This window comes from Helianthus annuus, chromosome 3 (genome assembly GCF_002127325.2).
Source record: "Helianthus annuus cultivar XRQ/B chromosome 3, HanXRQr2.0-SUNRISE, whole genome shotgun sequence".
Taxonomy (NCBI): domain Eukaryota; kingdom Viridiplantae; phylum Streptophyta; class Magnoliopsida; order Asterales; family Asteraceae; genus Helianthus; species Helianthus annuus.
This window is the reverse complement of record NC_035435.2, coordinates 11,997,812-12,066,633: the sequence shown is the minus strand read 5'-3', so window position 1 is coordinate 12,066,633 and position 68,822 is coordinate 11,997,812. Positions and strand designations below refer to the sequence as shown.

Sequence of the window (68,822 nt, the reverse complement as noted above, 5' to 3'; positions counted from 1 at the left end):
GCCTTGAGACTCAGTATTTTGACGATCAATAGCTGCCTGGACAGCATTGTTGATCAGAGCCTTCAGTTGTGCGCCTGTCAAATGTACTGACGCATTGTCATAGTCATCTTCATTTGTGTGGCTGTTCTCTCCATTGGGATCCGTCATTTGTAACTTGAATCTGTTACAGAAGATAACAAAATTTTAATTTAGGAGATTATTATGTGATTGTCTTTTATGACAATTTGTCAACCATGGTACAGAGACCATATTCGGTTAACTTATTAACTCATTACATTAAATATTAGGATTTGAATATATCCTATTTTAACTATATAAATAGTATTGGTGGCATAAAGCCTAATCACGATGATGTTTTATAATGTTAGCCGAGATTTCAGAGAATCAAAGGCATAGAGAGTTGAACCGTAGTTCTTTTATCTCTTTCTGACAGAGAGTCATAGACTACTACTGCCTTTTGTCTTATAAGACAATTATTATGGCCCATAGGCACTACACCTCTAATGGATGTCTTAATATGGTTGGCCCGTAGGCACTACATCACTAATGGATGTTTTGATAATATTGGCCCGTAGGCACTACATCACTAATGGATGTTTTAATAATTCTGGCCCGTAGGCACTGCATCACTAATGGATGTTTTAATAGTTCTGGCCCGTAGGCACTGCATCACTAATGGATGTTTTAATAGTTCTGGCCCGTAGGCACTGCATCACTAATGGATGTTTTAATAGTTCTGGCCCGTAGGCACTGCATCACTAATGGATGTTTTAATAGTTCTGGCCCGTAGGCACTGCATCACTAATGGATGTTTTAATAGTTCTGGCCCGTAGGCACTGCATCACTAATGGATGTTTTAATAATACTGGCCCGTAGGCGTTGCATCACTAAATGGATGTCTTTATAATATTGATCACCTTCATTGGTGATTTAACCCACGATCTATATATCATTTAGTTGGGTTTTGAAATCCTGAAAGGATTATTGTATAGGAATGACGTGCGTGATTATAACGAATCACATCTGCCATGAGTGTTAACATGCGTACAGAGGTTAACAGGGAATCAGAATCTTTTCAGTTAGGTCGTACCATCTTGACTAGATCTGAACAGACCCCAAGCTAGGTTTCACCTTTTTAAGATTCTTTATTTAGGCAGATCAATATAAAAGGAATGGTTTTGATTTATTTTTATATATATTAAAACAAAACTCATAACATACATTCCAAAATCTCAAATACAATTACATATTGCCCTAAACGGGTCTTTTAAATATTACATACCTCCATAGAGGTTTTAAAATAAGTGACAAGTCCACGCAGGGACTAATATAAGATAGGTGTCCATGCAAGGACTAAAGATAAGTCCACGTAGGGACTGAAATACGATAAGTTGTCCACGCAGGGACTTATTTCAAAGTAGAAATTACAGTAGTACTACTATTAAGGGCTAATGGTCACGTTTCTTCTTTTTGCCCTTTAGTAGGTTCGCCAAGCCTTTGAGAAATCCTCGGTGGCTCTTCTTTTCTTCCTCGAACTCTCTCTCCACACGATCTAGTCGATGGAGTATTTCTTCCTGTTCAGGAGGAGAGAATCGTGGTTGTGGCGCTTGATGCGGAACTGGAGGTCTGGGAGGTATTGGATACCCATGAGCTGAGTAATCCGGTGGTCCCATGTTTCCATGTGCTCCGTCAGGGTAGCGCGCGTTATATCTAGCCGACACCACATATGGGTCGCGCTCATAGCCGTAGTTGTATTGTGCTTGAGATGGTTCAAACGGGTTGTAAGCCGTTGGACCTGTGTAAGCTGGTATGGGTTGGTCATACCCAAATGGTGGCGAATTTCGTGCAGTAGGTGCGGAGTTCGCTTCCTGTATTGGACTTGAAGGTCCTTCTTCATGTAGTGGCGGATAGTGGCTACTACTAGAATGTCGAGGAGTGCTGAAGTGGTTACCCCCTCCTCCTCGTGTAGACATACGAGCATTGGTCCTCCTACGCCTCGGCGGATCAGGTATTACTGGTTGTGCCGGTGGCGGAGGTGGTGGCGTAACTGCCTCAAAGCGTGAATCCTCAGAGGGATCCTGTGGATGTCTCGGTTGTTGTGTCTGATGAGATGGTGTGTTGTACCACTCATGTCGGTCAAACAAGGCCATAAAGCTGTCTGGGCCTTGATACTGCGGACCATGATATGAAGATCCATCAGATACTTCTATCGGATGCGTGGGCGTACCACGAGCTGGTTCAGTTGGATCCCCATCTTCCTCCATGGGATCTTCAGAAAAATGATCTTGTGGCCCTAGTGGAACAAAACCTGAAGGTTCCTGTATGTAGTCAGCCGGATTAAACTGAGCTACGTAGTATGGACTAGGGTCGTCGTAGTTTCGGTGCGATACCGAACGTTGTAGAGGTATGAAGGAAGGTTGTGGGTTGTTGGGATTATTTTCTGAATCTGGCCCAAAGGAGTGCCGGTAGGATGGCGTCGAGCTGTGCGAAGTGGAATGCCTCGCTGGTTCGTAAAGATCTCTTCGTGTCTGTGGCTCTTCGCTTCTTGTCATCGAAGGATGTCTTGTACCAGACGGTCCAGCTTCTTGATCGTGATGTGTCACGATTTCTCCTCGGCCTCTTCGTCCCCTTCCTCTTCCTCGGAATATAACAGGTGGCATTTTCCTGCTCCAAAACTTATTAGAATTCAAATCGAAAATAAAGACAAAAAGGAGTATTAATCTGAATTTGTCCTAAGTTATTGTCTAGACTCAAGTATGTGCAATTGTGTCACTGAGATTAAACACAATAGGGTAGTGTTTAATTCACTCAATGTTGGCTCTGATACCAACCTGTCACACCCCGATTTCCACGTGTCTCACCGGTGGGCCCGGTGGGGGATTACCGTGACGATGTTGGCAACAATATAGTCAAACCACACAATTATATAATGCACAGCGGAAGCATAATTTAAATATATAATTTCAACCTCTGATTGTAATATCAAAATGTATTACAGAAGTTGAATATCCACAGTGGATCGTAAATACAGATAAAGTATTGTTCCATTAGATACTGCAATCAAGCTTGCGAGGCTTATCCCGACGCTAGGGAGCTAATACCAGCCAATTACGTTTAGGTACCTGCACTTAATCTTTTTAGGGAAAATACGTCAGTTTACACTGGTAAATACATTCAACTGACACATTTGAAAATGTTTATTAAAATTGATTTGAATGCACAAGGCACAAACTCTTTTATAACTTGGGAAAATTCATAATGATCTTGTGAACGTTTTACATGTTCTTTTATGCGTTCAGTAGCCCAGGTCGTGCCGGGTTAAAGATTTATAGACACACCACGTTTGCGTAAAACCGTAGTACAGAAACCAACGGCTACGTCTTTTAGTTTTAATGTCGACACTTTATACCGGGTGTACGCCTACACCGGGATGTCGATGGTCGTGGCCATTTCGTAAAATGATGCCGAGGATATCCGGGACAACGGTCATTAAACCCCCAAAGGCTTATAAGCAACAAAACTGTTTAAATGAGCCGATCATATTTAATCAATTAACCACCTAAGCGATGGAATTATATAATGCTCAATCAAGCGGTATTAATATACCGTAACCCAAGCCCATATAGGGGAAATAAGTCAAAAGTATTTACCTTTGCAAGTATTAATCCTTAATTTAGATCAAGTCACCGATAGCTTTTACTGGGGCTCCTAATCTGGAACGAAGGTTTTAATTAACCTCTTAGAATCCTAACGGTCCTTGTATTAGCCGTAGCTTAAACCGGTTGATTCCGATATATAGATATGGTTAATTCGCACGGAAAGGCGAAAACCGAGAATGGAGTATGATTTGGACCCGACAAGTTCAGTGACTTGTTTTATATGGGTTTGTAGTTCATACTCTGGATTTTGGGGTTCAAATAATATAATTTGACCCATATCGGCTATTGCACGAAAACTAGTTCCGTGGGCCGTACCGTGTGCGCAAATAGGCGAAACGGTTAACCATAAGAGTCGTACGCTTATTTCCTAAGTCAATATGCCTTAAAAGTATTTTGGTATCAGTAGGATACCTTCCGTAATGCCCGTAACGAGTTTAAGTTTATATTATGCCCCGTAGGGGCTTTTCGGTCATTTTAAAGACTTTAAAAGGGATTTTCGAGTTCTACAGGAAATCTGAGTTTCCCGAACAGCTTATAAAGCTTAAAATACTTTATTTATTATTTAAAACCAGTGGCAATTGGAATCGGGTCAAAAGACCTTGTAGAACTCTCGTTTTGGCCAAAAAGGGCATATTCGGTATTTACCGAACCGTAGCCATAACCGCAGGTTATGAGCAAGGTAAAAATTATTAAAAATCTTTATAATTCCCAAAATATTATTTTACCACAGTGGGTAAAAGTTTTGGTGACGAAAACTTGGGTTAGATGGGCGTTATGCTAATTGCGCCGTTAATTACAAAACTTTCGTAAAAGTGCGCCTTTTAGCATAACTCTCATTCTAGACCTCGGATTGACGTGAAACTTTAGGGACATGCTTATAATTTAACAAGCAAGGTTTTGGTCCATTCACGTGTCCGAAATACTTGTTTTAAATTTTAAAAGGCCGTTACGGTCAACTTTTAGGCGAATGACGGAAATGCGCTAAAGACTCGGATAACTCATGAACCGACCACAGAGGCTTATACCAACATGTGACCTGGTCCTAAGAGAGTCCTAAGGTATATTTATACCTCACTAAAACGGGTCAGAACTGAAGTCAAAGCAAAAGTCAAACTTTTGCGACTTTCGGCTCCGAACCGGTTCTATATAGTAAATGATCGATTCAAACGAGCGCAAACATGTTTATATACATATTATCATGTTTTATGATTGTCAAAACAGGTTCCATAACATATACATTACAGATTATGCATAAATTGCTAAAATAGCTTTCTGTTGACTTTTTAACCGCACGTTTGACTCGACATTTGACATAGTTAGAGTGGTGATCAGGGGGAACCATTTTAGAGGTTTAATACCCACATAAATACCAACTCATAACCACTTTTGATTCGTCATAAGACTGAACCATTTGCAAGATATTGCAATGACAACCGTTAGTTACGACGGTTGCGTTTATGAGCTATAACTATGGAAAAGTGAAACCAAAATGGTTTTCAACGACTTACAGAAGTTGCTTCTTGATTATAGAGCAGAAGAGAAGGCTTGGGAGCACTTAGAATGATCAGTAGTTGTGTGTTTTGATTGTGTGAATGGTTATGCACACAAAGGTGCTATTTATAGCCAAAAACAAGCTCCTATGATCATTACAACTACCACAACAGGTCAGGGGTGATGGGTAGATGTCCCCTAAGTGTTATGGGTCAAATGTAGGGTGCCCATGCTCCATTAAGTGGTGTTTGATCGTCCAAAGGTTCCAAAAGCCAAGTAGTTACAAAGTTTCTGCATCTGGGCACTTTACGCGGCCCGCATGGGAGTTCCCATGCTTTTTAATGCGGGTCGCCTAAAGGTTAAGAAATCAGGCGAGTTAGTGAGGAGGCTCGCGGCCCGCCTCGACTTATGTCTAAACCTTACGCGGGTCGCGTGAGGTTATATTTTCTGAATTTTTCAAATCTTTTATAATGATTACAGAATCTGGCCATTAATAACGAGATCTTTCGTAATGATTCACCTGGCCTTTCGGTTTTGAAGGGGTAACTTTGCGGCTTGGCCCTCGGTTATTTACCGATAGGGGCCTCGTGTTAATTACCCGCATTATTAAGTCCCCGGTTTATTTATTAATTATATTGGGAAGCCTTAACTTTCACTGTTGACGCTTTTAACCCTTCTTCTACGAATTCGATCGTAACTTTCTCGTTTCATATCGAAACTTCGCGAAATTCATATATATTATTTTAGTGAGGGTATAATACCGTTACAAAGTCTTTGGGACGTTAAAGGGTCACTCAGAGGTATTATTAAACATGTTGACACAGTTAACCCCTGTAGTTTGTAATCTCTCACTTTCTTCCGCGTTTTGTTTTTGTACGATCTATAATTTATTCGTTTGAAGGTTTAAGCATTATTTAGGGATACTATACAGTATATTTACCCTTGTTGACATTTATAACCCTCGAATTTATATACTTTCAAGGTTTGTCAAAATTAGTCCTTTATTTATTATAGATGCCACGTGTAAAATAAACGACACGTGTTAACACATCATTGGACACAAAATTTCGAGGTGTTACAGATCAATGACGCCGTAACCGTCAGTATCAATCTCCGTCATCACAACTTGAAGTTCTTCCTCTGGAGTCTCGGATCCAAGTGCTCTGAGAATGAGAAAGGTAAAGGGGGATTGGGGTTTTGAAGGGTGAGTGAATGAGAAAGAAACCTAAAGGATCGATGGTGATTGTAATTATAGTGTGACAACTGGCAAATAACCGAAAATTCCGTACAATCTAATCACTATTTATATTTCTAAATCTCATGCATTTAGCGTAATTTAATTTCGTAACTGTGTCGTATACTGGATAACAGTGTTAGAGCAAGAAAACAAAGCTAAAACATATGTTGGTTTTCGTCGTATTGCGAAACCAAACAAACAATGTCCTAAAAGTGTTGGTAGAAAGTGTTGCGTGCACTATTCACGGTTACATTATTCATGCCAGCAAACCGTGAAAATCAGACCGAAACACTGAAAAACGACACTCGGATAACGTAACTGAGTCCATTTATATAGGAAAACATTATTATGAAAACACATCTTGCAAAGAAACAAGACTTTCCAGTATAACACCCTAATCTCAAAAACGTCCGTTTCGGCTTAAAATATAGCACTTTTAACGCGTCCGAACTTATAACAAAGCATTTCTGGGACATCGGAATAATGTCAATTGATGAAAAACATACTAAAACAATAAGATGATATAAACGGAGTGTTCATAATCACAAGTGTCCGGCGTTACGTCGCTATGCACTAAACTAGTCCGTTAGCGACTCGACGAACTAGTAGGCGACATTTTTGGTCACGAAACAAGCAAACGAAGTATCTAGCGAGCTAGTTAAGCTAAATGTGGGACTCGGAATCACTTCATACAACTATCGGATGCAAGAAAACAACTTACGGAAAATCCTTATCGATACGACATAAAAGCATCGTAGGTGAACCGGTGCTTAACCGGGAACCGTTTAAACTACTTAAACACTATTTTAACTAGCTTAGTGAACTAGTTAATAATAATTTTGGTTCCGAAACACTAATTACCCCTTAACGGTGTAATTAAACCCCTAATCTACCTACTTTAAATAATGACTAAAATATCTATAATTAGTAATTTTTATAAAAAAAAATAAACATCTTTCCCCCATGTTATTTACGTAAACCATGGGGGACCCCACCACTTTTATTTTGCTTGAAAATGTGGAAGATTAGGAGTATGGCCATTATGTAGTTGTTGTTGAATATTGGTTGCAACACCTTACTTATATCATATCATTCCATCCATCACATATCATTTAAAAGTTGCAAGAAACCTCCCTTGTTCCCTTTCATTTTCGGCAGCCACAACAACATCCAAGACCACCTTCATATTCACTTCTAAGATACTCTATTTTCACATAATCTAAGCCCTACAAGATCATAAACACATGGGTTAAACTTGGAGCATTAGTTGGAGCACTTTTGGAGCTTAAATCCTTCTTATTTTCTTGTCTAACTAGTGCAATCTTGTAAGATCTCTAACCATTATTTTTAAGCTCCATATTATTAGTAGATTATTATTGTACAAGTTGATTATGTTGAATTTAAAGATTAACATAAACAAAAACCCTAAACACAAAGCTAATAGAAACTAAATATAATTATATTATATGTTGATTTATTAGATTAGTGTTAGCTAGTTAGCATAAATATGTTGATTAGTGTAGACTAGTTTATATTATCTTGTGATTATGTTAAAGTAGACTATTAAATATTATGATCTTGTAAGAACATGGTCAAAAAAAAATAATGATCTAAACATTTAGATGTTTAGATCTAAGCAAGATCATCACCTTCATAATCCATGAACTTAAACCACAAACTTGAAAGTAATTTTTAGTAAATATAACTTTTACAAGTTATTAAGGACATGATTTGTGATATAAATATTTTTAAAAAGTTACATAAGCAAGTTTATGTGCATGGATGAACTAGTTAAGAAGCAAGAGAAAATGTGTTGGTTTAATGACCTTGTAAAAAATACATAAAGTGTCATTATTATTTTTTTAGAAGCATGGTAAAATATATATCAGTTCATGTGGGAAAATGAAGGTGCTATGAGTTAATGTATACATGCAAAGTTGGTTATTAAAAACTTAAATTGCAATAGGTGGTGATTTTGGAAAATTGATTATTGATTTAAACGCGTTCTTATAACGTGGGAAACGTCATAGTTTTAGGGGAAACTATGGCGAATTTTTCTAAAAATCTAATCGCGATTAAAGAGAGGATTAAAGGGTGATTAACAATGTTAAACACGATTAGTGGTCATAAACGTCATTTTGGAAACTCTAAGGAGGATATTTAAGTCTTAAATATTTAATAAGTTTATGAACTTAAACTTATTTTTACAAAAATAAATGGGTGAAAATATAACATTGTGTAAATATAATTTCTGGTAAGAAAAACTATATATTTTCGAAAACTTGCCAAGTGCTTGCAATGTGTGCTATGTATGTGTATGTATTAGATACCTATAGGGTGATCAAAATAAATACACGTACATGTTTCTACATGGTCCAAGAAATGATAGTAAAAGCAAATCGGACAATTAAATAAAATGGCCGAAATGGAAATACATAACTCTTGATGACGACAATTTGGGCGTATCGACATCATAAACAAGTTACTACAATGTCGAGTCTAAAAATAACATATTTTTAGACACTAAAGCGAACGCATAACTAAGTGGTCAAAAACAAGAATCTGGAAAGTCGAAAACTATACAAATTTCCAAGTATTTTTCATATGAAAAATGAACTTATTTAAAGTTTACTACTTGGTAACATTTTGGTAAAAATTGCAAGATCATGTTAATGGACTCATAAAGTTAGAATTGGGCTTATCAAAGCTAGTAATGAGCTAGGCCCAAATTCCTTAATACATGGGCTATGGCCCAATGACAATATGACATGGGCTCGGCCCAATGGCATGAGCAAGGGCTCAATTACACGTGTGCGCGGCACGAAGACATATGAAGGGTGAAGCCCGTTCACCTATAATTCAATACGTATAGAATACATGTATGTACATAACAATCGAGCGAGTAAACTATCAACGCTCTAAAATACAAAGTTGTTCCAAAGATGACAAACGAGAACATAATAAAGAATTCAAGATGAACAACTTGTACGAGGTCCGAAAGACCTAGTGTCTAACGAGATTAGTGCACATGTAGGTTATTGACACGTACGGACGCTCACTTCGATATCATAGTACACGGAACGCAAACTTGTGAGTTCATGTCCCCCCTTTTCTCTTAACTGTTTTCGGATTTATAACTCTCGGGGGTGAAATACATGTTACATATATTTCAATGGTATGATTTGGCTATGAAATGAACTATTAGATCATGTGAGCATAGGCTGAAACTGAAATGCCAATAACTCTAATAAGAAACATGGACAAATGTTAGATCTAACGGGTACGGCCGAGCCCCACTCATGGTCCATTTATGACTACTTAGAGTGCTTTTGTGTCCCAGTCGAGGTGATTCGACAACGGTCAAGGGGATTTGACACAGTCGAGGTGATTCGACACAGTCGAGGTGATTCGACACAGTCGAGGTGATTCGACACAGTCGAGGGGATTCGACACAGTCGAGGGGATTCGACACTAATAATAGCCCACTTGGGTTGGGTACTCCCTATGTTTTCACATATATTAATGTCCTTGCAAAACATTAATTGATCTATTCATAGACGCTTTACATACTTGTTTTCAAAGGAATCTCTCAGTTGTTTACAAGTTTATTGGAACTCATACAAAACGCATGAACTCGCTCAACTTTTGTTGACTTTTTAAAACTACATGTATTTCAGGAAACAAGTCTTGAGCCGGTGATACATGATTGGATGCAATGATTACCTTTCTTACGTCACACGCAACACGCTTCCGCAACTAGCAGGGTGTGACAGATTGGTATCAGAGCTCCGATTGTAGTGAACCGGGGAAAAACTTTTATTAAAGTTTGGTCTACAATCACTATGGGCTCTCACATGATAACAAACTTGATAACATTACAAAAATGATTTCAAAAGTATGACAAAATGACAAAAGGTTTTCATTGTGTCACGATAACATGAGGATCTATCATGCGGGCTCAATCATAAGTAACTGATATGGTTCAGTACATGTTTAGTCTATAAGGAATAGACTTGAAAACACTAAGGCTTACATGTGAAACATGAGAACAAAAACAACATGAGATTTAGTGATTATATATATAATGTATTTGTATATATGTTGTACGGAATATTTGCCAAGAACGAAAATACCTTCGACTATGAATTCTATTATTACACTTAACTCACGTGATGAGAATGATGACCTGGCGTCTATTACAAAGCTTATGGTGGGCGTGATCCCTGAGAGAGACCCTAAAGCGTGGATTCCGTGGAAGATGGTTGTTTTCCCTCAGATGGTATATGTCTGGCTTCGGTAGTGACGATGAGGCGGAGTTGGCGGCCTTGGACAACAACTTTATTAATGGAACGAGGCCCTTGAGGCTCATACTAATCGTGATTGATGACACTCTCATCCAGATAAGGAAGATGAAGTACTCATCTTAAAGGTGCCCCTCCAGTTGCTATTGTTACGGATTCTCTATATTTCTATTCCGTCTAACGTTGTGCCCTTTCACGAGTAATGACAAGGGGCATTGGCACGTGGACTAGCACGAATGTCCCTTCTATGTTGAAGGTATGTAGACGATAGACTCCTCTCTCTGACTGATCGTCTGCTTTGAACGAGAGACACTGGGGTGACCATGCAAGACAATTTAGTATTACGGGGGCCCACGTAATAACAACTAGTAGTGCATGGGATTCCTGGCGGGCTCTGCGGGTCAAACCAAGAGATCACTATCCATTCGAAGTTCTTAAGTTGTTCAAATTTCTATCTAGTAGAACACTAACCGGAATGGTTACTATAACACTCTACGATACAGGAATACTACACGTATCGTTTGCACTTAACATTCAATCTATAACACGAGTCATCTGAGACTAGTCATTCGAAAGCAAACAAAACTCGTTAGCCACTCATGGAGGATTTTCCTCAACATTCCCAGAATTCAGGTACATGGGCTAGTTCTTTGGTGTCTATGACACCTTACCTTATCTTAGTTATTGGAAATAATTACATTAAACTTTGTCGTTTGGCATTTGTCTTATCCCAAAGGATGATATGGCATGAGCCATGCTACAACCCCTCATTGCATTTTTCGACATCTATAGAAATTATAACAATTTTGTTGAAGCTCGTGGAGCTCAAGGGATATCAACGTATTTGTCACACGGGTTAGAGCGGCAAAGGATTTTCCTACGTGGGACGGTCGAGTTCCACAAGGTAGGAAATACATACTGTAAGGATGGAGATGACCGTTTGGTTTCTCCTCCTCACCGAATTACCTCTTTTCCCACTTAGGCATATGGTCAATACATGCAAGAGGTACTATGCATTTTTAATGCATTTATTCATGGATATCATTGTTCAAACATGCTGGAGCAACGCTGTCTTGAGGTTTCCATGACCGATCACATTCTTAATTCTTAGGCGCATGATAGGCTATATCTGTCCAAATAAAAGCCTAGACCCAATGATACTATGTATCAGAAACAACGTGGCGTCTACAAGAAAATCTACGCCTAGAAGAGGGTCAGTTAATTAGCGTCTTACTACTAAAGTTGAACTAGAGGTCATATGGAACAACATGAGGTTGTCGAGTCGACACTAGTGATGGTACTGATGGTACCGGTAGTTCAAGTGGTTCAAATCCCGATTAGACGAGAATGAGTGGCAATGCCACACTTGGAGATGCAATCACACCAGATTTTAATCCTAAGGCTTTTCTGGATTATAAGCCGCGAGACCTCATTGATACGGAAGGTGCGGTGAGTCCTGTCCACTAAGTAAAGACAAGGAAGTCAGTTAACCGTGCTAGTAAATGTACTTCTAAGTAAACGATTTGGTAAACTAATAGCCTTCTGTTGAAGGAGACGTTAACTTGGTGGAATCCTCAAGTACAAACTATAGAGAGTAAGACAACAAAGAGGTTGTCGTTGGAAGAACTCCAGGATCTTACAGTAGAAAGCGGGAAAATTCCAAGGTTGCGAACCGAACTCTAGGACTCGATCATGATTAGAACCAATGTTGTTGGTTACCCCCGACGCCTCTACGATCTCTCAAGGATTGTTGCATATTGGATAACACCCGAATTCAAATGCACTGAGCGCTACATTTGGGGTTTAGCCCTGAGATACAAAGTTGATAACAAGAAGTACGCTAATAACTTGCCAAAAATTCTGAGTGAGATAGGTGAAACTCTCACCATGAGGGCACTTTCAAAAGTTCCAAGAGTAACCGTGTGGTGAGACTGAGCACAAAACGGAAACTAATGAGTTAGACATACTCAAGAAAGAACCAGGAGATCTTAACGGTGACAAAGAGATCACTACAAGCATGGATGTTTAATAACGAATCATGCAAGTGAATAAGTAAGGGTATGGGTAGAACTATGAATACTCCCCAAAATCCCATTGTTGCCATGGGTACATTCTACTCTACAACCAACCAGTATGTATCAATTCTTTGGATACCAACGTCGGCTTAACTTAGTGTCTTTAGCTACTAAGCATATACACGAAATAGAGTCATGTTGGTTAGACATGTCTTACTCTATCAAGGTAAGCTAACGGGGAATTAGCGGGGTCGTGTGAAGTCATTAAGGGTCACCGATACATTTCCTATCAATCGACCCGTTACATTCATTTTGTTCGATACTAGTGTCGGTATTAGTCGCATCCCCATAGAATTCAAAATATACTTGTCCTAGAGTCAAGTAAACTAGACGTCCCCTCATTCCATAGGATTGGCCGACAATAAACTAGTCAAGTCAGGAAAGACATCAAAGGATGCACACTCGAACTTGGAGCATGAAAATTCAGTAACGACTTTTCACTCATTCAGTTAGGTTGTTACGACTTAACTTCTGGCATAGACTGGTTGGCCGACAACCGAGCAGAAGTAGTTGTGTTGCGAAAACTATTATTCTTTTTCCCCCTGTCTGACGAGAGAACATATTTTGGTGCACGGAGAGAAACACGACACACGGCTGCTGACCAACAACTGTATGAAGGCTCGGAAGAGTCTGAGAAAAGGATGCATCACCCTTCTTGCCCATGTGGCTGACAAGAAGGCCGAGGAGCGCAAGGTGGAGGACATCCCTGTGGTAAGGGAATACCCTGAAGTCTTTCCAGAAGACTTGCCGGGACTACCTCCGCAGCGACAAGTCGAATTCAGTATCGATCTTGTGCCAGGAGCTGCACCGGTGGTGAAAGCTTCATATAGACTCGCACCCTCGGAGATGCAGGAATTATCTACTCAGCTTCAGGAATTGTTTGACAAAGGATTCAATAGACCGAGTTTCTCACCTTGGGGAGCTCCGGTGCTATTTGTCAAGAAGAAAGACGGAACCTTTCGGATGTGTATAGATTACCGAGAACTGAACATGTTAACCATAAAGAACCGGTATCCTTTACCAAGGATTGACGACTTGTTCGATCAGTTACAAGGTTCTAGCTTCTATTCCAAAATTGATCTAAGATCCGGACACCATCAGCTGAGGATCCAAGAGGAAAGCCTTCTTATGACAACGTTCAGGACATGCTATGGGCATTACGAGTTCCTTGTTATGCCTTTCGGCCTAACAAACGCTCCCACCCTATTCATGGATTTGATGAATCGGGTATATAAGCCATATCTCGACAAGTTCGTGATCGTATTCATTGATGACATTTTAATATACTCACAAACCAAGGTGGAACATGAACAATACTTGAGAACTATTCTGGAGCTACTTAAGAAAGAACAATTGTATGCCAAATTCTCAAAATGCGAATTTGGGATTCGCGAGGTACAATTTCTCGGTCACGTGGTAAACGAGAATGGAATACATGTTGACCCCTCTAAGATAGAAGCTATAAGGAACTGGAATGCCCCAAAGACCTCAATGGAAGTAAGACAATTCTGGGCTTAGCGGGATACTATCGTAGACACTGAGAATTTTTTTTCTAAAATTTCTCAACCGCTAGCCTCTCTCACACAAAAGGATAAAAAGTTCAATGGGGGTGAAAAACAAGAAATGGCATTTCAAACACTCAAAAATAAGTTATGCCAAGCGCCAATCTTATCACTCCCAGACGGTACCGATGACTTTGTGGTGTGTTGTGATGCATCGCACCAAGGATTGGGTTGTGTGTTAATGCAACGTGAAAAAAATCATCACGTACATGTCACATCAGTTAAAAGTTCATGAAAAGAACTATACCACTCATGACCTAGAACTAGACGTAGGGGTATTTGCTTTAAAGATTTAGCGTCATTATCTTTATGGTACTAAGTGTACCATATTCACTAATCACAAGAGTCTCCAACAAATATTCGATCAAAAGGAAGTAAACATGCGCCAACATCGTTGGGTAGAATTATTGAAGGATTATGACTATGAAATCAAGTACCATCCGGGCAAAGCAAACGTTGTGGCAGATGCTTGAGTAGGAAAGAATGAGTTAAAACATTACGAGTACGAGCTTTAGAGTTTACAATTCAAAAGAGCTTTACCACTCGAGTGCATGATGCACAACAAGAAACTCTAAAACTGGAAAACATTCAAGCAGAATCCTTATGGGGATTAGAGAAACAAATGGAAGAGAACAAAGATGACACTTTATATTTCATGGGAAGGATCTGGATCCCATATTTTGGCGGTCTAGGAGACTCGGTGCTGGACGAAGCACACAAGTCGAAATATTCAATACATCCAGGATCCGATAAGATGTATCAAGACTTAAAATAATACTATTGGTGGCCTAATCTCAAGGGAGATATTGCGACCTATGCTGGGAAATGCCTAACTTGTGCAAAGGTCAAGGCCAAATACCAAAAGCCATCTAGACTATTACAACAACCCGAGATTCCCGTTTGGAAATGGGAACATATATCAATGGATTTCATTATAGGACTCCCACGGACCTCTCGAGGTCATGACATGATTTGGGTTATCATCGATCGATTAACCAAGTCAGCTCACTTCTTGCCAATTCGCGAGAAAGACAGTACAGAGAAGTTAGCTCAGCTTTATCTCAAAGAAATAATAGCACATCAAGGAGTACCTATTTCAATAATCTCGGATCGCGATGGTCGCTTTGTGTCAAGAATATGGCAATCATTTCAGGAATCGCTTGGATCTCGTTTGGATCTAAGCACATCATTTCATCCGCAAACCGATGGACAAAGCGAACGAACCATCCAAACGTTGGAGGACATGCTTCGCACCTGTGTGATGGATTTGGGCGGAAACTGGGATACTCATTTACCGCTGGTGAATTTTCCTATAATAACAGTTATCACACAAGCATCAAAGCCGCCCCGTACGAGGCACTATACGGACGGAAGTGTCGATCACCGCTATGTTGGGCGGAAGTCGGAGACAAACAACTCATTGGCCCTGAACTAGCCCAAGAGACTACTGACAAGATAGCAAAGATACGAGAACATATCAAAGCGGCTCGTGACAGACAAAAGAACTACGCGGACAGAAGACGTAAACCATTATCCTTCAAGGTCAGAGACAAAGTCTTATTAAAAGTCTCACCTTGGAAAGGCGTAGCTAGATTCGGGAAACGCGGAAAACTAAACCCGAGATACATTGGGCCATTTGAAATTCTAGAGAAGATCGGTACCGTCGCGTACAAGTTGAAACTGCCAGAAGAACTCATTAACATACACGACACATTTCATGTGTCGAATCTCAGGAAAAGCCCGACCGAAGAGACAGTCGTCATCGCAGCGGATGAAATTCATGTAGACGACACACTCCAGTTTACCGAAGAACCCGTTGAGGTAGGACTGGAAATTCCACAAGACAAGGAGAAGTCGTATCAAACTAGCCAAGGTCAGCTGGAATTCACATCACGGACCTGAGTACACATGGGAACGTGAAGATCAGATTAAGGCAAAATATCCCCACCCGTTCGAGAAAACTCCTGCAAAGGATGGCTCAACTTGAATTTCGGGACGAAATTCTTTTTAACAGGGGGAGAATGTGACAACTGGCAAATAACCGAAAATTCTGTACAATCTAATCACTATTTATATTTCTAAATCTCATGCATTTAGCGTAATTTAATTTCGTAACTGTGTCGTATACTGGATAACAGTGTTAGAGCAAGAAAACAAAGCTAAAACATATGTTGGTTTTCGTCGTATTGCGAAACCAAACAAACAATGTCCTAAAAGTGTTGGTAGAAAGTGTTGCGTGCACTATTCACGGTTACACTATTCATGCCAGCAAACCGTGAAAATCAGACCGAAACACTGAAAAACAACACTCGGATAACGTAACTGAGTCCATTTATATAGGAAAACATTATTATGAAAACACATCTTGCAAAGAAACAAGACTTTCCAGTATAACACCCTAATCTCAAAAACGTCTGTTTCGGCTTAAAATATAGCACTTTTAACGCGTCCGAACTTATAACAAAGCATTTCTGGGACATCGGAATAATGTCAATTGATGAAAAACATACTAAAACAATAAGATGATATAAACGGAGTGTTCATAATCACAAGTTTCCGGCGTTACGTCGCTATGCACTAAACTAGTCCATTAGCGACTCGACGAACTAGTAGGCGACATTTTTGGTCACGAAACAAGCAAACGAAGTATCTAGCGAGCTAGTTAAGCTAAATGTGGGACTCGGAATCACTTCATACAACTATCGGATGCAAGAAAACAACTTACGAAAAATCCTTATCGATACGACATAAAAGCATCGTAGGTGAACCGGTGCTTAACCGGGAACCGTTTAAACTACTTAAACACTATTTTAACTAGCTTAGTGAACTAGTTAATAATAATTTTGGTTCCGAAACACTAATTACCCCTTAACGGTGTAATTAAACCCCTAATCTACCTACTTTAAATAATGACTAAAATATCTATAATTAGTAATTTTTATAAAAAAAAATAAACATCTTTCCCCCATGTTATTTACGTAAACCATGGGGGACCCCACCACTTTTATTTTGCTTGAAAATGTGGAAGATTAGGAGTATGGCCGTTATGTAGTTGTTGTTGAATATTGGTTGCAACACCTTACTTATATCATATCATTCCATCCATCACATATCATTTAAAAGTTGCAAGAAACCTCCCTTGTTCCCTTTCATTTTCGGCAGCCACAACCACATCCAAGACCACCTTCATATTCACTTCTAAGATACTCCATTTTCACATAATCTAAGCCCTACAAGATCATAAACACATGGGTTAAACTTGGAGCATTAGTTGGAGCACTTTTGGAGCTTAAATCCTTCTTATTTTCTTGTCTAACTAGTGCAATCTTGTAAGATCTCTAACCATTATTTTTAAGCTCCATATTATTAGTAGATTATTATTGTACAAGTTGATTATGTTGAATTTAAAGATTAACATAATCAAAAACCCTAAACACAAAGCTAATAGACACTAAATATAATTATATTATATGTTGATTTATTAGATTAGTGTTAGCTAGTTAGCATAAATATGTTGATTAGTGTAGACTAGTTTATATTATCTTGTGATTATGTTAAAGTAGACTATTAAATATTATGATCTTGTAAGAACATGGTCAAAAAAAAATAATGATCTAAACATTTAGATGTTTAGATCTAAGCAAGATCATCACCTTCATAATCCATGAACTTAAACCACAAACTTGAAAGTAATTTTTAGTAAATATAACTTTTACAAGTTATTAAGGACATGATTTGTGATATAAATATTTTTAAAAAGTTACATAAGCAAGTTTATGTGCATGGATGAACTAGTTAAGAAGCAAGAGAAAATGTGTTGGTTTAATGACCTTGTAAAAAATACATAAAGTGTCATTATTATTTTTTTAGAAGCATGGTAAAATATATATCAGTTCATGGGGGAAAATGAAGGTGCTATGAGTTAATGTATACATGCAAAGTTGGTTATTAAAAACTTAAATTGCAATAGGTGGTGATTTTGGAAAATTGATTATTGATTTAAACGCATTCTTATAACGTGGGAAACTTCATAGTTTTAGGGGAAACTATGGCGAATTTTTCTAAAAATCTAATCGCGATTAAAGAGAGGATTAAAGGGTGATTAACAATGTTAAACACGATTAGTGGTCATAAACGTCATTTTGGAAACTCTAAGGAGGATATTTAAGTCTTAAATATTTAATAAGTTTATGAACTTAAACTTATTTTTACAAAAATAAATGGGTGAAAATATAACATTGTGTAAATATAATTTCTGGTAAGAAAAACTATATATTTTCGAAAACTTGCCAAGTGCTTGCAATGTGTGCTATGTATGTGTATGTATTAGATACCTATAGGGTGATCAAAATAAATACACGTACATGTTTCTACATGGTCCAAGAAATGATAGTAAAAGCAAATCGGACAATTAAATAAAATGGCCGAAATGGAAATACATAACTCTTGATGACGACAATTTGGGCGTATCGACATCATAAACAAGTTACTATAATGTCGAGTCTAAAAATAACATATTTTTAGACACTAAAGCGAACGCATAACTAAGTGGTCAAAAACAAGAATCTGGAAAGTCGAAAACTATACAAATTTCCAAGTATTTTTCATATGAAAAATGAACTTATTTAAAGTTTACTACTTGGTAACATTTTGGTAAAAATTGCAAGATCATGTTAATGGACTCATAAAGTTAGAATTGGGCTTATCAAAGCTAGTAATGAGCTAGGCCCAAATTCCTTAATACATGGGCTATGGCCCAATGACAATATGACATGGGCTCGGCCCAATGGCATGAGCAAGGGCTCAATTACACGTGTGCGCGGCACGAAGACATATGAAGGGTGAAGCCCGTTCACCTATAATTCAATACGTATAGAATACATGTATGTACATAACAATCGAGCGAGTAAACTATCAACGCTCTAAAATACAAAGTTGTTCCAAAGATGACAAACGAGAACATAATAAAGAATTCAAGATGAATAACTTGTACGAGGTCCGAAAGACCTAGTGTCTAACGAGATTAGTGCACATGTCGGTTATTGACACGTACGGACGCTCACTTCGATATCATAGTACACGGAACGCAAACTTGTGAGTTCATGTCCCCCCTTTTCTCTTAACTGTTTTCGGATTTATAACTCTCGGGGGTGAAATACATGTTACATATATTTCAAAGGTATGATTTGGCTATGAAATGAACTATTAGATCATGTGAGCATAGGCTGAAACTGAAATGCCAATAACTCTAATAAGAAACATGGACAAAGGTTAGATCTAACGGGTACGGCCGAGCCCCACTCATGGTCCATTTATGACTACTTAGAGTGCTTTTGTGTCCCAGTCGAGGTGATTCGACAACGGTCAAGGGGATTTGACACAGTCAAGGTGATTTGACACAGTCGAGGTGATTCGACACAGTCGAGGTGATTCGACACAGTCGAGGGGATTCGACACAGTCGAGGGGATTCGACACTAATAATAGCCCACTTGGGTTGGGTACTCCCTATGTTTTCACATATATTTAATGTCCTTGCAAAACATTAATTGATCTATTCATAGACGCTTTACATACTTGTTTTCAAAGGAATCTCTCAAATGTTTACAAGTTTATTGGAACTCATACAAAACGCATGAACTCGCTCAAGTTTTGTTGACTTTTTAAAACTACATGTATTTCAGGAAACAAGTCTTGAGCCGGTGATACATGATTGGATGCAATGATTACCTTTCTTACGTCACACGCAACACGCTTCCGCAACTAGCAGGGTGTGACATATAGACCAAGGGTGAAGAAGAGAAAAGGGAGGTGTGTATCAATGGTAGTAAGTTGCGTAATTTAGGGTTCTTCATCTGGATTTGCAGTGCAAAAAGTGGAGGATGAGTACTGGAGAAGATGATGGGAATTTAGGGGTTTTGTGATGTAAATGAGTATTAATTTGTTTTTAATATGTGTTAGTAAAAGGGAAGGGGAAATTACCATATTAATTACCCATCATGTGTGTATCATGTGAGTAATAATTAACTAGAGTTTGAGGTTTGGTTAGACTTAGGGGTCAAAATAGTTAGTTATAGAGACCATGGGGGCACATATGTTAAAAAATCTTATTTTGGGCTAATATAATAAAAGTGATATAACCACAGGGGCCAAAAACGTAATTTACTCTTTTAAAATTATATCTAAAAACAACAAGGAACAAATTATTATACCCTTCCGATCTCTTTTTAAAGCGGCACTCCCCGTGAATGGTTGAGACGTATGCTCGTTTTCCTCTTCCTCCAAAATAATTTTATTTTTGCCATCTCCATTACCGCGTTTACATAAAAATTTACGATTTCATTAGATGAGGATGAAGAAACCATGATTGTATGGAGAATTTGTATATTTTTTGGAGAGAATTTGCAGAGAGAAATAGTAGAGTTTGTGTGAAAATTTGGGGGGAATTGATAATTAATTATTATTATTATTATTATTATTATTATTATTATTATTATTATTATTATTATTATTATTATTATTATTATTATTATTATTATTTTAAAATCTGATCGTTGAGGGGCCCGCCACAATGGCTACATCCCTCCTTTCTTCCTTCCTTATGGCCTTTATAGGATTATTCATGAGCTTCACGACCACTAGGGCGGTGTTCCACTAGTTGCTATGAATGCCGACTCAGCCCACGATACGCTCCACCACTCCCATACCGCATAGTATAAGGGTTCAATTAGGCAAAATCGATGAAGTTTGGACTTTGGATTTTAGAAGTTTATTCGAGGATTCAGTTAGGAGAAACATTTTTTCAATTCTTCATGGCTTCAATTAGGAAAAACGATTGATGTGACTGTATCTTTTGATGAGTTCAGTTGTATCCTGATATTTTTCTCAATGATTTTTGCTTCTAATTCTACTGCTTCATTGTTTAATGCTCAAAGGGGAAGCTTCAACTTTTGGTTCTTTCCTTTTCGTTTCCCTCTCCCTCGACTTGTGGCCAAGTTTCATGGCGAACATAAGGACATTTCATTGAGGCCGACCGCTTCATTTTTTGGACCCGTTCACGCGTTATAAACGGGCTACCCTATTTCACTATTCACAACCCAAAATTTAAGCCCAATTATAGATTTATAGATATATAGCATGTTTATAAGAAAATGGGATCTAAAGCCCTTACTTTACAAAGCCCATTAGATCCACCATCTCTTCTCCACCACACGCGCACACTTTTTTAACCTTTTCTCTCATCTTCCAAGTATACACTTGTATGTTTCTCTCCATATAACAAACACCCTATAATACTCATCAAGCCATCAAAATAAAGTTGAACATAAATCCCAACAAATATGACATGACTTCAAACTCAGGCTACTTATCTTGTGGCCAGCATCTAAAACCATTAACCATTTAATTATTTTTGAACATTACAAGAAAACTGACGATATAAACAACAAAAAGAAACACACACACAATTTAAGTAACTATAATCTATCAAACATGAACATCCACCATTTCTGTCTCCTTATCATCCTTTTTGTTCCAAGCTGCCACCACAAGATAAACCACTAAATTTATCACACCCAAAATCGCCAACAATCCATAGAAACAATCCAATCTTCCATGATCTATATCATCGGCTAGCCACCCTTCTCCACCGTGGCTTCCGGTCACCTTCTTCACTACCGACACTAGAAAACTGCTCATGAAAAACCCGAGAGAAAGTGTTGTCAAAAAGAGCCCAGTGCTCATCGTTTTCATGCTTTTTGGTGATCTTGTGATGAAGAAATCTAACTGGCCGGTGTATATGAATGCCTCGCCCGCGCCCACTAGGAAGAACTGTGGGATGAGCATGAATACGCTTATTGGTAGCGATTTTCCTGCCGGGGTTCCGCCGACGGATTTAGCGACGGATAATCGTTTCATTTCGACCAATGCGGCTGCCGCCATTCCTAAGGTTGACAGGATCAATCCTAGTGCCATTCTTTGTAGATCAGTGAAACCTGTTGTCCGGATACAAATAAACAGTTATAACAAGCTCACTATTACAAAAATAAGCAAAAGCGACTGAATTTGTAACCAACAAAAACGGTCGCAAGATTTGCGACGAGATTAGGAACTGAAGCCAAATGGCCGCAACATTAGCGACAGTAACTAAAATAAACTTGGTTGCAAAGTTACCGACCGAAATAATATTGGTCGCAATAGCTAGCGACGAAAACAATATCAGTCGCAAAATTAGCAACGAAAAATAAATTTGTCACAAAAGTCGCTATTGTTACAAAATACAAAAACACCAAACAAAAAAGAATTTAGTTGCAAAAACGGGATTAAAACTGAAGAATTGCTACTAGAATATATATAGGCATGTATTTACCTGGAGTTCCTTTCCATTTCTTCCAAAAAGGGATGATCACACAATCGTAAACAGCACAAGTAAGCAATATCGCGAGTACAAAGAAGACAGTGAGCGACCCAGCAGGGATAACGAACCCTCCGACAGATCGCTCCATTGTGGACGCTTGCTCAACTGAAAATGTAATCATTTGAGCGTAAGCCGTCCAAAACAATATGGTTGTTGCCCAAACAGGCAACAACCTGGCCATCATTTTAACTTCTTCCACCCGTGTCACCGTGCATAACTTCCACGGATTCAGAGCTGCACTACCCGAGCCATTTTGCACAAAATCATCTTCCGCGACCACAGCAGCCTTGTCCAAGCACCGAAACTGGTTCGTATGATGGATTCGCGAACCCTCCGGCGCGTTTTCATAGAACATGCTGATGTCGTAAGGAAGAGCCATGTTCCTCTTTTTTACCGCAGCGACCAAAACTTGAAAAATGCTGACAATAGGGCTTCCTGCACTCTTCTTGTATCGATATCTTTTCGTCCCCGATAAGATGACCAAAATAGCGACGAACATCGAAATTGTGCATATCGCATAAGCCAAGCTTCTACCAATCTCATCTTGTATGTATACGAGCACCGTAACTGCGGTAAGTGTTCCGAGACTGATGAAGAAGAAGAACCTATTGAAGAAATACGCCATTTGTGTTTTTTCTTCTTCGTTCTTCTCATCAAACTGGTCGGTACCAAAACCCGACACGCTGGATTTCAAGCCGCCTGTCCCAAGCGCGATGAGATACAAAGCAAGGTAGAGGATTCCCATTTGGAATCCATTTGCTTCTTTGCATTCCTCGTTGGCGTGGCAAGGGGGCGGCCTTAAGTTTGGCAATTTCGTCGAGAGCGCTAGCGTGCCGGTACCCTAGTAAGATGATCATTAGTGACATGAAATAAGTTAAGATGTCTAGAAATATAAAACAAGCATAGTGTTTGAATTAAAAAGGAGTTGTTAAAAGTGGATATTGTGACTAAAGTTATATGCTTTGCGACTATAGATATTATTCAATCCCCAAGTTAATAGTGACATGGCGAATTTATAGTCACTATAGGCAATGCCCTACTTTGACTTTAAATTAAAAATATAATGGATCATAATTTTATTATTTTGTACTAGCTTATGTTTATGTATATTATATTAAATTATTAAACGTTTATCTACATATATATGTAATATAAGTGACACATTATTTACACGTGTAGGTTAAATACAGAAACAAAATTTGTTCATATTCTTCTAAAATTTGTTCACAATTAACAAGCATTTGTATGTATAGGAATTGAAGACTTACAAGTGTTTGAATAGAAGCAAAGATGACAATAGTTTTGAATCTGCCTAGAAAAGCATCAGCCAAAAAGCCACCAAGTAGGCACAAGAGGAAAGATGTGCCCAAAAAATCAGTAACCACATTAGCTGATGATGAGCTTGGGAGGTGCATAGTTCCACCCAAGTATGTCACCAAGTTCACTGCTATTCCCATTGTTGATAACCTCTCACATATTTCAATCCCTGTCACACAAGTCAAATTCAAGATTCATAAGCTACATTTCTTGATTTTAACCATACTAATAATATTAAATTAATAATAGAGTAAGCTGTCATTTTCGTCCCGTGGTTTGCTCAGTTTTGCCATTTTCATCTTAAATTCTTTTTTAAAAATGGCCAACCCACTGGTTTCTAATTCTTACGATTTCCATGGGGTAAAAAAGGTTTTTGGATGAAAATGACAAAACTGGGCAAACCATATGGACGAATATAACACTTTACTCTAAATAATATTAGTCTTATTGGATCAAAAAGATTAGAACCCGAGTTTAGTTATGATGCTTGGGACCCCTTCAAGTATTCGGATCATCGGATGCCAAGTCAATCTCACAAGAATCGTGTAACAACAACCTACTTATGTATTATTGTTCATACATCGTTGTGTCGATCGTATATTGAAAGACAGATTTGACCCTACATTATACCTTGTCTTAGCGTTTATAATTAAGGAATTGTCCTCCCTACTTTTACAATGTTTAGGAGTGGGATGTTGAAACTTGAAAGGGCTTTTTGATTGGGGGGCCCCAAGTATCTCAATTATTCCCATATGTACAATGATTGAGCACTAGTGAAAAGCCCATACCACACTTTTTAAATAAATTAGACATAAAAACAAATATGTAGTTATTTAAACAAAAAGATGATTAATTTACATGTGACTAGCCCATATGTACAATCATTTACATGTTTCAATTACTTTTTGAGAAATAATATTTGTTTTTACAAATTTAATATCTTAATCTTTAATAGTACTTTTATCAAGACTATATATTAGTGGAAATATACAGTTGTGAGTTATTTAAACAAAAAGATTTGCCTAAAAAGAGAATAAGCACACGGTCATTTAAAAGTTATTTAAACAAAAAGATTTGCCTAAAAAGAGAATAAGCACACGGTCATTTAAAATTTTAAAATGGTGTTTTGTTTCTGTTTGTTTACACATAGTGTTCTATTGTTAATGCAAATTTAAAACACCATGAATTAAATTCCTTTTGACACTTTTTAGCCAAAAATACTTTAGCGGATCCTAGAAAAACACACATATTATATCTAAGATAAACATTTATTCACATGATCTTGAAATATTGAATATAATTACTTAATTAACAAAAAGCATGTACGTAGCTTGGTGCATGTATGAGAGTATGATGGAAACGTTTTGCTCCCTTTTCTCCTCCAAGACTCTGGGTGAAAAGTTACTTATATACCAAGTATATATTTTTGTATCAGGAATATGATTATTTTTGTGGTTGATTTATTCTTTTTTAATATTTGCGAATGAGACGTGTTTGTCAAAAATTTACCACAGTATAGCGATTGAAATAGGTTGGTTGCTAATTTTTCCGGAGTACTGTGATTCACGGGCGGATCTATGAAGAGGTAGGGATAGCCCGGATACCCCTCCCCTCACTTTGTCAGAGAAGTGTAAAATTAGAGCAATTCTTTTCTTCTCCGTTTTATACATCGGATACTTCTGAGCAAATATTATGATACCCTTAAATCCTATTTTTAGTATAACCCTAAATTCGCTACTGTGAGTTCTGTCACAACTCATCCCCTTAAATCTTGTGACCGTTGTAAATTTGTTCACAAATACCAAATTGTGTAGTGATATATGAATTTTTGTAGTATTAAAATAAGAAAAAAAAAACATTTATAATTATAATCTTTAAAAATATTTTCTTACTCTTTAATATTGAAGAAAGTAATTTTGACTTAAAAACATATCAAAAGCAAATATTATTATATAAGTTTCTAGGAAGTAATCAAATGACACCATAATTTTCCATGTCATCTTCTAGACACTTTGCATGAAACATGCACAATGACTTGCACAACAACCTCTCAACAACCTTCACTCAATATTTCACCACCCCATTTGAATGAACGAAAAGAGAAGAAGATGACATTACGGATTTGTGACAATATTATGCTATATATGCATATTTGATTTTTGTCTGTTTGGCTTCGAAAATACTTCAATTTTTATAAGTTGTTTCCACTTATAGTGTAAAGAGATGCTTATAACTAGTTTTTCGACTTATAGATACGCATATATACAAGCATAACACTAATAGATACGCGTATACAAGCATAACACTTGTCTACCGCGATAAAAACTATCTTCTCTTCTTCCCTTCTCATGTACTGTCAATCAAATAGAAACCAGAACAAAAGAATAAAAATGTTTAATGTATACATAAAGATACCAAACACAAGAGTACACAAAAATAAAACCTAGTGGCCAGGGTGGTCCAGTTTCTGATCAAATTTACTGTGTTTGTTGGTTGTGATCAGCCATTGTTACTTAAACCCGAGCCTTTGAACCCAAGTGAGACCACAGGACCACCACGTACACACGCACATGCATATCCAAATAGGTTTGAATGCATAAAAGAATGAAATAAATTATGTATGAACTCACCAAGAATTAAGGCAGCAGGCACCCAACCTCCGGTTTTCGACCTATCAGCCGGAAAACCTTTGTAGTCTTCCGCATCCGCGACCGTTAAGCTCGTCTTCCCGTCCTGAAAAACACACAAAAGCACAAATTTTGATCTATCGTTCGATGAAACATAAATAGAAGGTTTAGGGTTTCAAAAGTCTAGAATATTAGGGTTTCACAAGATGAAGATAGTTTTAGAAAATCAACATGCACTAGTAGAAAAATAGTTACGTCAGAAATGTGTAGGAAACGACCATTAGTTATAAAGTTCCTACAAAACGGTTTTCATCGAAAAAAGTTTTACGATATAATATTTTCCTAGGCATTTCGGATTGGAATTCCAACAAAATATACATAGGCTGGATATAAGTCAATGATACTAACCATTGTTTCTTTCTTTGTTTCTCAGGTCTCCCTATCAAAGAGCTTCAACACTTAACAAAATTCAAGAACTCACTCTCTTTCTCTCTCTCTGTGAGGTTCACTTAACACTTGAACATCTTATGGAAGAGCATGTATTTATATAGGCAAAGGAAGATGTACTACAACTCTAAAGGTGACCCTCCACTACCAATTTAAGAAGATCATCCAATGTGATAAAGATTAGCCCTACCGCATTTTTGTCTATAATCTTGGCACTATTTTGTACAGATATAATTTGCATAATATTTGTATATCTTTTTGCATAATAAACTAAAGTTGATGTTGATTTGTAGTGGAATCTAGAACATGTATTACAAAATTCCCATCTTTCTTTGCTTGTCAAACAGCAAGTCTAATGCTCTTTTACTATCTATCTGTATGGCACAGATTGATTCTATAGGATTTGTGAATCATAATCAAAACAACAAATGGTACATACCCATTCATTTTTTTTCTTTTCTCTGATTACTACTACATGTTCTTAGTGCTTTAGCTACCCCACAAGAAGGTAAAGCTCCAAGCTTTTTTCTTTTGTTTTTATGCTCTTTCGGTTTCAATTCGCTCGATCATTTTCTTTGGCATGGGCAAGAATGGCTAGAGAAAGTATATTGTCGTCAAAGCAATAGTTTCAGTGTGCACAAGATGTGATTCTTGAATTGTATAGTCCATTTTCAAGATTTTGTATTATCAATAAAGTATGGATACAAGTACATCCACAAAAGCTATAAGATAATATTGGTCTTGCATTATCATGTTGTACCCTTTAGTTTGTTGGCCGGTGTAATTTTGATCTTGGTTAGGTACAAGTGATGATGCTTGTGGTCACAACATTTTTTTTTTTCATTTGGTGGGTATTAGGTCAAACAAATACGTTATAAAGGGTAGGCTTTGATATAATTAGGATCTTAAAAGTGGAAGGTATTTGTTAGATGATGTGAAAGGCAGATCGATGTGTATGACTTATACAAAAGGAAACATTTATAGGGTTCTATTCAACCATTATCAATGATGGAAACATATACTTCTATGTGTTATTAGTTATGGTATGACCTACAATTAGGACTGTTGTAAGAGTATTTAATGGTCGGGCTTCTTTTAACATTTGTAACTTATGCATGGTATTTCACTACTAGAAAACAGGGGGATTTCCTACCAAAATTTCCGACAAAACCAAATTGGTCGGAAAATTCCGACCATTTTCCGACAAAATAACAACTAAAAAAATAATCTGGTTTTACCGACTATTTTCCTACAATTTACCGACCAACAAAAAAATGGTCGGAAATTTGAAGGAAACTTCCGACTAAGTTCCGACCAAAAATAAGAATAAAAGAAGAAAAAAATTGGTCGGAAAATGGTCGGAAATTTCCGACGACTTACCGACGAAACAGAACATTTGGTCGGAAAGTTGTCGGAAATTTCCGACCAATTTCCGACTAAAATAATTTATTAACATTTGGTCGGAAAGTTGTCGGAAATTTCCGACCAATTTCCGACTAAAACAATTATTCTTTTAATATTTAATTATACCGAGGTGTATATCTATATATATAAACGTATTTCTTGTCTCTATATGTATATGTATGTGTGTATTAGTATGTAGTTGTATTGGTGCATACGCATACATACATATACATATATACACACTTATAAAATAGTAAAAGCCTAGTTTAAGTAATGGGTCCTGATAGCGTAAACGCACGTATGACTGGGTATAATTATACGTATAAGTTGGTAAAGTAAGAGCTTTTCATGTATAACTAAGGTGTACAAAATACGTAATGAAAAAACCATGTTAGAATGTTTAAAAACCGAAAAAACGGATATGGGTGTCGGAAAATGGTCGGAAATTTCCGACCACTTTCCGACGAAAAACAGCATTTTGTCGGAAAGTTGTCGGAAATTTCCGACAATTTTCCGACTAAGACCTTTATTGGTCGGAAAGTTGTCAGAAATTTCCGACAAATTTCCGACTAAAACCTTTATTCTTTTGTTATATAATCATGTGGGGGTATATGTGTGTATGTAAATGTAAATGCTTGTGTCTATATGTATGTATATATATATATATATGTATAAGTATGTGTTTGTCCAAGTATACACACACGCATACATACACACATACATATATATACACATACTTAGCCTGTTTTAATTAATGGGTCCCGATAGTGTACATACACGTATAAACGTGTACAATGCGTATAAGTTGGTAAAGTAAAAGTATTTCATGTATAATTAACGTATACAAAAGATGGAATGGAAAAACGATGTTTAAAGGTTGAAAAAATGAAAAAAAACGAAAATTGGTGTCGGAAAATGGTCGGAAATTTCCGACCACTTTCCGACGAAAAACAACATTTCGTCGGAAAGTTGTCGGAAATTTCCGACCATTTTCCGACTAAAACTTTTATTCTTTTGTTATATAATCATGTGGGGGTATATGTGTGTATGTAAATGTATATGCTTGTGTCAATATGTATGTATATATATATATGTATAAGTATGTGTTTGTCCAAGTATACACACACGCATACATACACACATACATATATATATACACATTCTTAGCCTGTTTTAATTAATGAGTCCTGATAGTGTACATACACGTATAAACGTGTACAATGCGTATAAGTTGGTAAAGTAAAAGTATTTCATGTATAATTAATGTGTAGAAAAGATGGAATGGAAAAACGATGTTTAAAGGTTGAAAAAATGAAAAAAACGAAAATTGGTGTCGGAAAATGGTCGGAAATTTCCGACTAAAACCTTTATTCTTTTGTTATATAATCATGTGGGGGTATATGTGTGTATGTAAATGTAAATGCTTGTGTCTATATGTATGTATATATATATATATATGTATAAGTATGTGTTTGTCCAAGTATACACACACGCATACATACACACATACATATATATACACATACTTAGCCTGTTTTAATTAATGGGTCCCGATAGTGTACATACACGTATAAACGTGTACAATGCGTATAAGTTGGTAAAGTAAAAGTATTTCATGTATAATTAACGTATACAAAAGATGGAATGGAAAAACGATGTTTAAAGGTTGAAAAAATGAAAAAAAACGAAAATTGGTGTCGGAAAATGGTCGGAAATTTCCGACCACTTTCCGACGAAAAACAACATTTCGTCGGAAAGTTGTCGGAAATTTCCGACAAATTTCCGACTAAAACCTTTATTCTTTTGTTATATAATCATGTGGGGGTATATGTGTGTATGTAAATGTAAATGCTTGTGTCTATATGTATGTATATATATATATATGTATAAGTATGTGTTTGTCCAAGTATACACACACACATACATACACACATACATATATATACACATACTTAGCCTGTTTTAATTAATGGGTCCCGATAGTGTACATACACGTATAAACGTGTACAATGCGTATAAGTTGGTAAAGTAATAGTGTTTCATGTATAATTAATGTGTAGAAAAGATGGAATGGAAAAACGATGTTTAAAGGTTGAAAAAATGAAAAAAACGAAAATTGGTGTCGGAAAATGGTCGGAAATTTCCGACTACTTTCTCACGAAACACAACATTGGTCGGAAAGTTGTCGGAAATTTCCGACCATTTTCCAACTAAAACCTTTATTGGTCGGAAAGTTGTCGGAAATTTCCGACCATTTTCCGACTAAAACCTTTATTTTTTTCATATTTACTTATGCGAAGGTGTTTATCTATATATATAAACGTACTTCTTGTGTCTATATGAATGTGTATGTGTGTATAACTATGTAGTTGTATCGGTGTGTAGTATATAATATAAATATGTTAAACGGGTCAATCCGTCAACCCGACCAGGTTGACCCGAACCCGACTTGTTAACCTAAACGGGTTCGCAGGTTCAACCTGAAACTGACCCGAACCCGTTTAGACTAAATCTAAACCCACAAATTTTGTGTTAGGTTCGTGTCGTGTTTTCGGGTCGTGTCAGAAATTCGGTAACCCTCGTATTTTATTATTTAGGAACAAGTCGTTTAAAAAGTAATTCGGTAATTAGCGGGTTTATATGTGACAACCGGTAATTAACGCCTCCTAATTACGCGAATAACAAATGTTTAAGGGAATAATATGTGACATATTTAGCTTCTTTTTCAAAATTTTATATTCACGGTAGAAACCGGGTCGAAAAACGGATCGGAAACGACAACAGACGCATTTACTCGATTTTTACGCAACTGATAAACGAATACCGCAAAACATCGACACTCTGGCATAATTTAAAGTGTTTTCAACCCTAAACAAACATATTACGACAATTCACGATGTTCGGGTTCAAAACGGGTTTCATAAATGTAATTGGGTCGTACAAACACACTAAAAACGAGCTAACGGGCCTTGGGCCCAACCCACTTAAACCCTACATATTTAAACCACTCTTTATCTCTTCTCCTTCATTTTTTTCCCTAACCCTAGCCCCCATCTCATCTTTTCCTCTGCCAAAAGATTTATCACACACACAAAACCATACATTTCCTTCTCTACTCTCACTTTGCTCTCTCTAAATAACTAGCCGGCCACCACTGACGATGGCGGCGAACCACGGTGGCGGCAGAGCCACGACAAGCCGGAAGTCCAAGGAAGACCACCACCACCACAGGCGGCGGCGCTGTGGTGGGTGGTTTCGGGATCGAGCAGGAGAGAAAGAGAGACCTAGAGAGAGAAACAGTGGCGGAGGTGGTGGTGGTCTTGTGTCGTGACTACAACGATCGGCGGCAAAGTGGATCTTCCGGCAGCCGTGTTTAAGGTTCAACAGTTCGGGTATTTGCTTCGGGTCGACTGTGATTTTGGTTCGGGGTGGAGCCGACGGCAACGGTGGATACGGAACTCCGGCTCGCGGTCAGTAGCAGTGACGGCATACATCTCCTAAAGTCACCCGCTAATGTATGTTCACCTTTGATTTCTTGCATTCCTTATAATTTTCTATTCATTACTTAATAGTTTTGGTAGATGACATATTGTTGAAGATGTTGACGACTGTTTTGGGTGAAAGTAGGTTGAACACCAACAATTTTGGGATATATATTCAAGTTGTTATTTTAGACTAGCAAATGACTATTATATGCGATATTTGTAATTTTTAACCTAGTGCCTACTTGTTGATTGATCTGATGAAATAAGAAGTAATATATATATATATATATATATATATATATATATATATATATATGTGTGTGTGTGTGTGTGTGTGTGTGTGTGTTAGAATGTGAACATGAACTACTGTGACTGTGAAGTTGGAATGCTGGAAGGAAAGGAAATACTTTTATGTGTTTGATAATTGACTGTGAATGAAAAAAAAAGGTTTATGTTATATTTGGCTATATTCCTTGCAACCCTTGAGTTTTTGTTATATGCTAAGAATGTTGATTTAGTAATTCTAGTGGGTGAAATGTTGTCCGATGAACTGTTCGTTTGTGTATTCCTTTGAGAAATAAAAGTTAAATAAAAAAAATACGTTGAGAATATTAACCATAAACTGTGTTTTATTGTTAGGGCTGACTGAAGTAGTATATGTTCGTTTGATAAGATTTTATTTATGAAATTTCTATAAAACAACCATACACTTGATTTGGGTTTCCTACTAGTGTGTCTATATATATAGCTTTTTTACTAATATTATGTATGCTGTTTAGGTGTTGGACTTGCAATCCAAAGTGGAAAAGTTAGATAAATGATTCGAAGAGGCGCAAGAACCCCACACGGAAGTGTTGCAAAACCGAGTCGAAGATATGTAACACAAATGAGAGAAGATATGCAACGACAAATAACCGAGTTGATGAAGCAGTTTGGTAATCCTAGCAATCCTCCACCATAGTTTAGTTTTGTTTGTTGTCTTTTGCGGTTGAAGTTGTAATTTAAAAACCGTGGCATATTTGGTTGTTGTAATTTAATCGTGTCGTATTTAGGATTTTTATTGGATTTTTTTCTGCATTTTTAGTAGAAAAATCTGAATTTTTTAGTTTTTTTTTTTTATTAAGAAGTTTTTTAGTCGGAAATTGGTCGGAAAACTGTGGTCGGAAAGCTGTAGGAAAATTGTGGTCGGGACTTTGTCGGAACCTTTTGGTCGGAAAATAGTAGGAAAACGGCGGTCGGAAAGCTGTAGGAAAACGGCGGTCGGGACTTTGTCGGAACCTTTTGGTCGGAACATGGTAGGAACACGGCAGTAGGAAAGTTGTGGTCGGAACTTTGTCGGAAATAGCAACTTTTTCTTTTTGTCGGAAATTTGTCGCGAATTTAGTCGGAATGCTTGTCGGAAATATTTTCCTACAAGGCTTTTTCCTACAAACGTATTTCTGTCGGAAATTGGTCGGAAACGCCGTTTTCCGACTGTTTTCCGACTAAAACCTTGGTCGGAAATGAGACATTTTTTAGTAGTGTTTCGTATACATAGCTTCACAAAAAAATACACTATAAACATATAACTTTTAATGACGAACTGATCTGTCGGATATCCGTCTTCCCGGTTCAAGTTAGTAATTTGTCGGGGATGTCCTATCGAAGAACATGGTGCGAGTAAAGAATTACTAACGGGTTTTACTGAAGGATCATTGACGGAGAGTATCACCTTATATTACCGACGACTATGCCGGCGTTGGAATGTAGACGCTTTTTCCGATAGATTACCGATGATTAGATGCCTGAAGACAATTTACCAATGGTTTCTTTGGAAATTCAATGACGGAGATTCCAACGAAATTCCGTCAGGGGTTTTTGTTTTTATTTAAAAACAAATAAATATGCTTAAAATCCATAGAATACAAGTGTGTAATAATTTCTTGAATGAAAAATTACGAAATCTACATTGCTTTGTTATATAAAAAAAGATAATTCGTAATGACAAACTGTTTTAGCTAGAAGAATCAAGAAAATCCGTATTAGTGCCTTGGACTTAATTTTAGCATATGTCTCATGAAGTAACTAGTCAATCCAATCGTACGGAGAACACAAAAAAGGATTACCTCATTTACAAAAATTTTACCGCAAGAATACCTGTTAGCTGGACACTAGTTACCCCCAACAACAACCACATTTGAAATTAACCGCGTTGGTGGCCCTCTTTTATTCCATGAGTGAAAGTATCCTCTTCCTGGTTTAGAGTATTCGTCGCTAATGCCTCAATAATTACCAATGATTTTGGTTCTTATTAAGGTTTGTTGGTAAGTATTGTTTGGCGTCGTTCTTCCGTGACAAGGTGTCAGTAATATTTGCTTTTCACTATAAAACATATGGATACCACTGACGGCCCACTCGGTCACCCATCCGTTGGTGAAGGTGGGGTTATCTGACGGAAATTCGTCGGTGATTAGCCATAGAAAATATGGTCATTATCAACTTGGTTTGTGATAGGTTATCCGTGAGTATTACTGAGGGATCACCCGCGGAACGGAATTACTGGAAACTTTTATAGTATTGTTCAAAAAAGTCTTTTCCTGTTGATTATCAATGGATATAGTAGCGACGAATTACCAACAATCCGTTTACCTACAGATTACCGACATTTCAATCGGTAATCCGTCAATATCCATAATCATTTACATAAATAACATTAGATATACATCTAATATTCATGGAATATAAAATTAATTTTAAATTTTGACTCAAAATTAAGTTGCAACAATTAATATATACATCTAATATTCGCATGTCGAATCAGGCTTGGTTTAGCATATGTCTCGTGACGAACTTATATTGGGTTCGGCTTTAGCATATGTCTTGTAACGTAACGTAACTAACGAATCCATTCCTACGGTTTAACAAAAGAGAAGAGAACAAGAATCTTATGTGAAATCATGTCTTGTTATTAGCAACTATCGGTTTAATCCGAGCATGCATGGTTTGCGTTGGTAGTTACCGACAAATTACCTACTCTTTTACTTAACTTGTCAATTTTATATTTTTATTGTACTTTATCAACTCTACCGGAATGTTGTCACTACTTATTACGCAAGCAGTCCGTTGGTAATGGTCCAACAATAATTACACATTTGTTTAGTAATATCTCATGTAGCGTTCATTGACCTGAACTAGCGACACAGGATTTCGTCGCACGGTCATGCATTTTACTAAAATTTGGTAAAGATTACCAAAAAGCGCCGGATAGAAAGACCAGTTTCAGGACCAGCTTCGGACCACTTAAGAATTAGTCAATATTTGCGTGACGTTTCAATGTATATACAAGGATAAAAAAGAATACGACGAAAGCATCTGTCAGTAAATATTAAAAGTCATGGTTTTGGAATGTATGGGGATGAATAAGTCTGTTAATAGGCTGGTCAAGTACCTAGATTGGTCCCGTATAAAATCTGAATTATTTATTTATATTGAAGTCATCTGGAACTAAATACCAAGATTATTTTGTCACTATAAAAAGGATCTTACACGTATGATTTCTTTCAATGGTTGAAAGTAGCAGCCGTGGACTTTCAACTTTCTTTCTTATTGATTAAAGATTTATTAAAAGTGTTTAGAAATATTTCAATCGTTTTTGCAACTTGAATTATAATAATTTAAATTATAATTTATTGGCAAACACGATTACTCTTACAGTGGACGTCTTTAAGGCTACTTTGCGTGGGCTCATGCCCCTCGCAGTATCACCCCAATACCGCCCCAAACACCATCTTATGGGCACGATTGTATGCTTCGTCAACCCTTTAGCGGGCATTAGAGGAAGAAAAGGAGGAGGCCCACTTGCATAACCAATCTGATTCCTTTTCTTTACTAGTTTCCTTTTCTTTAAATTAATTTAAAAGAAGCTTCATTCTTCACCATCAATGTTAAAGGGGGCGTCATTGTTTCCCTAAAACCTATGTGACTTACGTAGCGCTAGAGTAGCATGAAAAAGCCCCTAGTGGTTTCGCCTTGTAATGAAAGTGAAAGTGAAAGTTATGAGTGTTATTTGTTAAATTGATAGCATGTATTATTACTATTAGATAGAGAATCATAGTTTAGATTATTAAGATATAACTTGCCTTTTTTATTAAATGATGAGTAAATTACAAAGTTCGTCCTTTACGTATGTCACTTGTTACAAAGTGTGTCCTTTATCTTTACTATTTACAGAAAACATACTTAATGTTTGAAAAACCATTCAGGTTATGTCCTTTACCCTAAACCTAGTTTATTTTCCTAGTTAAGTCAGGTCACGTGGGAAGCACGTGAGGGCATTAATGTCAATCCACCTACCAATTACAGTCCCATCTTATGAAACCCTAATCCCCAATTTCACCCACCATTCTTCCCCCAATTGCTGAACTCATCCCTTAGGTTTCTTCGACGATTACAACGACGATAACAACGACGATTACAACGACGATTACAACGACGAACCAGAACCATGTCTCAATCGGAGACCTGGTACATACGAGAAGAGCTTGATCATGAACAAGTGATGCAGCTATACAGTAATGAATCCTAAATTTCTTTCTACAAACTTATAATTTTCTACATTACGTTACTGATCAAGTTCGAAATTGTCGAATAATGCAGACGGATTCCCCAATCTTTTCTCGTTTCGGATTCATCATGGTGGTAGTTTAACACATCCTCCTGGTCGCACTTATGTAGGAGGTAGGATTAACTATGTTGATCTAATAGATATCGATTTGTTCTCTGTCCATGAGGTGTCCTTAATGATTAATGAGTTAGCTTATGCTGGGAATGATCATATAATATACCATTGCCTTAACCATAAAAAAGATATGGATAATGGTATTGAAGAGTTAGACAATGATGTTTTAAGGTTGTCTGCACATGTTGAAGAGCATAAGCTAATTGAGTTGTATACCACACATGGGTTAAATAACATAAAGGAGTATTTCAACCCACCACCAAAACCTCACAACCCTCTTACTATAGAAGAGATAGATGATCCTGGACCTTATGCTCTTGTCCCAACATCAATAGTCTTTAAAAGTGTGGGAAACCATTCTAGTGAGGGTGGACAATCAAGTGTGTTGGGGCAGTCAAGTAGTGTAGGTGGACAATCAAGTGTGTTTGGACAATCAGGTGTTGGTGGACAGTCAAGTGTGTTTGGACAGTGAAGTAGTGTGCAAGGTATGTCCAATGTGCTGGAAGAAGCTGATATTGGTGACTTTGATTTTGATGATCTCCTGGAGGATAATGTGCATGATCAGCAACATGAGGAGAATGTGCATGATTATCAACATGAGGAAAATGTGCATGATCAGGAACAGGAGGATCATGTGCATGATTAGGAACAGGAGGATAATGCGCGTGATCAGGAACAAGAGGATCAAGAAGATGAAGGTAGTGAACAGAATGATAGTGATATTGATTTTATTGTTGATGAGGATAATGCCATGGTAGATCCTGAGGTTGATATGACAGATTATAGGTTGAACATTGATTTAGAAGTAGAAGACAATATGGTAGGCAATAATCATCAGGATGTAGACTTGGGAGATGAAGTGTTAGATAATGATAAGTTTCAAAGTGGCTCAGATTCTAATGATGTTCAGACTAACATTAGGAGACACCACCTAAGAACCATTAGAATGGAACATGAAAACTTGGTAAATCTTTACTTAGGCCAGGTATTTAGTACCAAACAAGAAATCAAGAAGCTGATTAAAAAGTATGTTGTAGAAAATACGAGGTGTATTAAGATTGTGAAGGATGATAATACAAGGGTAAGGGCAGTTTGTCATGGTATGCTACCAGATTTTGAGGTTGATGATAGTGGTGTCCATATTGATACTCAAAGAAGCAGAAGAGGGAAAGAAAAGGTGGCAGATGTGCAAAGTAAAGGAAAAGGGAAAGAAAAGGTGGCAGGTGTGCAAGGTAAAGGTAAAGGGAAAGGCAAAGGCAACATCAAGGGTTCTAAAGTAAACAAAAAAGACAAGGGGGGGGGGCGGAAGTGAACAACAAAGACAAGGAGGGGGCTGAAGTGATAAATGTTGGTGGAAGGGGGAACAAGACAAAACCTGAGGAATATTTATGTCCTTGGGCTTTGTTAATATCTAAAGTTAGTGGTACTGAAATTTGGATGGTCAAAACTTTAATAAGGGAACATAAATGCTATCAATCTAGAAAAATTAGGGCTTGGACAGACACCTTCTTGGCTGATTAGATGATAGAACAAATTGAAGAAAATCCTAATATTCCAGTTACTGTTGTGCAAGAACAGTTCCAGAGGAGATATTCAATTGGTGTTTCTAAGATGAAGGCATACAGGGAAAAGACAAAAGCAAAGAAACAGGTTGAAGGAGATTACATCTCACAATATGCCTTGCTAAGAGACTACATTCTTGAGCTGAAAGATAAGAATCCAGGTTCTACTGTTAGGTTAGAGGTTGAACCACCTTGTGATCATAGGGAAACAACTCGAAAGTTTAAAAGGATATACGTATGTTTGGGTGCTTTAAAACAGGGTTTTAAGGCAATTGGGAGGGATCTGTTGGGTCTGGATGGTGCATTCATGAAGGGACCATTCCCAGGTCAAATACTCATTGCAGTGTGTATAGACCCTAACAATGGAATATACCCTGTATGCTATGCAATTGTAGAGGCTGAAAACATCAACTCCTGGACTTGGTTTCTACAACTGTTAGGAGATGATCTGGATCTACATAGAAACTCAAACTTCACATTTGTATCTGATAGACAAAAGGTATGCTTAGTAATGTTGTATACTTTGCATTTGTATCAAATCGTATACTAACTTCTTGAAATGAACAGGGTATACTTCAAGTTGTTAACAAGTTGTATCCCAATGCTGAACACAGATACTGTTTGAGGCATATTCATGAGAACATGAAAGTCACTTTTAGAGGGAATCTGTACAAGGACATGCTTTGGAAGTATGCATGTGGAACAACTGTTCCTGAATTTCAGATTGCAATGGATGAGCTGAAGGCATTCAACAAGGAGGCCCACCTGTGGTTGTCCAAAATCCCACCACTGCATTGGTCTAGGTCATATTTCTCTGGTATGTTGTAAACTGTTCTAGCTGTCTTGCATAATATATTTTCTAGAAGTGTTAGTGACCAGACTGTTCTAACTGTCCACAGGCAGGGCAATATCTGATGTGTTATTGAACAACATGTGTGAGGTTTATAATGGCAAGATATTGGATGGTAGAGAGAAGCCCATTATTTCTGCCCTTGAATACATCAGAGAGTATTTGATGAGAAGAATTATCACAGTTTTGAAGGTTATAGAGAAAAGTGAAGGCCTGCTTACACCCTATGCTGCCCTAAAGTTGGAGACAATAAAAAAAAAGATGCTGCATTTTATCATGTACAGTGGAATGGAGGGGATATATTTTCAGTAAGTGGTAAACCAAATTATGCAAGGGTTGTGGATTTGGCTAAGAGGACATGTGCTTGCAGAGCTTGGGAGATCATAGGTACTTTTGTTGTATTCTTTACTTGTTTTGTGTGTATTAAACTAGTAATTTGTGCTAATCCATTTAATTTATAGGAATGCCATGTAAGCATGTTGTTGCAACAATATGGAACATGGCTACTAATGGTCGAAGGGTTGGTTCATTAGAGAGTTGGTCTAATCCCATCTACACAATGGCTAGGTGGAAGCAGGTTTATGATTTCAAGGTGAACCCTATCAATGAAAGGTCTTTATCGGTCAAATGTCAAGTTCCTACCACCCTTTCACCACCAAATCATCATAAGCAAGTGGGCAGACCCAAAAAGGCAAGGAAAAGGTCTGCATTAGAAATGGAAGACGTGACTAAAAGTGGAAGGCTAACCAAGAAACACACCAAGGGAAAATGTGGCAAGTGTGGACATGTGGGACAGAACACAAGGACTTGCAAGGGGGATGGTACTGTTTAGGGTAGTCTTTATGGTTTAGGGTTGTGTGTTTTGATCTTGAACATGTTTATGGGTCAGTTTATGACTTTTGAAAACTTTTAGTGGTTATGTATTAGGTTGAACATGGAATGGCTGTCTTTTGAACAAGTTTTTGGGTCAGTCTTTAACTTATGATATGTAATGGATTATGAAGTGTTTGGTATGATATAATAGTTGGTTATGCACAATGTTGTTTTGGACATGTCAGAGATTTACAAAGCTTATTGCACATTGTCAGGTGTTTCGGACATGTCAGTGATTTACAAAGCTTGTTGCACATTGTCAGGTGTTTCGGACATGTCAGAAATTTACAAAGCTTATTGCACGAATTTTAACAGCAATATACCACAATTTTCCTTACAAGATGTCAAAATAACAATACATAACAGCAATTACAGACCAGCCAACCTAGACATTGCCAAAAGTCCTAGAAATACACTATATAACAAATGAAACATATCCAACTGATAATCAACCACTTCTTCAGTTTCATAGCCTCTTCTTCACTTTCTTTGACTTTGACCTCAAGCTTGTTCTTCTGTTCTTCAGCATGGTTCTTTCCCCTAAGCAGTCTAGGTATGATGTCAATACACCTTTGACACCTTCTATCAACCCAACCAATGAATCGACAATCTGAGCCCTAATTAACACAGACAAAACAAGTTTCAATTTCATGGATAAATCAATTATAAATCCATCGTATACTTGATCAGGACATGCATAGAAACGACGGCCAGGATTGCGATTAGTCCAAGGTGTCACAATTACAGCTTCTTTCCCGCATTCACAGAGCACCATTGTTGCTTTCTCTTGCACGATTGCGTATTTGCAGGGGGTCGAATTGGGGATTAGGGTTACGTATGTGCAGGTGACTTGTAGGATGGATGAGATGATGGTGAGTGAAGTTGGGGTTTAGGGTTTTTATAAGATGGGACTGTAATTGGTAGGTGGATTGATATTAATGCCCATCCCACGTGACCTGACTAACTAGGAAAATAAACCAGGTTTATGGTAAAGGACATAACCTGAATGGTTTTTCAAACATTAAGTATGTTTTCTGTAAATAGTAAAGATAAAGGACACACTTTGTAATAAGTGACATACATAAAGGACGAACTTTGTAGATTATAGTAATAATATTCTTGAGAAACTTATATATCGGGATTAAATGTAAACAAGTTTAAGTTAAGAAGAATATGTTAAACACACAAATTTATAGTGATTCAGATGGGTGTTTAATTAATCCATCTTACGTTCACTATTTGATATTCATTAAAAGTTTATCTACACTTATAACATGTTATCAAGAAAGGAAGTTATTACATTTAGGGATGAGTATTTGGTACCAGGTATCGGTACCAAATTTTTTCGGTACCGGTACCCACTTTTTGGAATTTTCGGTATCGGTACTTTCGGTATCAGTACCGGTTCAGTACGATACAGGTAAAATACCGAATTTTACTTTCAAATACTGGTACCGTAGCGGTACCCAGTTTTGACGAATTTTGATGCCGGTATTTTCGGTACTGGTACCACGCTCATCCCTAATTACATTTACACTATCTTACTGAAAAGACAGTGTCACCTCTTGAATTATTTCATAAAAGGTATTGCTCATTTCTTAAACGTCTCACTAGGATGATAATGATCACCACTCTAACTAGCACTAAGACGGTAGCGATATATAACTTTTACAAATCCTTTTATTTTCCTATAAGATACACCTCTTTATGATATGAGTAATTGACGAAAGATAAACGTCATATTTCTCACTAAGAGAAAAAGATAAAGGTCAGCAAGACACTGCCGATCGATAACACAATCAAAACGTACATCAACAAGGGATCTTCTATCCATTTCTCACTAAGTCATTGTAGGTAGTCCAAATAACTTTATGTGAATGTTAAACAAAATAAATCTTTCAAAACCAATATTTTTACCATTCTATACAAAGTGATTAAGAATGAGTGAATGTGTTAAATATATTTAATTACACAACGGTTAAATAATCCATATAATTCTACTTAGTTACTATTCTTTTTGACAAATGACTCGTTCAAAACCAATATTTTACCATTCTATACAAAGTTAATCATATTTTATAAATTCTTGAGTGGTATTAAATCTAGTTTACTTTATAAAATATATTCCAATGTGATTCTAATTTATACCATATTCATACCATTTTGATAATTACATTAATTAGATTAGTTGGCTTCTTTGGATGTTATGTTGATCTTTTATATTTGTCCATAACCTTAACATTTGCTCCACAGTCAAGTCATGATGATGATTATGGATGATGCTAATCATTTTTTCATTCAAAGGCCTTGTTCTGCAAGCTTTTACAATGTTGTTTCTTCATAGCCAGACTGTAGTACTGACCATGGAGTTGTTGAAGTAGTTTTGACTAGGGTGTTGGCGATTGATCCATAGTTCTATCATGGGTCGACTATGAAGCAAATGTTAAGTTTTTGTAACAACCAGGATATTATTCTGAAACTCGTACAACCACATTTATATGTTTAATTATTCGACGAAGCTTGCGTGTTCTCCCCCTCTCTCTCTCTCTCTCTTAGACACACACATTTACATTATAGGTTTTGTTTGTTTTCTCTTGTCTTTGCTATGTGGCTACACTCGTAACTTCTGTCATCACATTTGTAGCTACTGACGTTGCACTAGTAACTCCTACTGATTAATGGTTTGGTAAAATTCCATAGCTAATTAACGGTTTTAATTTCGGTTAATTACACGAAGTTAATCTCTAGATTACACTACTTTGATATGGATTGTGTTTTGCAAGCCTTGGCATCTTTTAGTTGCATTTTAGAGGTTTACCGAAGCTTTGGATGTAGGCTAGAGAGAATGGGACTGAAAAAACACGAAAAGAGACAAAACTAAGCTGAACACTACATCAAAAACAGCCAAAACTTCATTTGGACATATCCTGAGCTAGCAAATGAGTTTCGGGGCATATAATATATGCATTTTGGGAGCTCGATGAAACGAATCCAAATATGAGGTTTTGAAAATCTAAAAAAGATGCATCCTCTGCTGCACACCCCCTGGATTGTAAAAACAAGAATTTGATGATCTTTGACAAATAATTGGCAAGTTAATGGGGGAGTTGCACTGGAATTCAAAATTCATTGACCAAGACCTCAATTCTCATCATTCATCATCATCCTATTCACTCTCTAATCATTCTCTATTATCTAATCAAAGAACCAACACACAAATGGAAGATTCAAGCACGATTTTAACCGTGATGCAAGGCTAATTTCCCAAAATCATACCCGGGTGTAGAGTTGTAAGTTCTAGGGTTTTATTTTCATAATTGGTTTGATAGAAACACTTGTTTAATCTTTTGATTGTAAAATAGATGCAAATAATTTATTAGTTTGATTATGAATTCATGATTGTTAACGGCTTTCTTGCATCATAGACATTGTGTCCAGATAATAGCTATTGATTTTGGTTTGTATCAGGGTTTTGTATGAGGATTGATTTTGGTTCATAAAAATACTTTTGTCCGATTGTTTAATGATTGTTGATGTCTAAGATTATTGGCTAGCTTTTTCACAAACCTGAAAGATCATTAGAATTCACAACTTGATTGAACCGTTTATGCGAAATAACTCTAGTTTTTTGTTAATCTGAACCCGGATGTTATTCTTTTTACCATAACGTTTACAAACTCTTATAATTAGTTAATCGTTTTGATAATTACTAAACTGAATTACAATTGTCATTGTTTAGAACAACCATCTTTCCAACCAAATTTTTAAGAGAAAACAAGCAAGCTTCATAAAAAAATAATATTATTCAAGTGACCCGTTAATCAATCAGACTTAAACATCAACCATAAACTCTTCGTGGTTTGACACCTTTCTTACCACTAGCTATGTAACATCCCAAAAACGGGCTTGATGAAATGCTTGAACAAGATAATATAACAAAACTGATTGGGATTAAAATTATTGGGCTGCAGTTTTAAAAAAATCATATAAAATCATTGGAACGACCTGTGAGGTTGAGCCTTATATGCTCAGAAAGCTATTGAAACATACTACGTTTTATGTTTGAACATGTTTGTTAAATTCTGATGTTAAACGGGTCAAAACAGTGTCCGAAGTCGGCTGAACTGTTTTGACAGCAAGCTGATTGGAAGCATTTTTTTTTTACTTCAGAGCTGATTTTGTAAAAATCATATAAAATCATAGGAACATCGTTAGAAGACGTACCATATATGCCTAGAAAGCTATTTTAGAGTTCTACGATCCATTTTTGAACATGTTGATCTAATTCAGCTTTTAAATGGGTCAAAATGGTCAATTACAGCAGCTGAATACAAAATCGCTGCACTTTAGTAATGTTCTTATTAACCAAGAAAAAGGCATAGGATTGTACATACTTGCTTTAGGCATGAAGTATTGACTGTTGAGAACAAATAACACTTTATGTGACGTGCTTAAAGTGTTTAAAATCACTTACTAACTAGTTTGTATAAGTAACTTCACTAACGGGTCAAACGGTTAATGAATGAAAAGAATATTGGTATAAAACTAGTTGTTGAATATATGACATGTTTTGATTGAAAAGTGTGTAAAAAAAAAGAGAGACCATAGGGTGACGGCCATTGTATAGAATGACCAATCTAACCATCTTTTGGATGTTATGATATAGTTTGACTCTAAACAAGCTAGGTGGGAGCTTGGAAAGGAACGGGTCAAACGAATGATGGATGCGAAGGATGTTTGCGCGGACGCGAGGTAAGTAAAGCTTACACTTTTTTTTATACGTATTTACTTTATAGATTATAGACACGACCAAGGTTATATCCGAAATATGGGTTCCGACACGAAATGATACGGGTCGGGAAGAATAAAAGGATAAAAACCATGTTTAATGACAAAAAGGGGCGAAATGGGTTAAATAATGAAATGGTAAATAAATACCATTCAAATATAAGTGCAAAATGTTGGTCGTTTAGACTAAACAGGTCAAATGGTAATGTTAACACCATTTGACGAATAACGACTAACAAGTGCATGTCAAGTCTAATGCTCACAGGGTAAAACGGCTTATGGAATTTACGTGGCTATGAATCAGCAAATTATTAAGGCAAGGTATTAAAACGGGTCAATACTTTGACCCGCGCCAGGTACGCGTAAATTTGGTGAAGATATGCGAATACCTTAATGTAGAAAAATGACATGTTAAAGTAGAGAGTGGGATTTAAACTTAAATGATTAAATTTTCTCTAACGGGTCAAAATATGCATTTAAGCATAGACGGGTCAAAATCTTGTAGAAAGGAAATAAGCCGAATGCATAAAAGTCTAAAAAAATTATTAAGTCGGATGTCGGACTTTAACTCCATATGATGGAGAATCAAATTACAAACATGTAGGAAGAAATGGTAGGTCAAACGGACAAGCGAATTTAAAGATACGAAAGATTTCGTGTCAATTACGGCAAAATGGAGAGGCTGAATGCAGGGGCCACCGTAACTTACGGTGCCACCGTAAGTTACGGTGGAGCTGAATTATTTACGGTGGTTGCCTACTGTTGTACGGTAGGAAAATTTTATTACAGAGGCCACCGTAACTTACAGTGCCACCGTAAGTTACGGTGGAGGTTATTTTCAACCTTTTGTTTTTGGAATCAATGGTTTCCCGGACTCGTTTGGACACATTTTAAAACCCGTAAGACTAAAGCATTTCGCGTTTATGAAATGTAGGTACATTTTGGATGCCGGAAGACGATCAAGCTCGACGAAGGACCGAACACGATATAGATACATGCTTACGCACTCTAACACATTGCAAATAACTAACAACGAATTCAACCACGTTATGTAGAATAACTTATGAATTGTAAAAGTTTTAATAAAATCGTATTTTTATAGTATGTGTAGGCTTAACTACACATCTAATTGTTGGCGTATACATATAAAATTGTTAATTAGTAACTAGGGTGTTACAAGTTGGTATCAGAGCTCATGGTTAAAAAGTAAAGTGTGTTCGGTTCAAGGCTTGATCGCAAATCCGGTAAGTACGTGTATGTTAATAGTTTAGTATGCTAAAGTGTTGTAAATATCACATAGGGCTATCGTGTGGTACACGTTACCCCAATTAAAATGATTGATATAGTTGATGAAAATACGCGCGTTGACGCGTATAGTAGAAAAAGCCTTGTATTATAATACGGGCGATTATTGAAGTTGACGTTACTAACTTTTGTGAATGTTTTAATTGAAGGACACTCGCGTTTGAAGACGAAGAGAGTCAAACAAATTGTGGATATGATGATGGAACGGTCCGAAGTATGACAAGAGGAGCATGCTCACCGAGGACTAAATCGCGTAACGACCGCGAACAAGGTTAATGGCAAGGAACGCCCGTGGGGGCAAACATTACCAGGTGCACATTTAAAATAATCGCACAAATAGTAATATGCAACAAATACGTAGAAATTGAAAGTTGCATATGTAGATTAAAAACTTGGAAAAAAAAAACCCGAATAGAAAATGTATTCGGGATATTGTTTTCAAGAGAAACAAATAGAGGCGTTACTTACATAGGGCATGATGTGAAAACTATAAAAAGGTCATGTATGTCATGTGTTAATCGCTTGCTCTGGCCAAGTAAGTAGTGGCATATGGTACCATGAACTTCTTATGGCGGACACGTTTACATCCGATGTAGTAAGGGCGGGGTGAATGGGACTAATTAAAAAGTACCCAAATGAATCAGATAAGCAAAATATTTGATAATAATGTAAACGCACAACCGAGTGACGGAAGCGTATTACATTAGGATAATGAGCCCGAGTGAAGGGACAAAGAAACATGTAAAATGATTTAGACAAGAATTGGGAGGGAGTGTACTTACACTCGAACCCGGAAAACGCAAGCATGTAAAATGATTTAGACAAGAATTGGGAGGGAGTGTACTTACACTCGAACCCGGAAAACGCAAGCATGTAAAATGATTTAGACAAGAATTGGGAGGGAGTGTACTTACACTCGAACCCGGAAAACGCAAACATGTAAAATGATTTAGACAAGAATTGGGAGGGAGTGTACTTACACTCGAACCCGGAAAACGCAAGCATGTAAAATGATTTAGACAAGAATTGGGAGGGAGTGTACTTACACTCGAACCCGGAAAACGCAAGCATGTAAAATGATTTAGACAAGAATTGGGAGGGAGTGTACTTACACTCGAATCCGGAAAACGCAAACATGTAAAATGATTTAGACAAGTATTGGGAGGGGGTGTACTTACACTCGAACCCGAAGAATGCAAATATGACTCTTAATGGGCCGATTTTGTAAAACACCAAATTTGAGAACAAAGTAGGAATATAAACGCGAAACGAAGTCATAATGCATACCGTAAGGGTTGCAATAATAACGACTTCGGTAAAACACCCGGTTGGCGGGTAAGGGTTTAAACGCATGCGTAGACTGAGAAACAGGAACGCGAAATAGAAAGTCAAAAGACTCAGAAAATGAGTCATGACTAAAAGATGACAAGAATTTTCGCAAACATAAATTTTGGTAATTACGTTCGACCATTTCAAAGTTGGACGGGTCAAATAAAGAATGAAGTTTGACATTCTTAAGTGATGAAAATTCACCCAAAATGAGTCAAACGAGTCAATTAAGGAATAACGCTTAATATAATAGGAAAACGCAAACCGGTGAAACCGGAAAGCTAAAAACAATAAGATAGAAGGACCCGAGTAATGGGTTGTAAAGGAGTATAAGTGTGAACCGTGTAATGGTAAGCCTAAGACAAACCGACATGTAAATGACGCTTGAAGTCGTAAAGTCGGAAGGATAGTCCGAAAGTAAACAAATGAAACCTTAGACTACGGTCAAGGTCAACTAAAGTTCAAAAGTAAAATTTAATGATTCCAAACATAACAAAGGATGCTTTAAAGCTATATATATGTATATATATATATATATATATAAATAGACAATTGAATAAAGACTAGAATAAAAGATGATCTACGGGATCATCATAACCTACTGGATATTAATTAGAGCAAGGGTCTACGGGGCCAAATTGACCCACGGGTCATAAATTGAAGCAAAAGGATCATAAGGGCCTCGCCTCAAAGAGGTGAAAGCCTAAGGAAAATAGCCTACGAGGTTAAGTGGAGGAACCTACGGGTCGATAGTGAGAGGTAAGGGAACTTGTTACGATTCCACGTATAAAACTAAGAACGGAAAACAATAAATTATGGGTTGTCAATATCCTGGTATGGGTAATTGACAAAAGTTAAAGAGAAGATCCTAAAACTAAAACTTCGGTTTAGTAAGAAATAACGTTTTTACAAACATAAATTCTGATAGGACTTTAAATAATAAGCATGAAAGATACAAGTCCTGACACTGATAGGCGCAAGACAATATATTCAAAAAGTGATATTTTCAAAAATGAAAGGTTAATATAAATTAAACATGATGTGACATGATCACGGTCAAGAGATGCAATGTGAAGTAGAATCACATTATAACCAAGCGAGCGGTAAAAAGTAACTAGACTAATAAGTCTAGTTAGTGAGACCGGTTAAGGTCAACAATTCAAGTCAAGAAATTTGGTTTGCTCGAAAACGGTGGGTTCGGTATAGCTGAACCGAATAAATAAATTTGAAAACAAAAGAATTTGTTGCTAAAAGTGAAATATTTCACTAAAGACCTTTAAACGGGTCAAAGTAACGGATTCACAAAGAGTTCGATAATATATAAAAGCGATGGATATCGCTAAGTTGACTAAACTAGTAGGAATAACGAAATTACGTTATTTCAAGTTACATTATGTCGTATGAGGTACATAGATGTTTTGTAACCAAAATGATAGTACAATAATTTTTCTGGTAATACTAACAATCGGTCAAAATATGAGCAATGCTCAATTGATATTCGAAAGCAAATGCATGGAGTTAAACTCGATAAATTATGTAAGAAAAGGTTTCGAGGACGAAACCTCTTTAAGGGGGGTAGACTTGTAACATCCCAAAAACGGGTTTGGTAATCAAACCACGTTAATAGTAAAGACGGGTAAAATGCCGTTTATTAGTAAAAATTAACCCGGTAAATATTAGGACTCAAATAAATAAACCTAATATTAATTAAAAAGGGGGATAAATACTTTGAGAAAACAAAGTATATAAAAAGGCCAAATTAACGGGACTTAAAAACATAACAGGTTATAATTTCCCGAACCCGTTAAAATAACTAGGAGTAATTAACCTAGTTAGTGGCTTGTGATTAAGTGACTAATGGTGAGGCATAGCTTTATTTGATCAAAAGAAAACCCGAGGGACCAAAACCGTTAAAAATGGGAAACTTGAAAGATTAAAACAAAATAAACACCACCAAACACACACTTAGGTGTGTTTGGTCGATTAAAAACGCAGGGAACGAGCAGGAGCTTCACACAAACCCTAACTCTCACTAAATCAATCAATTGAAGGCTCTAATCTGGTCCAAATCGAAATCCGAGCACGTATTAGTGATCCCCACTGAAAAAGGAGTCACAAGGTATGTAAATTTTATGAAAAATCTCTAGTTGGATTTCTAGGTAAACTTAGAAATCTGAAATTTGATGGTTGCATGTTTGTTATATGATGAAATTATGAATGATTTGATGTCTAGGAGTAAACCCTAGTCATTTACTTGTTGAATTGATGTTCATAATTGTGAATTCATGATCACCCGATTATGTGCTAAATGAGTTTTGTAGAAACATGATGAACCCTAGAATCATAATGGTTAAATTGTGTTAGTAGAACTCCCTGAAGTTGGATTTGAAGTTTGATGTTAGTACTTGTTACTTATCCTAGAATTTAAGGGTTTAGAACACTTAAATGGGCTGGAGAAATTTGATGTTTCATGTTGCACACAAGGTGCTTGATGAAATGCTTGAACAAGAAAATATAACAAAACTGATTGGGATTAAAAATTATTGGGCTGCAGTTTTAAAAATCATATAAAATCATTGGAACGACCTGTGAGGTTGAGCCTTATATGCTCAGAAAGCTATTGAAACATACTACGTTTTATGTTTGAATATGTTTGTTAAATTCTGATGTTAAACGGGTCAAAACAGTGTCCGAAGTCGGCTGAACTGTTTTGACAGCAAGCTGATTGGAAGCATTTTTTTTACTTTAGAGAGCTGATTTTGTAAAAATCATATAAAATCATAGGAACATCGTTAGAAGACGTACCATATATGCCTAGAAAGCTATTTTAGAGTTCTACGATCCATTTTTGAACATGTTAATCTAATTCAGCTTTTAAATGGGTCAAAATGGTCAATTACAGCAGCTGAATACAAAATCGCTGCACTTTAGTAATGTTCTTATTAACCAAGAAAAAGGCATAGGATTGTACATACTTGCTTTAGGCATGAAGTATTGACTGTTGGGAACAAATAACACTTTATGTGACGTGCTTAAAGTGTTTAAAATCACTTACTAACTAGTTTGTATAAGTAACTTCACTAATGGGTCAAACGGTTAATGAATGAAAAGAATATTGGTATAAAACTAGTTGTTGAATATATGACATGTTTTGATTGATAAGTGTGTAAAAAAAAAGAGAGACCATAGGGTGACGGCCGTTGTATAGAATGACCAATCTAACCATCTTATGGATGTTATGATATAGTTTGACTCTAAACAAGCTAGGTGGGAGCTTGGAAAGGAACGGGTCAAACGAATGATGGATGCGAAGGATGTTTGCGCGGATGCGAGGTAAGTAAAGCTTACACTTTTTTTTATACGTACTTACTTTATAGATTATAGACACGACCAAGGTTATATCCGAAATATGGGTTCCGACACGAAATGATACGGGTCGGGAAGAATAAAAGGATAAAAACCATGTTTAATGACAAAAAGGGGCGAAATGGGTTAAATAATGAAATGGTAAATAAATACCATTCAAATATAAGTGCAAAATGTTGGTCGTTTAGACTAAACAGGTCAAATGGTAATGTTAACACCATTTGACGAATAACGACTAACAAGTGCATGTCAAGTCTAATGCTCACAGGGTAAAACGGCTTATGGAATTTACGTGGCTATGAATCAGCAAATTATTAAGGCAAGGTATTAAAACGGGTCAATACTTTGACCCGCGCCAGGTACGCGTAAATTTGGTGAAGATATGCGAATACCTTAATGTAGAAAAATGACATGTTAAAGTAGAGAGTGGGATTTAAACTTAAATGATTAAATTTTCTCTAACGGGTCAAAATATGCATTTAAGCATAGACGGGTCAAAATCTTGTAGAAAGGTAATAAGCCGAATGCATAAAAGTCTAAAAAAATTATTAAGTCGGATGTCGGACTTTAACTCCATATGATGGAGAATCAAATTTCAAACATGTAGGAAGAAATGGTAGGTCAAACGGACAAGCGAATTTAAAGATACGAAAGATTTCGTGTCAATTACGGCAAAATGGAGAGGCTGAATGCAGGGGCCACCGTAACTTACGGTGCCACCGTAAGTTACGGTGGAGTTGAATTATTTACGGTGGTTGCCTACTGTTGTACGGTAGGAAAATTTTATTACAGAGGCCACCGTAACTTACGGTGCCACCGTAAGTTACGGTGGAGGTTATTTTCAACTTTTTGTTTTTGGAATCAATGGTTTCCCGGACTCGTTTGGACACATTTTAAAACCCGTAAGACTAAAGCATTTCGTGTTTATGGAATGTAGGTACATTTTGGATGTCGGAAGACGATCAAGCTCGACGAAGGACCGAACACGATATAGATACATGCTTCCGCACTCTAACACATTGCAAATAACTAACAACGAATTCAACCACGTTATGTAGAATAACTTATGAATTGTAAAAGTTTTAATAAATTCGTATTTTTATAGTATGTGTAGGCTTAACTACACATCTAATTGTTGGCGTATACATATAAAATTGTTAATTAGTAACTAGGGTGTTACAAGTTGGTATCAGAGCTCATGGTTAAAAAGTAAAGTGTGTTCGGTTCAAGGCTTGATCGCAAATCCGGTAAGTACGTGTATGTTAATAGTTTAGTATGCTAAAGTGTTGTAAATATCACATAGGGCTATCGTGTGGTACACGTTACCCCAATTAAAATGATTGATATAGTTGACGAAAATACGCGCGTTGACGCATATAGTAGAAAAAGCCTTGTATTATAATACGGGCGATTATTGAAGTTGACGTTACTAACTTTTGTGAATGTTTTAATTGAAGGACACTCGCGTTTGAAGACGAAGAGAGTCAAACAAATTGTGGATATGATGATGGAACGGTCCGAAGTATGACAAGAGGAGCATGCTCACCGAGGACTAAATCGCGTAACGACCGCGAACAAGGTTAATGGCAAGGAACGCCCGTCGGGGCAAACATTACCAGGTGCACATTTAAAATAATCGCACAAATAGTAATATGCAACAAATACGTAGAAATTGAAAGTTGCATATGTAGATTAAAAACTTGGAAAAAAAAACCCGAATAGAAAATGTATTCGGGATATTGTTTTCAAGAGAAACAAATAGAGGCGTTACTTACATAGGGCGTGATGTGAGTCAGCAGGGATACAGTCCTAAATAGCCGGGTTATAGTATTAGTAGTAGTTTACTTATGAGGGGGTCAAAGAGTTTGGATCCCCGCCATCCAATACCTATGGGCATTGAAGGAGATCCTACTAAATTTGACCCAGGTCCCAAGCAGGACCTCTAAACGCTGAACAAGGGCAAGACCCTTACCAAACCGTTCCCTTAACCCCCGACCAGGTAGCCAACATACCTCCATATAGACCGTGGAGATATGAATGGTGAAAATATTTTATTTTATATAGACAGTAAAATAATGCCAACACACCACGGACAAACGATAAGGAAAGATCACCTTCAACATAAGTAACTAGTTATTAAAGTCATTAATACAAAACCAAATAAAAAGTGCAAAAGATTAAAAATAAAAAGTATTATACTAAACACTTGTCTTCACCAAGTGATGTAAGAGACTTAGGCAAACATGGCCTTGATTGTCAAGAACTCTTACGATCAATCTTGGATCCCGAGACGACTCACACACTCTACGATGGACAATGAATGATGGTGGTGGATGATGGTGTTATGGTGGTGGTGGATGGTGGATGAAGTGTGAGAGAGGTGGTGTGCCAAGGGATGGGATGGAATGAAACCAAGCACTCCTATTTATAGGCTGAACAGAAGGCTGGGCACGGCCCCGTGTCCGCTGGACACGCCCCCGTGCCCGTCTGACACTCTCTCTCCTCATTAATTGTAATTCGCAATTACAATTAATGCGCCTGCTGTACTTTCACCACGCCCCCGTGCCCGCTGGACACGGCCCCGTGGTGGGCAATGGAAGCTTCTATAAGTTTGTCTTTTATGCTGCTTCTTGGGCACGGCCCCGTGCTGGCTGAGCACGGGGCGTGTTCAGACTTCTGCTTTGTCTTCTTTGCTCTGGAGGATGTTGTTGAGGGTCCGGGCAGTCTACTTTTATTCCTTTTCTTGTATTTATGCTAGAATTAGTTGTCTTTTTGCTTCTTTTGTGAATTTGAGCTTATTTCATCCTGAAAATACAAAAGGAAGACAAAAACACTCTTTTTCCAACATTAGTACTTAAAAAGGGTTAGTTTTATGCCTTAATTGATGTGATTTATATGTTGCATTTTACACACATCAAATACCCCCACACTTGAACTTTTGCTTGTCCTCAAGCAAAACTCTTTAAATGTGGCTTACACTCCCAAATGGAATAGGTAGAAGAGAAAGTTTTTGGCTTGTCATAGAGTGTCGGGAATCCAAGATCTTTGTAAGTTTTATTTTTATTTATTTACAATCCTATTCGTTATGATTTATTTAGAACGTTTCACAGGATAAATTACTTATTCGGGCATAGCATGCCTTATTAAAATTCCATTTATATAAAAGTTCACATACCTCACGGGAGATCACTCAACACTCGGCCGAAGGTGTATATTTTTTTTTTAGTGAATCACTCGAGAGCGGCATGGAACTTACGCCTTCCATAGGCTTGCCAAGCAATCAATCCTCCTCCTTTTTAACTTTTTACCTTTGTAAATATCAAGAGAACTTTTTGGGTGAAGGGTTAGGCTTGGGTTAAAGGTGGGTGGTTGGGTTAGTGGTTAGTAAAAGGGCGAAAATCGTAAAAAGCGTCGGTTTTCGTGACACACCTTGTTTTTAGTGACTCTTTATTTTGAAGTATTTCTCCAAACAAGCTTTTATATAGCTTTTGTTTGTTTTTGACTTCATCATTTTTTTTTGATAAGTCACATAAAATAGCGAGCTTACGAAAAACCGAGCTTGTTACTAAAATAAAGGGTGAAAAATAAAAAAGGGTTTTTGGTGGGTAAAAAGGGTTTTAGGGTAATGAAATGAAAGGTTTAGGCTCAAAGGGGCTAACTAGGGGGATTTTGGGTAGGTGGTAAAAAAAATGAAAAATAATGGTGTAGAAAGAAAAATATGGTTAGTCCTAATGCCTCCATCACTTACTTACTTGGGTTTAAGTTGGTAAGGACCGGGAATGTATCGTCGTGGCAAGTTCTAGAGTTGTAAGAACCAAGCGGCTATTCACACAAGAAACGAAAAATGAGCATTTAGTCTAAAGATGTATATTTGTATGCTCAATAAAGGCTCAAAACTCACTTTTGTGGGAATGGGTTTTTAATGCGATCAAGTATATATAATCGAATTTTTAAGTAGACTTGTTATGCCGTTTCGTAATTTTCTTATGTTGGTTCTTTGTTATCACGACGCTATCGGTTGTAAATTTGTAAAAATATAACCTTTTTAGAACTTGTTATTCCCAAATTAAACCAAGACAAGTAAAAAAAAAAACGAAAAGTTTTTTTGAAAAAAATTTGGGGTGTTTAGCGGTTCCAATAGAGTTTTGTGTAAGGCTTGTAATTAGGATTTGCAAAATTCAAGGTTTTAGCATCCCCCCACACTTAAATTACACATTGTCCTCAATGTGTCCTAAAAATAAGATTTTCGGTTGATTAGAATGTGTAAAAGTGGGTTAAAAAGCAAAGATTTATGTTACTGGCATCCTGGACACGGCCCCGTGGTCAGGTGCCAGTAACAGAAATTAAAGAAATAAGACAGAAGCCTGGACACGGGGGCGTGTCCGCTGAACACGGCCCGTGTCCAGTTACCTGAACTGGGCGTTTTTCTGCAGGTGGCTCAGCACGGGGCCGTGTTGGTTGGGCACGACCCGTGTTGAGCCTTCTGTGATGGAGATTTGTGTCGAGTTGCTCTGTTCTTTGTGCATGGGGCCATTTTTTCTCGTTCCCTTTTTCATCCATTACCACCATTAGTGTGTTTTATTTATTAATAACCATCAAGCCTTAGAAACCATCATATCATTGCAAACATAGAGAGACATTACATAAAAACTAAAGATAAAAATACATAAATATTAAATCATGGAGTTCTAGCCCTATGTTTTATTTTAATTAGCAAAATTTCCAAGAAGCTACTAATCTTGGTTAGATAAGGCTTTTAGAAACTCCTTCTTCCGCGTGTGGTTCCCCTCACATGTCGGCGAGCCACTCCTCCACCTCCCTTGGAAGGAGAAAAGAGGGCTCATTTGCATTAGTTTGAGGAGTTTCGATTTCCGCTGGAATTTCTTGTGGGTGTTCCATGGAAGGTTCCGCGGGAAAGTCTTCCCACCCGGTAGGGTTGTTAACCCCGAGTGCTAAGTTCCAGTCTTGTTGTGGAAGGACTGGTTCCATTGGAGGTGCTACAAGAATGTTTAACCTTTGGTGCAAAAGGTTAATTTCTTGGAAGCTACTTTCGAGTCCCACCGTAAGATCGTTAATACGGTCAATCAGGACCTCCTCTACTGACGTCATTTCGTCGAGAGCTTCCCTCAATGCTATCACATAGTGCACAAGCGTAGCTTCAACGGAGGGCCTTCTTCCCCTTCTGCTGTTTGAGGAATGAACGGATGATGTTTCGCTGTTTTCACTCGCCATTCTACGAAAAATAAACCGAAAAACAGTTTATGTGATGAAACAGTTTCTAGACACGGCCCCGTGCTCATTGAGCACGGCCCCGTGTTCATCTTTCTGCAGAATTTTGAAGCAAGGAATCTTGGTTTTTTAAGTTATTTTCTGAATTTATGTAGGCTTTTTGGACATTAATAACTTTAAACAATGTTATACAACATGTTTTTACCAAGATTCCATGAATAAAACTCATTGTTCACTACCACAAAGGTTGAAGAATTCAAACTTTTTGATGGTAGTTTTTGAAGAAAGATGACAAAGAAGGAAATGGCTAGAAGAGGAAAGGACAAGATGGGTTGTTGAAAACTTCTTTTAGACTTACCTAGGATTGTTTGAGAGAAGATTCCTTCAAATCTCTGTCCCAAGTTGGTCCAAATGTGCAGAATTCTTGGCTGCATTTATAGAAAACGACAGCCTTCTGGACACGGCCCCGTGTTCGCTGGGCACGGCCCGTGTGCAGGTAAAATTCTGACACAGTTTGTCCGTATTCTGACGTTCTGATCAGAAAGGAATCTATTGGTGAACACGGGGGCGTGTTGGCCGGGCACGGCCCCGTGTCGAGTGGACTTTATCTTTTTATGAAGTTGTCTAGTCTCTCTTATGGGACTTATCTGTTATCGGGTGGCTCTTGATTTGTTGGAACAACCCCAAAGTGCCTAAGATACCTTAATTGTCCTATACTAAGGCGAGAACGCAAGAGGTTATCGGTGAGGGTAATTCCTATTTTCATTCTAGGTGGACAAGTCCAACCCTTTTCCGGGCTCTCGTTAAAGAAGGTGTATGCCGAATCGCTCAGGTCTATGTATGCATCGAACGAAGTCGATGGGGAGTCCTTCACGGCACAATCGGCACAGGGACGACTATCGTCCAAGTCTTTTCTAGGTATGAAGGTATTTTCGGGAGCAACGAGGTTGTCGGAATGCGGTTCCAACATTTCCTCATGGTCATCATCTTGGGGCGGATCAATAAAATCCTCCCTAAGTTCTTTTGACCAATTTAGAATTAGTTTTTCTAGTTGAAATAACTCGTCAAGGAGCATTTCCCCTAGAATATCTGGCTGGGCGCAATCGAGGGAGAGATAGTGCTTATTTTTACTTTCGCCCCTCTTAAGGTGGTACGTGCGCGACTGTACATATTTTTACAATGAAATTACACACGAATTGGTTTTAAATTTATAAAAGTGATTATTACTTTTACATCAAAACACACACGAAAGAGGCAAGTGTACCCCGTCATATATGTAGTAAAGTATCGGTAAGAACCAAGTATCGATCCACGGAAATGGGCGGAGAAATAATACTAGACCTTTGCCACTAAATTACCGGTAAAAACATAAATGGTATTGGTTTTAATTAAACTAAAGTAAGCATAAATAAAAACTTATAAAACATAGTAGATTATATATAAATAGCCTTGCTTAATACACAACCACAACATGTCAACTAAGTCAGTTTTGGCACTAGAAGCATTCAGTCAATTTTCCATTTCGAGACAATTAGTATCCCTTTCGGGAATCCTAACATGACAATCATTCGGAAAGTTAAAACGATAAACACACTTTAACCACCTAAAATTGTTCTTTAACGTGCAATTGATAAATGTTGATGTGTGTAAAATGCAACATATAAAACACATCAATTAAGGCATAAAACTAACCCTTTTTAAGTACTAATGTTGGAAAAAGAGTGTTTTTATCTTCCTTTTGTATTTTCAGGATGAAATGAGCTCAAAATCACAAAAGAAGCAAAAAGACCACTAATTCTACCATAAATACAAGAAAAGGAACAAAAGTAAACTGCCCGGACCCTCAACGGCACCTCCCAAGACAAAGAGAAGAGAACAGAGTCTGAACACGCCCCGTGTCCAGCGAACACGGGGGCGTGCCCAGGAAGCAGCAGAAAAGACAAACCAGTAGAAGCTTCCATTGCTCACCACGGGGCCGTGCCCAGCGGGCACGGGGGCGTGTTGAAAGTACAGCAGGCGCATTAATTGTAATTCGCAATTACAATTAATGAAGAGAGAGAATGTCAGACGGGCACGGGGCCGTGTCCAGCGGACACGGGGCCGTGTCCAGCGTTCTGTTCAGCCTATAAATAGAGGAGCTTGGTTTCATTCTCTCTCATCCCTTGGCACACCACCTCTCTCACACTTCATCCACCACCCACCACCACCATAACACCATCATCCACCACCATCATCCATTGTCCATCGTAGAGTGTGTGAGTCGTCTCGGGATCCAAGATTGATCGTAAGAGTTCTTGACAATCAAGGCCATGTTTGCCTAAGTCTCTTACATCACTTGGTGAAGACAAGTGTTTAGTATAATACTTTTTATTTTTAATCTTTTGCACTTTTTATTTGGTTTTGTATTAATGACTTTAATAACTAGTTACTTATGTTGAAGGTGATCTTTCCTTATCGTTTGTCCGTGGTGTCTTGGCGTTATTTTACTGTCTATATAAAATAAAAGATTTTCACCATTCATATCTCCACGGTCTATATGGAGGTATGTTGGCTACCTGGTCGGGGGTTAAGGGAACGGTTTGGTAAGGGTCTTGCCCTTGTTCAGCGTTTAGAGGTCCTGCTTGGGACCTGGGTCAAATTTAGTAGGATCTCCTTCAATGCCCATAGGTATTGGATGGCGGGGATCCAAACTCTTTGACCCCCTCATAAGCTAACTACTATTAATACTATAACCCGGTTATTTAGGACTGTATCCCTGCTGACTCAGACTACTTAGCCGAGGGTAACGTCACCGCCAAAAGCGGGGCCTACCATAATTTGCATTAATAACTTAATTCATTATCTTTCAATAATCCGACCCTTTAGGATTGTATCCTTGCTGACTCAAACTACTGGGTTGAGGGTAACGTCGCCTTCAAAAGAGGGGCCTACTACAATAACTAAGATAATCTCTTAAACAAGTGCAAAAGTGCGAAAATAATCAAAGGTTATACTAATACACGTGTCGGATCCAAGTGATTCATCTTGTCTATCTGTTTTTATTTTATTTTTATTTTTCAGCATTTAGTTAGTTTTTATTTTTCTTAGTTTAAAACAATTTTTTTTAACTTTTTGATTTGGTTAGACGTTGAGGATAAACCGGTATTAAAAGCTCTTGTGTCCTTGGACGACCTCGGTATCTTACCAACACTATACTACGTCTACGATGGGTGCACTTGCCCATATGTGTGTTTAGTGTTAGTAAATATCGTGTTTTATAAATTTAAAACTTGGCTAAAAGTGTAAAAAGAGCTTAATTATACATCTAAAATATATACACACCAACACGCATCAAATGTCTATGAAAATCTCCTAAAAATAAGTTAGTAATCCGTTAGGAGTTTTCTAACCTCACTTAATCAAGGAAAGCAACACCGATAAACACAATGCAACCACCGAGACAAGCATAAACTAGATTAAATCACAACCGAGTTCATTTTACAAATCTTGCACATAAATTCACCAAGATAGCAATTTTGGCCGAAACTACTAACTAAGCTAACAAATCATGACAAGAATTCGTAACAACACCATCTAACCCGTTAGAGTCCTTCCGGGAGGGCAAGCTCTCTTGATTAATAATAATTGCATTTTATTAAACCACTAACCCGTTAGAGTATCATGGTGCCTACATTTTAACCAAGTTAAACTAGTTAACCAAATTAAAAGTTTACTAATACATGATTAAATAAGCTTCATCTTTCAACTATCTTACCTAACCAAGCACCAATCATCCAACACAATTACTTATAATCAAGAAATCAATATCAATAACAAGGTTGCAAACTAATCATCAAAGATAATCATAGAAAACACTTCCAAATTTCATTACAACCATAGATTAACATACTAATAGCTATAATCAAGCAAGGGATTGTTGTGTTTTTGCCCAAAGGCTACAATAATACATAAATATTAATCTAAATGCTTGAAACATTAACAAAATTCTGGAAAGGTTAGAAATCCAAACCATAAACAAGCACAAGATTAAGAATCTGGATAGTAAATGAGCAAAACCGGGCAATGTGGCTTGAATCCGAGTGAAAGCAGCAGCCTTCAGAGCCTCAAAATCGCCTGCAGAGCTCCCAAAATGTCCAGAGTTACTACTAAAATGGTTCTGTTCTGTTTAAATGCTTTTTCGAAGTTGCACGGCCGTTCTCCCGATCGCACGACCGTGCACTTTAAGCATTATTGGTGGTGGGCCACCGTACTGCATGACGTCACAGATCGTTGACTGGTCTTCGGTCACGCACGGGCGTTCCAGATTTGGCACGGGCGTTCCACACCGGCATTTTGTTGCACGCCTTGACTTGTGGTCGTTCAGCTCCGAGGTGTTCCTGGGATGTCGGATCCGCACGATCGTTCTTGATCGGGAACGGTCGTTCCATATCGGGCTTGCCTTCAGTGCCTTGCACGGTGAGTTGCACGCCTGGTTCACTGCCGGGTCTTCTTGGTTTGTCGGATATGCACGGTCGTGCATGTGGCCGCATGACCGTGCCAAACGCCCAGGTCAGTTTTCTTCACAGAATTTTCGCAGCCTTGTCGTTTTGTCCGGAAAGTCCTCGTTTTCGCTATCATCTTGTCTGGTATGCTGTTTTAGGCCTGTAAACAAAAATGTAGATAATTAAGTATCCGAATGACGGTTTTACGGCCGAAAACGCATAAAATGGGGGTAAAACGGGGAACTAAAATATGTGTAAATTAGCGAATATCAAATCTCCCCACACTTGAACCTTGCTTGTCCTCAAGCAAGCAGAACTAAAAAGCAATAAAAGACGGAAAGAAACAAGTACGATAATTTACACACTATTTTATTGAAAACTACTATAAACGGTTGGCCGGTTTGTCGAAAGACATCATCAAAAGACTCAAACCCAACAAGCATATGCAATTATAATAGCGACAACCAAAAAGCCGTGACTTCACATTTAATTGACTCAACATGTTAATCTTCACACGACTCACAATATTCACACACACTCGGTTTATTTATGAAACATACATAAAATGTGTATGTGCAAACACTCAATGCCACGTCAATGAAATATGCAATATCATAAGCTTGTCATAAGATCTCGTCTCCACCAACTAACATGCAAATAAGTGTAAATCAAGAGGTCTTTACGGGTTGTAACGTTAGGCTTGGGCGAAGGGTATGGAAATAGACATTTAAAGTGGCGAAAATGGTTAAAAATCGGTTTTAGCGTTTAACTAGCAAGAACATAATACAACTATACATACAAACGCCTTAAAAAGGTGACTAAAGCGCAATCGAGCTTATCAACGAAATTTTAACATTTAAGCATTCAAAATTGCTTGATTTTTATCAACTTCACCCTATTTTAGGGTGTTTTATTTTCTGGGTTTTTTTTTTATTTTTTTTTATATAAAACATACTATACAATAAACTGAAATAAACGCTAGTTAAACGATTATTTTGTCCGAGTTTCAACACTAAAAAGGGTTTAAAATATACAAAGGCTAAATTTGGCTAAGTGGGCGATAATGTGGGTAAACAAAGGTAAACGGGAAGGCTCGACATGGTTAATCCTAAAGGGTAATATAAGGTGAACGGAAAGCACAACACAAAGAACAAGGCTTACAACAAAAGGGTAATCTAAGTGCCTCGATCACTTTTACACAAATTCACAAGTTCATGATTTTAACAAGCATACTAGTGACAAGTTCTATATTACACATAACATCCGGCTCACTCCTATATCCGAAATGAACAAATATGTAACAATAGGCTCAAATATGCTCACGTAACGGATGGAATGGGTAAAAGTGTGAAAACTATCATGTAAGTCTTTCTTTGTTTGTCACGCTTTTCGGTTTCCTTTTTCAAAAATATTTTGCTTGTCGAGTTTTTATCAAGTCCGATGCTTTCTAAAACACAATCAACCGGTTTATTTACTAAAATATATACAAAATACAGGTATTTTTTCTGATTTTCTGATTTTTTTTTTTAGATATATGAGGACAAACAAAGTTAACAAAGTTAACCCCCTCCCCACACTTGAACTTCGCATTGTCCCCAATGCGAAACCCGAAATATAGAGAAAAAGGATAATAGTACTCCCCTCAAGATGATATCTGATGAATCGAGGCTTCCAAAGCTGCGCCTGTCATATGCTCCGGTCAAAGACTTGATAGCCATAATCTGCAAATATGTCATATGGTACAGCGCAACAGAACAGTAACAGAATAAACCCAAATAAACCATAATGTACATAAATACTACTAGTCCAAACAAAGACACAACATAAAGTAAAGAGTTTTAAAATACAATACAATCCGAGGGTGTTCGAAATAGTATGCAAAAAGAACACCTGAAATAACAAGTACTAATAATAACCATAAAAACCACCAAGGAAAATCACCACCAACTCCTACTCGTCATCGCCGTCATCGTCTCTCGTGAAGGATGGGCCCGCACCACCATAACCAGGCGGGTTCCACGGTGGGAACTGTGGAGGGTGCTGGAAGTAGTCGGGATATGCATGGTGCATCTCCCCGAATAAGTACGAAAACCCGGCACTCACCCCCTGGTATAAGCTCTCCTGGCTCTGCCTCAACTGATCCTGCGTGGCTCTGAGCTGATCCTGACTAGCCCGGATCTGGTCCTGGCTGGTCCTAATCTGATCGATGTACGCACCATGCTGTTCCTGCGTGACACGCATCTGCTGGAACTGCTGATAAAACTCAGGCCAGTCCTGGTGCTGATAGAACTCATGGTGCTGCGGCTGGTGTGGCGGTGTCTGGTGTGGCGGTGTGTGTGGCTGGTGCTGCTCATGCATCTCTACATCTTCTTCTTCCTCTGCTTGGAGCGGGGGTAACGGGTCCCAGACCTTGTTATTCAGCCCCCTCAACCTATCCCCGTGATCAGTCTCAACAATAACCCCCATCGCCTTCAGCGACCTGATGTCAACATGCACTCCCTCAGTAATCAGGGTGAGACTCTGAAGTACCTCGTCAGTCATGAGGTGTTCGTTGTATGCAAGTTCGGTCACATATTGACCGCCATGTATCTGACTGTTAGGGGTCCTTCCTGAGCTCTTCACAAAGTATTCAGCCATACGCGCCGCTAAATTAATTGGCGCCTTCTCCACCAATGCATACAAAAAAATCAAATCAGGTGTTGGACAGTTACCAAGACTGTCCATGCGCCCGCATATGGTGTGGCTAAACACATGGTGCATCACTCGCACCAGAGGGTCTCTAAGTCGTGAGGCCTTTGACATCCTTGGGTTGTATGGGTCCCCAACAGCATTTGCAGCCCAAAACTCATCCCTTGCTGCATCAGACGGGAAAGTGAATTGCTCTGTGAAGACACTAGCATCATCCATGTCTTCCCTAGTGTAAATACCGAGTCTCCTTCCCAGACGACCAACCGACCACCGGTGCCATTTACCACACAATCGGAAAGCTATCCGCTCCTTGTGGCGGAATTTGGGTCTTCGCGCAGCAACTGGCTTTTCATAAGCGTATGATGCAAAGAACTCTATGGTAAGCTCCAAGTACACGGGTCGGTTGCAACCGACCAGATTTATAAGTGGACGACTCATCATATTTTCTAAACGGTCGTATTGATTAAGTTCTTGCATAACTTCCCAATTAAGCCATCTAGGGACTCCGAATTGCCCCCTCCGGGCCCATAACTCGTCTCTTTTAGGAATGCACAAAGCTTCACGCTCGTTGTTAGGATCGAACTGTAGGAAGGGATGATCCATCTGTAATGGGGAACATTGTTAGAAAGACAGAAACATGAGAAAATGGAATTGAAAACAGCCGAGCAGCAAATTATGAAGCTTCTGTCCAACTGATCTGGGCATCCGGCACGGGCGTGCGGCGATATGCACGGTCGTGCATCACCGACGAAGTGCACCATCTGCCCAGCAAACTCGGAATCGCACGGCGTGCGAACATCGGAACGACCGTGCAATTCCGACCAACATCAGAAGCAGTGAACACCCAGAAAGGCACGACCGTTCCATACAAGAACGACCGTGCAACGCCGATTCTGCAGTATTTCGAACCCCTGATCTAATAACAGCCTGCTTTTTCGCAAAATTCAACAAGTATTGGGCTAACAGGGGTCGGAATCACAATCGGGTGTCCACGATACTTCGATTCAACAAGGGTTAGGGTTTCGATTTGTTTATGAAGAGAACCCTAATAAATCCCTTGTCGAATCGGAGGAAATCTACCTAGAAAACGAGAAAACAAGAAATCTAACACTAGAGACGTACCGTGCAAAGTTGGGTGCGAGACCGTGCGAAAAATCGTGCGATTTGGTGTAAAACCCGCTCTGGAACGGCTGCAGTTGCTAGGGTTCGCGAATGAGGGGTTTTGCAGAAGATGAAGGTATATATAATGTGCAAAATGACAAAAATGCCCTCAGCCTGCCGCACGGTCATTCGCCGTTTGGCACGGTCGTGCGAATCCGACGACTCTCATTTTCCTCGGTGATGCACCGAGGGTGCGACCCATCGTGCCGGAACCTCGAAAACGCACGGTCGTGCGAATCCTGGCACGGGCGTGCATCAGCTGCAGATCAGAATTTTCTGCAGAAGCTATTTCCAGCAACTGTTTCGGCCGTTTTTCGCCATTTTTTCGACACACCAACTGTTCTAACAATATTGCAACATAGAACCCTCGCTCGGCACGAATAGAAACTGTACAAACTATCGGAAACTACCTAACTAACCTAAATTACGCTAAAACTATAAAAACATAAAAATGGACAATTTTGCCCCTATAGCGCCAAAGACGCTCTTGCTGCATTTTTGTCGGCGAGTCAGCAGCGTAGACTCATGCTAAATTTTTGTCGACGAGTCGATAGCAAGACTCCAAGCTAAAACTAGAAAATAAATCCTAAATGACTAAACTACCCCTAAAGCGCAAAATACGCTCTTGCTGCATTTTTGATCCACGAGTCAGCAGCGTAGACTCTCTCCTCCCCACACTTATGATGTGTGCGGGGTTTGGAGCTCAATGACCTCCATCACCGACTCTGTCGGCCCGGCAACGTATAACTTCAAGCGATGCCCATTTACTTTGAAAATAACGCCGTCCGCGTTCTCTATTGCAACAGTCCCATACGGAAATACCTCTTTAACCGTGTATGGGCCTGTCCAACGTGAATGGAGCTTTCCGGGAAATAAGCGCAACCGCGAGTTGTAAAGAAGGACAAGATCGCCCGCTTGGAATTCTTTGTGGTCCTTCAAGCGTTTATCATGCAATCTCTTCGTGCGCTCCTTGTACAACACGGAGTTCTCATAAGCGCGCTGTCGCAACTCTTCCAACTCGTGAATCTGGAGGAACCGGGCTTCACCTCCGGCTTTTAGGTCCAGATTTGCGGTCTTTAGCGCCCACATCGCTTTATGTTCCAGCTCAACCGGTAAATGGCATGCCTTTCCGTAAACAAGCCTAAAGGGAGTAGTCCCAATAGGCGTCTTGTAAGCCGTACGGAAGGCCCACAACGCTTCATCAAGCTTATCTGACCAATCCTTGCGGTTTGCACCTACTGACCGCTCAAGGATTCTTTTCAGCCCCCGGTTCGTGACTTCCACCTGCCCGCTTGTCTGTGGATGATAGGGCGTGGATAGACGGTGCTGCACACCGTAACGGGACAAGGCTCTCTCGAGCTGAGTATTGCAAAAATGCGTCCCTCTATCACTGATAAGCGCTTTCGGAGCGCCGAACCGGGCAAATAAGCTTTTCAAAAATCTCACGACCACCCTGACATCATTGGTGGGCAAGGCCTGTGCCTCCGCCCACTTCGATACATAGTCAACCGCGACCAGGATGTACTTATTACCTCGTGAGGGGGGAAATGGTCCCATGAAGTCTATCCCCCAGATATCAAAGACTTCACAAACCTGAATCCAGGTCTGAGGCATTTCATCACGTGCCGATATATTTGTCGCTCTCTGGCAAGCATCGCACGCTCTAACCCAACTCTGCGCATCACGAAATATAGTAGGCCAATAAAACCCGGAGTCCAACACTTTCTTGGCGGTAAAGTTGGCTCCATGGTGGCCTCCGGTAGGTCCCTCGTGACAGTGGCGCAGAATATCGGTCGCCTCCTTTCCTGAAACACATCTCCTAATCACCTGATCAGCACCAACCCGAAACAAGTAAGGGTCATCCCAAATGTAGTGCTTGACATCCTAAAAGAATTTCCTCTTTTGCTGGTGAGTCAACCCTTTAATCAGAATCCCGCAAGCAAGGTAGTTCGCAAGGTCAGCGAACCATGGCGACTCATCGCATATCTCAACACTCATCAAAGACTCGTGTGGGAAGTTGTCATTTATGGAATCCCAACGCGCGTCCACGATGTCTCCATGCTCTAACCGAGATAGATGGTCAGCCGCTACATTCAACGCACCCTTTTTATCTTGAATCTCAATATCAAACTCCTGCAGCAACAAGATCCACCTGATCAGACGTGGCTTAGCGTCCTGCTTGCTGAAGAGATATCGGATGGCAGCGTGATCAGTATACACAACGGTTTTCGAAAGCACCAAGTACGATCTAAATTTGTCAAATGCGAAAACGACCGCCAAGAGCTCTTTTTCTGTCATGGTATAATGCTCCTGAGCGTCGTGAAGAGTTTTGCTCGCATAATAGATCGGGTGAAAGTGCTTTTCTCTCTTTTGGCCAAGAACGGCCCCTATAGCGTAATCACTCACGTCACACATAATCTCAAACGGTAAATTCCAGTCCGGTGCAACTAAAATAGGGGCCTCAGTCAACTTTTGCTTGAGAAGGTCAAAGGCTCTCAAGCAATCATCTCCGAATATGAACGGAGCGTCTTTCTCCAACAGACGGGTCATGGGTCTGGCGATTTTTGAAAAATCCTTGATGAATCGCCGATAGAACCCGGCATGACCGAGAAAGCTCCGTATCGCTCTAACAGAGGTGGGAGGCGGAAGTCGTGCAATGATATCCACTTTGGCTGGATCGACTTCCATACCAGCATGCGAAATCTTGTGCCCCAGAACTATGCCCTCCTTCACCATGAAGTGGCATTTCTCCCAGTTCAGGACCAGATTCGTCTCCTCACACCTCTTCAACATCTTTCTCAAATTTTCCAAGCAGTGATCGAAGGAATCCCCAAATACCGAAAAATCATCCATGAAAACCTCCATGGAATCCTCGATCATGTCATGGAAAATTGCAACCATGCATCTCTGGAAGGTTGCTGGTGCATTACACAACCCAAAAGGCATCCGCCGGTAGGCGAATGTGCCGAAGGGGCATGTAAAGGTAGTCTTCTCCTGATCCTCAGGAGCGATAGGAATCTGAAAGTACCCAGAGAATCCGTCAAGGAAACAGTAATACAACTTCCCCGACAGACGTTCCAACATCTGGTCGATGAATGGAAGCGGGAAGTGATCCTTGCGAGTAGCATCATTGAGCTTGCGGTAGTCAATGCAAACTCGCCACCCAGTGACGGTACGGGTAGGAATTAGCTCATTCCTATCATTCGAGAGTACAGTCATACCACCTTTCTTAGGTACAACCTGCACCGGACTCACCCACACAGAGTCAGAAATAGGATAAATCATGCCGGCATCCAACAATTTAATCACCTCCTTCTTCACCACGTCCTGCATATTTGGATTTAAACGCCTCTGATGCTGTGCACATGGTTTGTACTCGTCTTCCATCAGAATCTTGTGAGTACAAAAAGAAGGATTGATGCCCTTGATATCCATGATTTTCCATGCAATGGCTCTCTTATGAAGTCTCAGAACCTCGAGAAGCCGATTTTTCTCATCCTTTTCCAATGATGCTGAAATTATGACCGGTAAGCGACGCTCCTCGTCCAGAAATGCGTACTCGAGATGTGGCGGGAGCTCTTTCAACTCCAAAGGCGTCGGATCATCAACCGAAGGCTCTGCTTCCCCCTTTTTCACATGGTCAATTTCAAGAAATCTCTCCGGACTCTGGGAACCATCGTCACCAATCTGATAGACTGGCTGCTCGAAATCGTGGCCCTCCTGCGTAATGCCAATCAGGTCCCCACACGACAGACGTGTGTCCGAATCAATCTCGTCAATAGTACCTTGAAAATGAGAGCACACACATGCATCGACAATGTCGACGTAATAAAGCTTGTCATCGTGACATTGCGGATGCTGCATCGATCTTTTGATATCGAATGTCACGTGCTCATCATTCACTCGGAGCGTGATTTGGCCAGCTGCCACATCAACAATCGTCCTCGCTGTATTGAGGAAAGGACGTCCAAGTATCAAAGGTACCCTTGAATCTTCATCCATGTCAAGGATAACAAAGTCCATGGGGAAAACAAATTTATCGATTTTTACAAGCATGTTTTCCACAAATCCGCGCGGATACTTTATTGAGCGATCTGCCAACCGAATGCTCATCCTAGTGGGTGACGGCTCACCCAGATCCAGTTTAGTAAAAACCTTATATGGCATAAGGTTAATACTCGCTCCCAAGTCAGCCAATGCATGGCTAACAGACATGTTTCCAATCAAACACGGGAGCGTGAAACTACCAGGATCTCCCATTTTCGTGGGCAGACGGTTTTGCAGAACGGCGGAACAAGTCTCATTCATCACCACACATGATATATCCTCGAGCTTCTGTTTATTCGAGAGGATATCCTTAAGGAATTTCGCATACTTTGGCATCTGGGCCAAGGCTTCAACAAACGGTATATTGATGTGTAGTTGCTTAAACAACTCTAGGAACTTACCGTATT

General features: G+C 38.4%; 3 protein-coding genes and 2 long non-coding RNA genes across 5 annotated transcripts; 4 read left to right on the top strand and 1 right to left on the bottom strand.

The window, feature by feature from the left end:
• Window positions 1-21,625: 21,625 nt before the first annotated feature.
• Window positions 21,626-27,433, bottom strand: LOC110928641 (protein NRT1/ PTR FAMILY 6.2). The gene is made up of 5 exons (XM_022171666.2): window positions 27,092-27,433; window positions 26,687-26,789; window positions 24,008-24,225; window positions 22,692-23,580; window positions 21,626-22,317 (listed from the first exon to the last, which is right to left on the bottom strand). The coding sequence occupies exons 1-5, from the start codon at window positions 27,092-27,094 to the stop codon at window positions 21,809-21,811; spliced, it is 1,722 nt and encodes a 573-aa protein (XP_022027358.1). The 5' UTR covers window positions 27,095-27,433; the 3' UTR covers window positions 21,626-21,808.
• Window positions 27,434-31,441: 4,008 nt separating this feature from the next.
• Window positions 31,442-33,111, top strand: LOC110928640. The gene is made up of 2 exons (XR_002586523.2): window positions 31,442-32,049; window positions 32,799-33,111. It is a non-coding gene; the product is annotated as an uncharacterized LOC110928640 (long non-coding RNA).
• Window positions 33,112-37,223: 4,112 nt separating this feature from the next.
• Window positions 37,224-38,048, top strand: LOC110931217. The gene is made up of 2 exons (XM_022174620.1): window positions 37,224-37,316; window positions 37,383-38,048. The coding sequence occupies exons 1-2, from the start codon at window positions 37,224-37,226 to the stop codon at window positions 38,046-38,048; spliced, it is 759 nt and encodes a 252-aa protein (XP_022030312.1).
• A 209-nt stretch (window positions 38,049-38,257) lies between these two features.
• LOC110931216 lies at window positions 38,258-39,980 on the top strand. The gene is made up of 5 exons (XM_022174619.1): window positions 38,258-38,797; window positions 38,866-39,115; window positions 39,198-39,340; window positions 39,433-39,535; window positions 39,610-39,980. Exons 1-5 carry the CDS (start codon window positions 38,258-38,260, stop codon window positions 39,978-39,980), a joined length of 1,407 nt encoding a protein of 468 aa, XP_022030311.1.
• Window positions 39,981-44,669: 4,689 nt separating this feature from the next.
• On the top strand, window positions 44,670-45,833 carry LOC110927535. The gene is made up of 3 exons (XR_002585703.2): window positions 44,670-44,773; window positions 45,075-45,165; window positions 45,744-45,833. It is a non-coding gene; the product is annotated as an uncharacterized LOC110927535 (long non-coding RNA).
• The last annotated feature ends 22,989 nt before the right edge of the window (window positions 45,834-68,822 follow it).

Coding starts and splice junctions, on each gene's coding strand:
- LOC110931216 (XM_022174619.1), top strand. CDS start 38,258: ATGATAGAACAAATTGAAGAAAATCCTAATATTCCAGTTACTGTTGTG. Junction 38,798..38,865: donor TTGTATCTGATAGACAAAAG/GTATGCTTAGTA, acceptor TGAAATGAACAG/GGTATACTTCAAGTTGTTAA. Junction 39,341..39,432: donor GAATTATCACAGTTTTGAAG/GTTATAGAGAAA, acceptor TATCATGTACAG/TGGAATGGAGGGGATATATT.
- LOC110928641 (XM_022171666.2), bottom strand. Junction 24,226..26,686: donor GCCTGCTGCCTTAATTCTTG/GTGAGTTCATAC, acceptor CTTGTGTGACAG/GGATTGAAATATGTGAGAGG. Junction 22,318..22,691: donor GAAATGGAAAGGAACTCCAG/GTAAATACATGC, acceptor TCCGGACAACAG/GTTTCACTGATCTACAAAGA.
- LOC110931217 (XM_022174620.1), top strand. CDS start 37,224: ATGTCCAATGTGCTGGAAGAAGCTGATATTGGTGACTTTGATTTTGAT. Junction 37,317..37,382: donor ATCAGCAACATGAGGAGAAT/GTGCATGATTAT, acceptor GTGCATGATTAG/GAACAGGAGGATAATGCGCG.